The sequence below is a fragment of the Chiroxiphia lanceolata genome, chromosome 12 (assembly GCF_009829145.1).
Source record: "Chiroxiphia lanceolata isolate bChiLan1 chromosome 12, bChiLan1.pri, whole genome shotgun sequence".
NCBI classification, from domain to species: domain Eukaryota; kingdom Metazoa; phylum Chordata; class Aves; order Passeriformes; family Pipridae; genus Chiroxiphia; species Chiroxiphia lanceolata.
The window spans coordinates 12,322,655-12,394,584 of record NC_045648.1 but is presented as its reverse complement, the minus strand read 5'-3'; the positions used below and the strand labels follow the sequence as shown (position 1 = coordinate 12,394,584).

General features: G+C 41.9%; 2 protein-coding genes and 1 long non-coding RNA gene across 7 annotated transcripts; all 3 read right to left on the bottom strand.

The window, feature by feature from the left end:
* Positions 1-17,416: 17,416 nt before the first annotated feature.
* Positions 17,417-20,122, bottom strand: LOC116792987. Its single transcript, XR_004359332.1, has 3 exons — positions 19,947-20,122; positions 19,677-19,805; positions 17,417-17,493 (listed from the first exon to the last, which is right to left on the bottom strand). It is a non-coding gene; the product is annotated as an uncharacterized LOC116792987 (long non-coding RNA).
* An 8,628-nt stretch (positions 20,123-28,750) lies between these two features.
* Positions 28,751-40,721, bottom strand: LEO1 (LEO1 homolog, Paf1/RNA polymerase II complex component). The gene is made up of 12 exons (XM_032700454.1): positions 40,628-40,721; positions 39,189-39,914; positions 38,826-38,930; positions 37,998-38,092; positions 37,219-37,364; positions 35,743-35,827; positions 35,306-35,400; positions 34,886-35,020; positions 34,389-34,524; positions 33,887-34,073; positions 33,521-33,618; positions 28,751-30,134 (listed from the first exon to the last, which is right to left on the bottom strand). The coding sequence occupies exons 1-12, from the start codon at positions 40,683-40,685 to the stop codon at positions 30,030-30,032; spliced, it is 1,971 nt and encodes a 656-aa protein (XP_032556345.1). The 5' UTR covers positions 40,686-40,721; the 3' UTR covers positions 28,751-30,029.
* Positions 40,722-41,153: 432 nt separating this feature from the next.
* On the bottom strand, positions 41,154-66,291 carry LOC116792788 (tropomodulin-3-like). 5 transcript variants are annotated; one of them, XR_004359267.1, is made up of 12 exons: positions 66,220-66,291; positions 60,535-60,588; positions 59,735-59,922; positions 58,233-58,389; positions 50,780-50,902; positions 50,096-50,185; positions 49,448-49,578; positions 48,427-48,534; positions 46,828-46,971; positions 46,328-46,472; positions 45,075-45,216; positions 41,154-44,166 (listed from the first exon to the last, which is right to left on the bottom strand). XR_004359267.1 is itself a non-coding variant. In XM_032700115.1 (11 exons), the coding sequence occupies exons 3-11, from the start codon at positions 59,858-59,860 to the stop codon at positions 44,135-44,137; spliced, it is 1,056 nt and encodes a 351-aa protein (XP_032556006.1). In that variant the 5' UTR covers positions 59,861-59,922; positions 60,535-60,588; positions 66,220-66,291; the 3' UTR covers positions 41,154-44,134. The 5 variants fall into 5 exon arrangements, 4 of the variants coding, with proteins under 4 accessions (XP_032556006.1, XP_032556007.1, XP_032556008.1 ...); XM_032700115.1 differs by lacking the exon at positions 45,075-45,216; XM_032700116.1 differs by lacking the exons at positions 45,075-45,216; positions 66,220-66,291 and adding an exon at positions 62,676-64,611.
* Between the last annotated feature and the right edge of the window lie 5,639 nt (positions 66,292-71,930).

Sequence of the window (71,930 nt, the reverse complement as noted above, 5' to 3'; positions counted from 1 at the left end):
TGTTGACTGTGAAGCTTTGGGTGTCCCCTGGGTGTTTCGCCAAGTACTAACCTTTATGGTCCTTCTACTAACCAAAATGGTCCTTCTCACTTTCACAAGACTCAGCCTCTACACCTAAAGATTTCTGCTGCTTTTTTTTTTTTTCTGTTTTCTTTCACATTTGACAGTTTTCAAAAGCACCCATGTAATGAATGTTAACAGGCATTTCTGTACTGCAGTTTCCCTGAAAGCACACCTACAGCCTGATGCTGCACTTTTGCACGTGTGATCACTTGTTGTTGCCTTCCCTGGCAACTGTGCAGTACTCATGCCATGACAAAAAGTTGGCCTTAGCTCCTCATTAAACACTGTTTGGGTGCATTTTGTTTTTGCCAGATTATGATGTTTTGAAGGATGAGTATCACATTACAGAATAGATAATCTGAAGCCAAGGCAGCATTAGTCTTCCAGTGAATCCATGTCAACACGCTTACTCATGTCTCCTGGGTTAGGGAATGCAGCACTTTCCCTTCAACCTGAAATACCAAAGGGGCACTGGCAGAAACTAATTATAAATGAAGACATCACAAAACCAGCTCTGCATAAAACTGGGATCATCCTCCAGCCTTGAGCTGGCTGCTGTGCTAGAATTACTGTATAAAAGAAGTACAAAATTTATCAGTATCACTGGGAGACATTACCCCTACCACAAGCCATTATAACAAAGCTATAAAGTGTTACAGTATGTGGAGAACCGTGACACAGTAAAAAAAAAAGCCAAACCAAACCAAAACTCAACAAGTCATACACAAGCAGAATTTTTTACTGAAAGAAATTACAAACTTGGTTTTACCAATTTTCTGGAACAGGATAGGAAGTTTTTAGTCTGCATGAAAACGCACAGTTTTAATTTTAGCTATGAACTACATAATATTTAAACACTGGCATATAAAGTGAATCACCTCAGATATTTTTCTTCCTTCAGACTAAGTATATATTTTGGAGATGGGCCATTGGCTATCCAGTAAACAGTGTACTTCACCAAATGACCCATTTCCTCAACCAGACCATTTAGAGGGGATATTCATTTGCTTCCTGTAAGTAACACTTGTGGAAGAATTTTCCACTGTGAAGCAGGTCAAGAGCCAGCAAACAGCCCTGGAGCTCTGTGCAAAACCCACATGGCAGAGCAAGTCAGGAACGCTCACACTGAAGCGGCAGAGATGAGAAAGCTGGAATAGCAGTGCCTGCCCAGCACTAGCTGGATAAGTTTTGCTTGACAGGAGGCAGTAGGAAAAGTGTAACGGAAAGGTATTAAGAGAATCCTGGTTTTTTTCCTGAAGCTCAAAGGCAGTATACTACATAATTGAGAGGACCTCCTATAGCAGTAGGTTTTGAGATCCGAATCTCAAAACCAGGCAGTGTCTGCTGCCCAGTGCTGTTATACCAGGCAAACTCTCATTCCTGTTGCTCTGCCCTTCCAGCAGCCCTCATGTCTGCTTGCTCTGTGGGGCCACTCTCACCCATTACTTTCTGCAGGGTTAGGTTCACATTAGAGAAGAAAACCAACCTCAAGTCCTTCCAGCTCTCAAGTGATACAATGCTAACGAGCAAGGACTTCCAGCACAAGAGCAAAGGCTTATGGTCTTCACAGCACTCTGTAAGGAGAACCACCACAGTGGGCAGGCTGGATCAGGCCAACAGTCAGTCTGTCCTAACCCTGTTCCTGGCACTGGTCAATACAGGACATCAAAAAAAAAGAGGAGGAGAAGAGGGTGAAATCGGGAGGAATTCAGTGGCATGTTTCTTCATTCAATTGAGGATGATGGAGAAGACCAGGACTGGCCCATCGATGAAGGTACACAACAGAACACTCCTCTGTGGAGGTAGTGGAGGTAGTAAAATCCTCCATTTCCACCTTGCCTGTATCCAGTGTTCTTTTTGCCACAGACAGCAAGGCACCTGCAGCTCGCTTTCCTTGTCTCTTTGAGACACAACTGGCCTCAAAGCACCAGTGTGTTTGGGAGGGGCCCAGTGCCTGACATACCAAATGCATCAGGTTCAATAGCTATAGCCTGTCCCTCCCAATAGCTAAAGCCTGTCTCTGCAAGAGGTCCAAAGCACCCAGAAAACACTGAAACCCAGGTAAGCCCTCACATAACCAGGATTTCCAGACATCCAGGATTCCCAACAAATGTACAAGATGTCCAGCTTCCCCTTGGATAAGACCTGTAGGTGGAAGAAAGGACAGGTCTAGAGAAGGTCTCCTGCTTAGAGCAGGTTGGAATCTTGTTATTAGACCTGACTGAAAAATGCCCAGCAGACATTGAACAATATGACCTCAGAGCTCTCTGCCCATTTCTGGAAAAGTTTTGACAAAGTGATGATATGACACAAGACTTCAAGCCAGTCTGAGGTACTGGGAAGAGTGACAAGTGAGTGCTACTGTGGGAAATCTTAGGAGCACTGTGAAATCCAACAGTACTCTTAAACTGCAGATGGAATTGGGCAATTATATCTTTGTACTTTCAACCAAGGACACCACACCTTGTCATAAGACTCTTTAGAGTGCTTTCTTCTGTCCCCAGAAATGCTCTTCGTCTGCCTTGGCAGCTGGTTTTCCTCAATAAGCTGATCTCATGCAAGCTGTAGCCTCACTGGAGCTTGTGGTGTGGTCAAACATAATGAAAAACAGCCACGGCAATCTCTCACTGTCATCCTGCAGGCTTTTGGGTGAAGATCTCTGTACCAGTTCAGCTAGTGACTGATGGGGTTCCTAAAAAGTAACAGCTTCTACATCACTGGTGTGAGAAGGAGCTGGTAGGTACCTTTAAAACATTTTGAAGAGATGAATGCTGGCTATTAAAGTCAAACTTTTCTGAAGAAACATAACATAAAAAAAAGATAAGCAGTCATAAAATAGCAGCCCTCATGGCAGGGCATTAGAACTAGATGATCTTTAAGGTTCCTTCCAACCCAAAGCATTCTATGATTCTGTGAAAAGAGAAGAAAACATCAGTCTTAAAAACTACTTGTATTCAACTGTAGTTACTGTTGAACATCAGAGCTCTTTTGCAGCTTTGTTGTCTCAAACTCAGAGAGGTAAATAATATGCTGTGCTATGTTTGTTCTTTAGGACAAACAGAGGATATTATACATTCATTTAAAGATATAATCTTGAATGCTTATGAGGTGTTACTTGCTTAAAAGGAGAAAGCATGCATATTAAAGAAAGCCATATGTTAAAAATAATAAATAAAGGAAATACAACTGGACTGTCAGCAAAACTTGCATTGCTACAGGAGAAAGGGCTTAAATCTTGAAGTCATTTCTGGAAGACTCTTAGAAGTAGAATATGGACAAAAAAATTCAGGAATCCCATTCTCAGACTGTTTCATAAGATTTGGCTCCTAACCTCCTCTTCACTGCCTTTTCAAGTATAATATTTTCTATGTTAAGTGTCTTTTTGAGCAGTATTCTTCTATATTTCTTTAAAAATGATCTTCAGGTAACCATTCAAAGCGTCTTTTGGAGATAATCCAGCTTTTTTGATCATCGCAGGAGCAGTTATAGTAAAAAAAAATAAAATCAGAGCCTGTCAATGTCTGATCAAGGTAAGAATCAACCTCACATTCTCACATCACTGGACAGATGAGTTTTATCACTTTTTTATGTAGACCCTTGTTGCCTCGCTTATTCACTCATATTGCCTTCTGGAAGAAGACTAATCTGGAATATTTTTGCAAAAATGCAGTGTTTACACAGGGCTTCTTGATACAGTCTCTGAACCCACAGAATCCAGCTGGGTGTCTGCTGTCTGTGACATTTGCCATCCGTAGTTTTAGAGACTCACATCAGTAACAGGAACCTGCAGCTCTCAGCATCTCGCATGGCCCTTGCTGAGCTGAAGGACTCTGTCAGTTGGCAGAGCTTCAAAGTGCTGTTAGAACAACTTTATAGCAAAACTAGCTAATTACCACAGTCTGCAGCCAAGATGGGCTCTCATATATTATTATATTGTCAAGGAAGAAACTGTGGCGTCCCTAAAGATCTGAAGAAATTCCCAAACTAATCACTGTTGTATATACCCAGTTACATAGCAGAACATTAAAACACTATAATATTTCAAAGCTGGAAAAAAAAAAGAATTTTTAAAACAGAAAACCACTAAATATCTAACATCACAAAAATTCATTATAAGGGATCAAAAGCAGCTTTAAATTTGACACCAGTGTCCTCCTACACACCCACCAAGCAGGAGCAGCCCCTTCACCACCAGCCATTGTCCCAGATCCCATCCATCAACATCTATATATGCCCATCTTGAAATAGCTTCTTCTTGAATCAAATGCAAAAGCCACACCACCAGCCACACAGTAGTCCCAAGTCCTCTCTATTTTGGCTTACATACCTCCAGAAGGCAGCAAGAGCTGGAGAGCCTTGTCTGCCTGAACCATTTGCCATTGAATACCACATCTCTTGTCTCCCAGCCCCCTTACTCTTCACCCGGTATGGTTCACGAAGCACACTGCAAGAGACACATTTCCCCCAAACACATCAGCTTCACAGTAAAGGTACCTACAAATATATCACATGTAGCACACCTACAGATGAGGAAAGTGTTAGAAGTCTAACTAGCTAAGATTGTGAAAAATTATGAAGTTCCAGATAAAAGCTTTTTTATTTGTTCTTAAACTTCAACCCAGAACTGCCCCTCTCTCTGGAGCACATTTCTATTTGTTTTTGTTGTTGGTAACTGACACATACTTATAGGCTGATTTTAGTATTCAGTAAGAACAACACATTAATGTTTCTCAACAGAAAAAAACCAAATCCATTCACAAAGACTCAATTTAACCAATCTGATGGACAGTTGCAGAGCATTTCCATAATTTTAAGACTGCCACATAGCCCTGGCCGTATCTTGAAGCCAAAATCAACGTTGCTTCCACAGACGATGGGAGTGTAAGAGCCCTCTGTGGTCATACACCTTGATTTCTCCAGGCCACAGGACTTGCTTCACAGTTTCAGTTTGAAGGTTCAAACTTGCATGCCCATTTATCTTCAGCACTTAAATTGTAACCAGGCCTTACAGCAGATGCCCACTCTCTGAGGCTGGGTGGCATCAGAAAGGCTAGGTTGGCTGGGTAAGCTGTCCTAAAGGCTCTCCATGGAAAGCTTAACATTTAAAACTGGATCTCTTTCACTTGCTCACTGAGCAAAAAGGCTAATGTCAAATGCTTACATTTGGATATTTTTATAATGGGCAAAGAGACCTTATGGTAGAGGTTCCACCTGCATGGTCAGATATCTTACATCAAAGGGCACAACTGGGGGACAGCTAACAGGATCCCTGGCCAAGTTCATAAGGCATTTTGTATTCTTTGTATGCAGATCAAGGATCTTATGCAGTGGGATCTTATGCTGTGAAACTCCCTTTGTCCTGTGGTCAAGGCTTTCCTGAAGAAACACAATGCCAGCTATAGCTATCGAGTACGGTATTTTCCCCAAGATAACTCCTTTAGGGGAGTTATTTGCTGCAACATATGGGAACCTGCACTGGGGGAAGACAGAAGGTCTTCCATTTATTCTGACTTCAGCCCTGACCATCCACAATCAAGAATCAAAGTTGAGCTGGCAGTTTGGTTGATGACACACAGCACAGTCTTTCTGCTGCTCTGTCACGTTCAAGCACACACATTACACACATAAACAGGACCCAACAAATCCTTTCCACCAACATGCCCCAATTTTTGTGTGGTGATGTGTGTTAGGTTACTACTGCATATGGGACTTTAATGTTTCTGACAACCTTCTCACCAGGTAATGCCATCCAGCCCAGCAGGGCTTTTCTGGAGTCACAGCAATAACAGTGTCCCAGAATCAACACAGAAGGAAACGGAGATATCAGAAACTCAATTTAAATGAAGTGACACAACAAATTGACATCAAACAGGACTATACCTTTGTATCTTGGTTCCTTGGTAAATACTCCTAAATCAACATATTACTTGTCTTAATTTCCATCCCGTTGAAGATATTAATCCATTTTTGCTTTCAAATCAACTTCCATGTCAGATATTGAAGCACTTGGGAATCATTCCCAATGAAATTAATTTAATACAGTGTAAATCCTGAATAGAAGTGCATATATGTACTAGGATACAGAATGAGGACCGTAACAATAATCTCCTGGTATCTGAAAGCACCAGGAACACCAAACCCTAGCACAGCATATCTTAAAATCAGACACATCCAGCTGAGCAGACAACACACAGCTGAGCAAGAACTTCCATACAACCAGCCTCAGAAGAGTGTAGAGCTGAAGCTGTGGAGCCAGGTTGTCTTGTAGAGGCTGGAGAAGAAAATGCTGCCCAGACCTGATGACCCAGAATGGCCTGGGAGAAGGCTGGTAGTACTACAGAAACACAGGTTCCTTCTTGTTTTTTTAATGTCATTCACAAGGTTAAGGATGCTTAGTATTCATATTTACTGAAGATATTGTCCAGTCACTCCCTACCCAAGTGGTGAAACATTATTCTGTGCATCCAAATTAATCCTTACTAGAAAGAACTTTCTTATGTAAGGAACACCCATTGCTACTCTCATTCCACATAAAATGGGGCAAATTTATTTCTGCTTTTTTCTGCCCCACAACCCCAGTCTAAAAGGAAAGCAATACCGAATTGAAAAATTTGCTGTGAGTCACCTAAAGCACACCAGGGAATTCCCAGAACATCTTCAACTGGAGAGTAGAGTCGTGGATTTGCAGAAACCCAGGAAAGGCATAGAGCTAGGGAGAAACAGGAATTCCAGCTATTGTTGTATGCCATGTGAGCTGTGAGATGCAAATGGATCCTGAAGGACTGTGGGCCCATCTGCAAGTTACTTACCCTGTGGAGAGAGTGACTTGCAGCAGTGTTTGCTTTTCTGGCGAGAACAAACACGTACACAGTATAACCATGTAATAACCCTGTGAAATATTCCTTGAAAACAAAACCAAAAGCCCACCAAACCAGGACCTACAATGAAAACACTCTAATCTCACCTGTGCATGCCAGAGCAGGCTGGAACACAGACAGGACAGCACTGGCTCACAACACAGTGCCATGGTGGGGCAAGGTTTGCTGCTGGGAGGAACTCTGAACGCTCCAGCTGTTTTCACATTGCAAATACAGCACCAGAGCCCAAGGAAAGTGCTGGACAACTGGATATTCATTTACATCGTGACATGCTGCAGCCAAGCAAGGGACTAGGAGGGCAGTGAAAGCAGCCAGAGGGAAGAGTTGCTCAAGGATGACTTGGATATGTTAAGACTTGAAGGTCCAGAGAGAGCCTCACCGCTGAGTGTCCATCTCCACAGGGAACCGGAGGGGAGAGAGACAAAGCCTGGGAGTTAACAGGCTACAGAGGTGAGGCAGAGAACCAAAACAAGCTGCCTGCAACAGAAACCAGTCAGCCCAGTTAAAGCTCAGATGAAGCTAAGTCTTAGCTTTAGACTAAGATTTACACTGCTTTTTCTCATGTGTTTCTGAGCCTACAGAAAACCTACCCAATTGCACTGTATTTATAAGGTGAATAATACAGCTTAGCTTGCCTGAAAGTAGGGAGGAAGAGCAGCCTAGTTAATTCAGAGAATAGTCAAGGCTCGTGTGAGGCCACATCACATCAGCATTTCTCTATTCAGTGCTCTCACACAAAACACTGGAAATTTGTGTTGACTTTAACAGCATTTATCTTGGTCATAGCTGTATCAGGTTGCTACAGGCCACAGGAGAATGAGGCAGGAGGAAACGTGATGCCTGGTGTCACATTGTGCTGTAGTTCAAAGGAAGTCGGCTTCTGTATGGGAGAAAGCAATTAGCTGGGAGCAATGTGGATGTCCCTAATGGCAGTCTGGGGTGGGAGCCTTGGGCTGGATCCAGTTGTGGCTGGGAGGGCTGACTGAGCAGGCTAACGGTTGGCTGGCTAGGACAGGAAAAATAAACTTTCTTATTTTGTACTTTTACCTCTCACAGTGAGAGGTTTTCTGCTTAAACACAGTTAAAATAAGAAAAAAAAATTTAAAACAGCTACCAGGAAAAAAACATAGTGAATGAATTAGAGTTGCTAGAGAATATTCTTGGGCACCAGTATAACTGGATGCAAAGGCAACTAACTGCAAGAGCAGCAGTCTCAAAATACGTTTTACAGGCCATGATGCAGTAGAGCTCACTGACACTGCTGACACCTCTAAACGAAGCACAGCTGCTGGGCTTACAGCACAAATTCACCTGAAGCAACATAAGGTCTGGCCATGGACTGTGTGTGTATTCATTTGGCCAGTGCCCGTAGCCTGTGGTGTCCTGATGAACTGGGGTGCTACCTTACCTGCACTGACCAGCACAGAGCCAGCTGAGGTAAGCCTGACATACTTACCTGACAGACTTCACAGCTGCTGGCTTACCACAGTACCAGTCCTTTTATTTCTTTTGCCTGCTCAGACATGTTTTAAGTGACTTGCTGCATTTCATACCACTTCAGATGGGGCTATAACAGCAAAAGAAGAAACTTAGTAATAACTGGGACCAAAGACTACTCTGTAATCTCAGTGCAAAGCTCCTTACTTCATATATAATCTAAAAAGATTGCTCACAATGGAGAAGTCAGAGATTAAGTGATTTACCTTTTCTTTCAATTTTCCTGAAGAGCTCCATGTGACTCCATCCCACAATGACAGACTGTACTTACTGTTGCCTCAAAGCACATCATTATCTACCAGAGGGATTCAGTGTGACAGCAAGGGAGGCACCAGGAACCCTATTTGAGAGAAAGGGAAACCAGAACACGGAGTCCCAACGTCTCTTCCCCAAGGCCATCTACTGAAAACAGTGACCCTTCTCCTGGCAAGAGTGGAGCTCCCCAGCACATGCTGAGACCCAAAGACAACAAAGGAAAAGCCATGCTGACAACCCTCCTCCCAAACTGGACAACTCCCTTAAACAATGTTTTGCCAGCTGCATAGCCCTTGAAGATGCCCCCACTGCAGATGTCTGCAGCAGGCACACCCACAGCTCTCGGGTGGAGGTGGGTGCCAGAGCAGGACTCCTGAGCTGCTCTGTGGCACCAGCAGGGCTGGAGGCGCAAGGCTGGCTTTGAACTGCGGATCAAGCACAAGCTGTGATTGTTCCTGCAGGCACCGAGCAGGAAACCTCACTGCAGCGACCGGAAACGAGGCGCTAAAGCACAAATTACAAAACCTGCTGCCACAGGAGAGGCCTCCAACATATGGCCCTCCAAGCTGTGATATGATATGGGGGCTGTGAAACACTTGTCTAGGGCTGGTCTTTGTAAGAGAAGCTTGCAAGCAGCATTTACAGGAAAACGGCTGCTGTAAACTTTGCAAGTCCAGCTGTACACAGAAGTTATAGCTATAAAAATATAAACAGTAGCTCCAAAACTAATTCATTTTGGCTGAAGAAGGTTGTGCAGCTCCAGTGGCAGATCTGAGGGAACCTCTGTAAAAGCAGATGGTTCTGCTATGAAGGCAGGAGCTGGAAGAAGGCATTTGTCCAAGCCCCTCCCAGGCCAAGCCAAACAGAAGTATACCAGTTCTCCAGAGATGGAGTGACCAGAGAGGATTGGAGCTGCCTTGGTTTAAAACCACCTTTTCAGCTACACCAGTGCAAAGCTGTTTGCAGATCAAGTCTCAGAAAAAATACTCCTGAAGTGCAGTTTCAGCAGAAGGGCCAGAAACTGGCATTTATTGCACTGTGCTCCTCTCACTTGGAAGGTGGTACGTTTAATCCCTGAAGCTCTGCTGCCTTATTTCTGTTATCAAGGCTGCCAAGCAGCCCTTGGGGTACAGCCTGCAACTACTCCTCCACAACAGCTTCCCCAACAGCAACCAGGGCTTTTTGAGCTCCTTTAGACCCCCAAAACTGCCATTCCCAGCCTTGACAGGAGTACACCTCCTCACATGTCCATGAGGAGCACACTGCCTAGCTCCCTCTGGCCAGCTGTTCCTCATCTAATCTTTATGGGGTCATATTGCTTCAAAGAGGGGCTGATCTTCACCGCTGGTCTGAAGGGAGGATTGTCAGCTGACAGCCAGTTTTCCCAAGGGTGGTTCTCCCAACCCTGGCACAGAGGTCATGTTGGGAGTGGAAAGACACCTGGAACATGAAGTCTGTTCATAGCAGCTGAGGTAGGTTTGAACTGTGGAAATGTACTCAGGTGGCAAAACATACTCAGCCCCAGGTGCCTGTGTGAGGCCGTGCAGCCAGGAGCTGGCACAGCACCATCGCTCCTGCCCCGCGCTCGTCAGTTCAGGCGCACCATGGAAGGTGAAGAGGTCTCTGCAGGTGTGCTTTGCTCCCCCAGGCAGCTCCCTGGAGGGAGTGAATTCATCCAGGCTGTGTCTGCAAAGGCTCCACTGCCAGGATTTCTTCTAACCTCAAACATCTGAACAACTAACTGTGTCAAGCGCTTATGTGCAAGACAATCAGCAACACCAGCACTTGCTTCTGATGCCAAGGTCATCTGAAGCCACGCGGGTTATGTGTGCTTGCTAGAGAGCTTGCAGGTCATGTTTACGTGGGGAAAAAATAGAAGCAAGGACGAGGATGCATTTTGGGAAGGATTACTGAACTGGCAGAGAAGAAAGTGCAATTCAGCACTAAAAATAATGGTAAGGCAAGGAGATCCTTGGAAAGGTTCTCCTGTTATGCCGATGGGCACTGAAGAGGAGTCAAGAGGCAGATTCCTACAGGAGCAAAGCATGCCAACACTTTACATAAATTAATCCCATGGGCACAAACTAAATGCAAAACGTTTGCAAAAACACAAGGTAGGACCCACAGGCTGACCACAGCCTGTCCAAGACCTACTCAGCGTGTCACACAGCCACCAGCACTCTGGGTTCACAGACTGGTGGCCTCAGCAGAGAGGTGACAGCCTAAGGACACTGCCATCTATCACCAGCAGCTCTTTGCACTGTTCTATTTTCCAGGTCCCAGTTCATTAGCTGAATTCACACCCTTATTGGGTCATTTTCTGTCCTTCACACAACACAGCTCCAACTCTGGTGGCTCCTTGCGCTAAGGGAGAAGATCTTTCCTTTTGTAAGTCTCTGCACAACCCTTTCCAGGGCTTAAATAGGCCAGTGTTTTTCCTAAGCTCTAAACAGAAATGAAAACATAGACAAACTGCTATTTGACCAGCTATGCAAAAGAAAAAATACCTCCTTCAGCAGGATATGATTTGTGGATTAAAGTTTTTTCCCTTGAGCTCCCAAAAATCTCTTCCGGCAGCTTATCACAATTTAGCTAACGCCAATTCTTAAAAGACTTCTGTATCTCAGCATACCAAGGAAGGTCTTTGTCAGGGACTTTCCAAGAGCCCTTGGCAAACCTGCTGCACACATGGCCCAGAACAAGCTTCTGAGCTTCACAGAATGCCTGAGATGCCAGAGGGAGAACTGGGGGGTTTGATGTCAGGAACAGAACAAGCCTGGGCATTATTTCACTTTGAAATCTTTTGCCCATCATCTGGAACCTCAACACGTTGTCCCAGAGGCATTGAAAACAGGGGGCTTCAGTCAGAGCAAGGTGCTCCTCACATCCAGACTTTATGTGGTCCTGGAGAGGTGGCAACTCCCTTGAGTGGACTGGAACTGGTCAGTAAAACAAAAATGACAGAAAACTCATGACATCCCTCCTGCTTTCAAGCTGCTTCTTCACAGATTACACTTCCTTTACTCTCCGAGACATGCATGAACACAAGACTAAAACATGTGCACTTCAAGAGATTTATCAAAGGAAGCCATGAATTAGTTGGCAGAAAGCAAGCTACATGCCTGCAGTAATGCCTGCACACACTGTCATGGGCTTCTTTGGTAATTTTGGTCCATTCACAATAGCACTATGTCATAGCCCTCTTAAAACCCAGAAAATATTATTATGTAATCTTAGCAGTTTCACAAACAGGACCACACTTATGAAAACACCTGGAAGTCTGGATAGGCTTTTCATTAGTATTTTCATTATATTAATCTAAAGAGCAAGATAAACTCCACAACCAGCAGAAAATGCATCACATTTGCAGTGGAGCTACATATTGTTAAACTACCCAGAATTAGGTGCTGTCAGCAATTTGAGCTCCAGGAAAATATACCTAGAGCTCCTTGAAAAAGTAGAGCATCACATCCAAGGACTCACTAGCACACACAGAGTTAACCTCTGTGCGCTGCCCTCTCAAACAGAACTGGTTTTGAGATGTATTTGTTTAAACAAGTTAAGAGAAATGTCAGGGGCCATTTCACCAACAGCACATGACGACAGCCTCCTTCCTCCTCCATCAGCAGAGAACAATCACACACTGGGCACCAGGGGCTTACTGATGTTGAGTCAGAGCAGGAAAATCCATCCAGAAAATACATGCAAATGAAGGAAAGAAAAGACAGATTTTGCATTTTCTCTTCCCCCTCTTCCTCCTCTCTTCCCTCAAAAAAAGTGAGCTAATCAGAGACTGCCTCGCCTGCCCTGGCTGGAAGAGCCTCATGGAAGAATTTGGCACATCAACAACCTCATCAGTTTCCACAGCTCCCGTGTGGGTACTGCTAGTAAATCGGATATCTGGATAAATCCTAGCTAAGGTTAACAACTTCTGGTTATCTCAGGGCAGGAAACTGTTTTCCAGGAGTATCAGGAAACAGTATATTGTTCCAAGAATGGGCTTCTGCATAAAGCACAAGAGCTCTTACATCCACCCCAAGATGAGAAGCTCTGGACTTTCTCAAACCACATGGACAAAGCATGCTGGTATTTCCTTCCAGCCACAGAGGACATGGAAGGCCCTCTTACTTCACCTTGTAAAGGACCCAGGGCCATGAGGCTTGTTAAGTGTTGGGCATGATAAGGGCCTGCAGACAATTCAATTTTTTTTCCCCTGCTGAAACTTACTTGATTTCCACTTGTGAGGAAGGCACAGCACAAACCTTCAATGGCAGTGCCTCTGCTCTGCCTGCCTTTCACAGAGGGATCCACTGCCTGTTCAGAGAGGCTCCACAGCACCTCTCCAGACTGCAAATGGACAAACCATTCTGAAAACACCACCAGCCTCCTAACCCTCTTTAGTTTTTAAGAGCAACACTTACTCAAAACAAACTAAGAAAAGAAACAACACTTCTGAAATTTCCGATTACATGTTTAACTTCCTATTTTCAGGACAGGATAAATACCAGGTGAGATGCAGTGAGTTATTCTGGTACAGCACAATTTTATTTCTTTCAAAAGACTTAGCCATAAATAATTCAGTACTCCCACCTCTTCCAGGAACACCAGCCTGGCTCCAGCCTCAAGCAAAGGTGTCATACAGAGGTCACTCCTAAAGTTAGGAGAGTTCAGCTATTCTCATTAAGGAGAGTAGAAAGTTCTACTAAGTCAGTAGTGGTAATCAGGGAAGCCAATTAAAACATCTTTCTTCTCACTGCCAGTGCAAGACTGTCTCTTGTTAGTGTTTTATGTGGTCAATCCCTCTTTCCCATGTATTTCCTTTAAACTTACTCTCCTAGAATTATTACAGTTGCTATTCTTTATGTACAGCATATACTCCAGAAGGAAACCAGCTGCTGACCAAGCTAGTAAAGAGGTACATTTGTGAGCCCATGTACACCAAAATGAGCCAGGAAGCTTTTCTCAAAACGTGACCCTGCCAAGATCCCTTGAGCCTTGAGTTGCCTTTCCCCAGCATGAGCACCAGCCACCTTGCAGCTGAAGTGCACTGAATTAGTGACAGGACAAGAAAGGGGAAATTTATTAACAAATGAATTCCTGCTATTACAAACCACTTTCACTGCACTACCAGGGCTTTTAAAGGTTTGTGGCAGGATAGGCCATCTCCTTTCCCAAGAGTGCTATTGAAGGCTTGATTTTCATGATTGCTGAGCTTTTACTGCAGCTCCCATTATCTGTGGCAGGAGCTGTGAGTGTTTAGCTCTTCTGAATCAACAGTTTGATGAGAGGAGGGGGGTACACACCCTGGCTCTCACTGAAGGCTCAAGATGCAGTCAGTGAGCTTCCACTCGTGTCAGTGAGCTTCCTATGTGAGGGGCAAGTGCAGGTACGTGCTTGGGGAAGCCTGTGACAGCGTCCATGGGGCTGCCCTGAGCAGGGACGGGAACAGGCTGCACCTGCTGAGAAAGGTTTGATTCCAGGTCTTGCCCTGGTACCTGCAGTTAAAGGCAACCAGGAGTGGGGAGAGAGTGCCAGGTCTGGGGTGCTTTAGGACATGTCTGATCACAGCCTTCGCCTGCACTCATCCAGAACACAAATGGAGCAACAAGCCAATGTGCTTGTGAGGGTTGGACCTCCTGAAGCTCTACAGAAGCAGCAATTTCAGCCCTAAATTTAATTGGCAAGAGGAGGATTTGATAGACATCTGCTTTCTGTTAGAAAATGCTTCAGAGTAATTCTCCTGCATCACCTACAGATCCTTCTTCTTATCTAAATGCAATATCAGCAACTCAGCTATTGATGCTCCACAGGGGTTTAATTATTTGCAAGAAATGACTGTTGGCTGCAGACAGCAGACAGTGCTGGGTAAGGTCCTCTGGGATCAGACTCCAGGCTGCTTTATGGCTTGACATTACAAGGAAATCACCTGAAAATCAGTCTTCTTGTACATGATCAGATAAATGCAGTTGTCAAGCACAAAGCTGAAAGATCTTCAGTGGAGAAGAGGCAGAGTTACTTTTTTTTTTCAAATGCTCATATGAACTGTTAAGTCAAAACGAACTCATGAACCCTATTGAAGCTCTAGTGTCTGCCAGACTCATACAGGCTTCTGTGGGAGGTCTGTCTGAACGAGGAGGTTTTCAGCTATCCACCTGGGGGAGGGGAAAAAAAAAGAAAAGAGGATTTTGTTTCAGTATAATCTAGTTCCAGCACGTGATGCTGACTGACGTGTGATAAAATTTCCAGAGCTCAGCAGGTGTCTGGGGAGTGACTGCAGCCGCCCATTCAACACAACACTACACAACCACAAGAGAGGAGTCCGAAACAGCAGTCAAGGGAAAAAGAGAGTGGGAAGTTAGGTGTGAAGATGAATGATGACACTAGGTGAAACTTGTGCCAAACATGATTTACAGTAGAGATATTAAATTCTCTGCCTGGGTAAGAGCAAATTGATTGGTCCCTGTTACAGATTACTTCTCCATCACACTGACAGTCACAGGTCTACACACACCCAGATACATTGGGACAACTGGCTGAAGACCCCAGGAACCCCAGGCCAGAACACAGCTCACACCTCACTTTGTCCACTTCCTTCTTGCACATCATTGCTACTACATTCAGCAAAGGAAAGGGGTTTTACTCCTTCTCTTTCAGAGATCCTACTGTCACAGAATAGCTGAAAATCAGCCACAGAGTGACGACACGAATTCAAGCAAACCAATTCTTTGCTGGTTGTGTAGCCCAAACAGCGATGACACAGGAGAAAGTTCCAGCTCACTGCTGACACTCAAACACCAAGGCACCCACAACCCAGACCCTCTGGCTGTCGGATGTTTCAGAACGACGTACTAAATATAGTCCTGACCCTAAATATACCTCATGGACACTCTGCATGGAGTAAAACACTTGGCATGCACCAGCTAGACAGATTTATGGTAGCACTGGTGTCATGTGCAGGATAACCAATGCGTGCTTATCCAAAACTGCTACACTCCTAACAGGCTGCTGTGCTGCACAAACTCAGAGCCAACCACAGAGCAATAGGAATTAAAGCAGCAAGGTTCCTAAGGTCTAATGAGTACAAACACAACAGCATTAAGGAGAATAACCTGGAATCAAGTTACCAGACAGCAAAAAGGATGGATAAAGAGTTTCTGCACGTATGCTGGCTTTCCCCTCGGAAAATAAGGCACGCATTGCTTTGCACAGCTCCCTCCTGACTCTCCTGGAGCTGCTTCCCAACACGCAAGCAGAAAGGCTCGTGCAGCCGCAGGCAGGAGGCACACCCCCACATTCCCAGCCTCCCCTCCTCCGTGGGGGGATCTAGAACAAATTACAAACTAAACATTTCCCAGCAAGACTTTCATATACCAGGAACTTCATGGTTAAAGGGAGCACCACACTAACCTCAGAGTCTTTCCCACAGGAGCTGGGGATCGTGGGTTTATGAAAGCTGGGTCCTTTCACTTTCTGAGCAAGCCAGTTTTAATTCTTGCAAATTCTACCCACAGTATTACTGAAATTGGAGCAGCCTGGCCCAGGGGAAGCACATGCTCAGCAGCACCGAGTCTTGCTCCTATAAAGGGAAAGAACAAAACCAAATCGAAGAAACTCCTTTACTACAGAAAGTTGCGCTTCATCTGTGTACAAATATTAAATACTTTGGAAGATATCTCTGTAAATTGTTGTAAGAAATTTGCAGTTGAAAAATACCATAATAATTTTATTATTTTTGCCTGAATCCTCAAATCTTGTGCACTGTCCTATTTTCTAGCACAAGGCAGAAAGAAACTAGAAAAAACCCACCACAAACAACCCAAAAGATCTGATGGGTGAGGCTTCTCCAAAGAAATCTGCAACAAAATGGTCTGACCAGCCTGTACAAGGGCTGCCCCAGTTTTGCCATGACTTGCACATACAAGGACTTTAAACCTGATTGCTACTGTAATGATGAATCATTGCATAACTGAGGCCTTGCAACCAAAGTATCCTTGGCAAAGGGATCACCCTCTACTGGTTTTTCATTTCCCTGCTAATTTTTTCACTGCTGCAATTCCAATCCCCAGAGAAGGACCAGAAACACTCCATTGTAATGGCCTAGCAAAACATGACTGTATTTATAGCATTATTATTTTCCCTTTTGTACATTTCGGAGTAAAGAGAGAGCAATGAGACCCCTTGAGGATTATATCCTAACATATCTACTATAAATATTTATCTGACTGACTTAATTTTAGCTTTACCTAGGTCTTTCAGGGACACACAGTGGGCCTTAGCTTGGGAAACCAGAGAAGCAACACAACATGACCTTCTCGTGTTCAAGCCACTTTCCCTTACTATGTCTGGGTCACGTTACCTGTGTGTAACTGATCCAGTCCAGCCCCACAGCATCACTGCTTTTCTCAGAACTAATGCCAGGACTCACAGTCCCTGGAGGAAGCTGCATTTGCTGCTGAACTTGCTGATGGAGAAGGTAGCATTTTCCATTTTACTTTACTGCTACATGAGACACTTTGCCATGACAATGAAAAGCCTGGCACTGCCCAAAATAGTATCACTCCAGAGAGGTAACTCCTTTCTGCCTAGTACGGTGCGTTCTCATGAGAGAAGAATGTTCATTCAGCTACTAAAATAAAAGAGAATTTAAATCCTGGTCACAGGAACATCTTGGAAGTAAATTGCAAATCAGAATAACAGCATACCTTCTGGAGCACGACTTGGATGTCTGCAGTGGTGCCTCCCAACACAGTTAGTGCCACTGCCCTGAGGATGCTGAGGTAGTCCAGCATGGTCTCCTCTCCTATTAACAACAAATTGACCTTAACAATGAACTCCAGTGCTCACCACATGACAGCCAGGAGGAAAGATCAGGAAGGATTGTGATAAACTGAAAAACTAAGCAATATTTGAATGGCCTCGGATCTGCATCCCTGTGCAGAGCTACCACAAGGCTGAAGGGGAAACCCCTCCCAAACTAAGTGAATCACTCAGATTTGGACATTAGAGGTAACTGGTCTCAGCAGAAAATGTAAATACACAAAGTAACCTTCACTGAAAATAGAGTGCCTTCTCTCCTTCCCCTGGTTTCAGGGTGGAGACAGATTCCTCAGACACACACTTACAAGGCCAGTCACACGCTCTACTGCTTTTCAATGTTATCAGATGCTGAAAGACCAAACAGCACATAAATGAAAGAGCTTAATTCAGGAACAAATTTTCTTCTGTTTAAACGGATATTTTTTTAACTAATCTCTGATTATTTCAGTACTCCCTTACACTCTGACCCCACAGGTAGGTCAGTGGCATGAGGAAAAGCCCAGGCTGTTGAAGCAGGAATAGTTTGGTTAAGTGGATTTGGTTTGTTTTGTTGCTAAAGAAAATATGGCACTGAGCTGCACCTTGAGTCATGTTTTAGTACATGAAATACTCCCACAGGCTGCAGATCCCCCTTGCTCTCCTGCACAGGCCAATGTAGGACGAGCTGGCTGACTCCCACTCCACCAAGAGCCAGGAGGCACACGAGGGGTGGTGATTACAGGCACTGAGGTAGCTTAGGAGACATTTGGCTCCTGATTTGTGATTTTTAAATCCTTCCCTCTCCAAATAATCAGTGGAATTCTTGGTGTTCAAGGTGGTATGAGCAGCACAAATTGCCACAGAAACTCTCACTGTGAGTTCTACCTACCATGAGGCCCACATAACCTAGAGATGATCTTTCTACAAGCAGATAAAAGTCCTGCCTAGTTCTGCAGCAGAAGTGTCTGGCACCTCCTTCCCACCCCACACCTGGCTGCCCCCTGGGCTGTCAGCAACTTTTGATGGGGCTTCACTAACTGAGGAACAGATTCAGGTCTTAAAAGTAATAATATTAAAAGCAGGTAAGATAAAATCAGTTTTGTGTTTCCTTTAAATGCAGACGTGCTTGGCACAAAGTCTCACCTTGCAGTTGTGTCACCATGAGGGGAGGTTCACTCAGTTCCAGAACCCAGGACAAGAAGCCAAGGGTGGAGTGGAGAACATTGTCACCAGGGTGCCTGTGCCATGAAACTACACCCACACCAGCCCACTGCCAGAACAGCCCTGTCCTACCCCCAAAACCCCAGTGAACCACCGTGCCAGCAGCAGCAGTATTGACCAACCTGAGGAGCAGCTGAATGAGAGCCCTCCCAAGCAAGGCAGTGAAGCAGAGCCTTCAGACCTCAGTGCATCCTAGACCCCCTTCAAGGGAAGCCTCCCCTGCCCTGTTCTTCCATGTGAAATAGGTGACCATGGAAAAGAACAGTATTACAGGAGGTGATGCTGTTGATGGTGCCTCCTAAGCTCCACACACGGACAGCATCCTGGAGCACAGCCAGGATCACAGCTTCACATTCTCTGCTCACCACAACTTCCATGGATCTAAGGGGACCCACATCTCCTTATGAACTGTTTCAAGCAGGATGCAAAAGTGGGTTCATCTAAAATACCGCAGGAAACAACATTTCCACCAGACACCACGCAGGAGGCATCTCAGCACCAAGAGGAGGGTGGTGGGCTGATGGAGCAGGGGTTAACTGGCTGCTTTGGCCACTCACCATCCCAACAAGCCCCAGGTTGTTAAAATACTGCACAGGTTGCTGGAGAAGCTGTAGTGCTTGAGGGACAAGACAGTGCCCAACAGGCAAGGATGGGCATGGGGACTGTGGGATGTCTGTGGAGAACAGCCTGCCTTCCAGCCCCTGGCTTGTGAAGAAACCACATCTGCAATGCAAATTGACTGTGCACAGGCAAGTTATAGTCCCAGGCAGACTTGCAGGCCTGATCTCCTTTCACTTCTGAAAGGGAAACTGGGGTTCTCACCATCGATGTTCATATGGTAAAAGCACTGCCCAGCAAACAATTACTAGAGGAGGGATCAGACAACTATTTCAAATGCAATTCAACAAAGGCATCTCTGGGAAAAAATCCAAAGTCTTGGGGGTCCCCCTGCCACTCCCAACGTACCTGTCAAGACTCAAGCCACCATAAGAAGGTGTTTTGATATTGCATGTCCAGAATTGACTCCAGTACTGTGGATGGGAAATGGCTGCTACATGATGAGATCCAGTCAAGTCAGGCAGGTGACAGGGACAACTGCAGGTGGAAGATAACAAAGGATGTTCCTTAGGTGCAGTTTTACACAGTACCCTCAGTATTTGGTATCTAAACCACTTATGTGTATCCTAGAAGGTTTATACTCATGTGATTAACCTAAGCATTAAGCGACTAACTTACCTGCTCCAGAAAACAAAATAATAACCAAACCTTATGAGCGCTGATACAAGTATAAATGTGTCAGATCAGATGGCAGTCAAACTTTCTGTAGAGAAACATGAGACACACAAGCTCTTCAACCAAACAAAAAGAGTTTAAACTGGTTTGTTGCTGGCAGAGCCGTGTGCAGTCCTATGCTGCAACACAGCCAGACACCCACTCTCCAAACAGCTAGCAGGCCTGCTGGCTTCTGCTGGAGGTTGCCTGCCACTCCCACAGCTCCATCAGCCCCAAAGGTTGTGCTAGCTCAGCTTTGGGCGCAGACAGATGGGTTACCTGAGGTCAGCACCCAGGGACCATTCAGTTATCCCTTTTACTGGCACAACTGTGGCAGTGTTGAATGAAGGATAACATCTTTAACACACACAGTTAGTGGTTCTTTGGGGCTCTCTATGGCCTTTCTCCAACTGCGAATTTTTTTTAGAGGACTTTAAGCGTTTAACAGACCTCACGGGCTCTCACCTCCCCTCTTGTACTGCCAGCAAGGAGCAAAGGAAACCTTTGTACCTGCACCAAAGGTGAGTGAATCAGAAAAGCCCCCTCAGCAAGCTTGTGCACCGGAGCACACCAACCTCCAAGTGGTCAAACACATTATGTGATAAGAAACACCAACAGCCGCTGAATAATTTATGTGATAAACTATTTCTGGAGCATTTGATCAGCTCTACCGGCTACCATTACTTTTGCTGAATCAACAGCCCCCATCAGAGCATATGCTCCAGCAAAAACAAGCAGTGCTGTGACAGGTTAGGAGAGACATTTACTAAATTAAATGCACACCCTGCTCGCTCTGCTGAGCCATAACGCAGCACACACACAGAAATCCAGGCAGCCAAATGCACGTGCCTCCCAAAGCGGTGTCTGAGCATACACAATCTGTCCCTCCAAGGTTTTCCATTAACATACCCACATGTACAGCCATAAATCAAAATGAAGGAGAACAGAGTGGGCTGGCAGAAGAGCAACAGAAAGAAAATACATTGCAGGCCATTTTGCAAAAGGTGGTGATTAACTATTGTCAGTTAAAAGGAGCGATTCTGCACCTTGGCAGCCTGGGGAATCGGAAGGAGGCTGGAGAGAAAAAAAGGTATTTAGGTGCTCTTGAAAACAGAAACAAACATGACAGTAATTTTTAAAGAGATTAAAACCATTGCTAAATATGCACTTCATTTCAGAATTTACCACAAACAGAATGAGGACTCCAGTACTGATTTCTGTAGAGGAATCAGAGGACCCAAAGTAAAGGAGGGGACTGCAGTAAGCATAAAAAAGACCCTGGCAAGAGGTTGCTCTGCACAACTGCCCTGGTACCTTCCTAAGGCTGCTCAGAGAGCTGCAGTGGCACAGGGGCTGCCCACATGCACACAGGATGGAATTTCAGTGAGCTAACCCTTCACTTCAGAAAGTAGTGCCTGGGATTTGCTGGAGTAAAATGATCAGGTTTTTACTACAAACATTCCCCAGGGATACCCCTCACCTTCCCTGCCACCACCTTTCTCTAAATGGCAGCTGGGGACCACTCTTCTTCTCATATAGAGGTGGCAGATTTTCAGAAAAAGAAAGAAAAACCACCATGAATCGCTGCTGTGGGACAGATGACAATGCCACCAGCACTGGGATTATGAGACTCCTTTTGCTACTGGAAGAGCATGCCTAGTAGGCAAGCCCCCACACTTGCACCCAACTCTGTGGAAGCACATCTGTGGGATCACCTTGCAGATCTGGCAAAAAGAAGTCACTGCTTGTTTTCCCAAAGGTGTGTGGATTTGGACAAGAGGAATCCCAGCACACGCTGGGATCTTCAGCTCAAAACACAAATCCCACTCCTATCTGGTGTTAATAACACACAAACTCCCAACTCCCAGAAGAGAATCTCATTGTCTATCCTTGATCACGCCGAGGTGCACGAGGGTTCACAAGAAGAGCCCGGCCCAGCAGGTTATTTTGGTGTGGTGAATCAGTTCACCGGGCTGCCCGGAGCCTGCCAGCGCGCATGACGAGGCAGGAGAGCTGCCAGCTGCCCTTCAGCTGCCGGAGCAGCTCCTATCTGCACAAACACTCTGGCACAACACCCACTCTCTATCTGGCAACAGCAGATTTTACACCGCTCAACGCTGCTGTTAAATACAGGAATCATTTTAGAGCACAACAACGAAGTCACACATAACAGGTTTAACCAAAGCTGCGTATTTTCCTGCTATGGAAACCGGTCACAAGAACCAAAAAGCTGCCCAATGACAAGAATCTTGTGTGCTGCTCTCTCCTAATCTGCACTGTTCCCTTCTGAAACCCTAAAACTGATGAATGGCAACATGGACTAGTTACAGCTGGCCCAAAGCAGCACTCTCAGCTTTTCACATCAAAGCTCTGCCAGTGCATCATCAAGGTCACACCAAAGCACAAGGATATTTCACCTCCCACCTCCAAATGACCTCAAGCAATGTGCAGCCTCTTCACAAAACAGACTCCCCACATACAGACAGCCAACAAAACTTTAAGTTTAAGGCCTTAGGGCACCTTTTCTTTTTTTTTTTTTTTTCCAGAAGAGGGAATAATCCATGAGTCCAAGCAAAATGGGAGCTGACAAGACTTACTTGGTGGTCCACAACTGAATGAGAGAGACACCACCACATTTAGAAAAATGCTCAAAAAGCAGCTATGAAAATTGCAGCTTGTCCTCGTCTACAAAGAGTAGAAAATGTACTGACTGAAACTAGCAAAAGGTGAGCTGAGACTCAGAAAACCTTTGGAAAACGGGGCACAGCTAAGCAGCACAATCATCACTGTGAACTTACAGGTTAAAATCTGTCAGAAAGGCTTACACGAACTTTACCCTGTCTTTGAGCATGGAGGTCCATGTGCAAATGTATTTTCCTATGAACTTAAACCCACTGGTGTTTCATGGCAAGAACCCAAGGACTAAAGCCCTCAGTACATAATAATCTACTGCACAATTTTGGCTTTAGAGATTTGCTACTCTACATCTCAGCAAACATTTTCCTGCTCTCTAAACCTTTGTGTAAACTCTTTATAGGGTTTGTAAGCTATGCTCCCATCTAACACCAGCCCTACCATGCCACAGTCTGGGTTTCAGAGAGGCTTCACACACAGGCTAAACCCCAGCACTTTCACACGCTCACGGGACCCTTCCCATAAACCATCTTGGAGCGGAATAAAACCGCACCTTGTCTGAAAAACACTTAACAGACCATAACTTATGCAACAGCCAAGCCTTTAATACGTGGAGAAGCGCAGCCCTGCCTTGCAAGAGCAGAAACACAAGGCGAGAGCTGAGCCGTCAGATGGAGCGATAAACAAGCGGCTGACGGGGAGGACTCGCACGTGTGGGACCTGCACGGGCTGGGCTGGCAGGGCACGAGGAGCCTCCTGCCCCAGCACAGGTTATCCTGCTGTGCCTGGGGAGCTGCACAGCTTGGGCAGTGCAAAGGCACAGCAGACGTGTGTGTGTGTGTGTGGAGATACGTGAAGTATCTCCTGCTGCTGTTGTTGAATATGAATATTTTTTCAGCCTAAATTGCATTAGTGTGTATTCTAACTTTTTTTCTTTTTAATGCAAGTTTTCAGTTTATCTTACAGCCTTCTTTGTTACTGGTTTAAAAACACATATATTTACATGGTTTAGAAGGGGCCATCTGGAACCACCATTTGAAAAACACATCCTTCTGGCAGACAACTTGTGTACTTCTGAGTAATTAGTGTGTGTTTATAGAAAGCCAGGGCATGCCTGGGTTTTTTTATTTGTGAGCCCACTCTTCATTAATTGCCGTATTTCCCAAAGAGCAAGAAATAACATTCTGCCTCTCTTGAACTCAGCTGCAACAACCCCCTGAGTGTGAGGCCAAGATACAGCACACACTACAAAAGGCTGTGACTCATGTCTTCATTCCCTCCCACACCTTCTGTGCACCTCCTTTGCACGGTCCTGCTCAGCTCTGCCCCAGGGCAGGTGGCTTCCTGCAGACAGGCAGCTGCAGATTCAGACAGCCCCAGCTTCATCCAAAAAAGCCCCTCTGCTGGATTAAACACCTGCTAGGAGTTCTGCATTTCCCTGCTTCCAAAAAAAAACCCCAACATTTTTTTCCCCTCTATTTAATTTCAGACTTCCTTTAATTTTAAAGCTTTTCAGGCTTTTGAAACACCCATATGACCTGATGTAAGAAACATCTAAAAGCTGAACCCCTTCAAGATCAAAGGCCTTCAAAAAGCCAGTTTACCTAAAATCTCTAATAACCTTGGAACACTGTATACTTTTTAAATTTTACAGTCACAGTGTGCTGAAAAAAATGTGTTTGCTCAGAGTTCAGCCCCACAGCATGCAATGCATCAGTCTTCAACCACTCCCAGAGATCCCCAGCTCAAATGTGACACCTTCTTAACTGTGTCAAGAAGCTTGAGCCCTCATTTCTAGATCCCTGGCAATAGAGCTGATCTGCCAGCACACCTTGGATGATGTTGTGTAACAACAAAAACCTGTTAGGCCTAGGAAGGTCTGAAGAGATTTAATAAGATATTGTGAAAGGAAGGAAAGAAAAAAAAAAAAGAGAGGGATAAAGAGAGGCTGAAAAGGAGTTCACAAAACATGCCTCAGAATAATTTCTTTCTCTGAAAAAAGCTTCCTTCCAGCTTATGTGGGAATTGTTTTTCTACGCAGTCAACTGTATGTCAGATGCAAACAACTGTGATATCCAGTGCTACATCCAAAACTATGAACTGTCCCAAGCACCCAGGTCAGCTCTCAGCCTTTTTCAATATGCAGCATGAACTCTTCTGCACATCCAACAGAAGCCTGTTCCCAACCTTCCAGCTTTTCTTAGATGGTGTGGATCCCTTGCAAGTTAGTTCAGAGACAGAAATAATTTTAAAACACTGCTCTACACGACTGTGTGACTTATGCAGAGGTGTAAGTATTTCTAGGGAACATACTGCAATCACAATGCAGTGCACATTTATATAATTCCCATGATGTAAATCCAGAACTGCCTTTAATAAATGTCATTGCACATGTATTAAGGACATTTAAATGACATGAAAAAGCCCAGATAATCCTGCTTACTCAAAAACTTTGCTGGCTAACCAAAGGGAAAGTTGTCCTAAGAAAAACCAGGAGCAGAGGTAGTACACAGCCACAGAAAACAGCAGCCCTGAAGTTCAGTAAAGTGCCAAATTACATAGTGACTCAAGTCTTCAAACTGGCAGTGCAGCATTCATAGATTTATTTTCCCCTATATCTAGTAATGTCATGCTATGGCAGGACTAAGTCTTAAGACAGACAACCAGATACATGGAGCTGCCTGCTACATGGCAGCAGCTACTCCAGGTTTAGTGTTTGAAAAAGTCTGAGAGCCAGAATAATCCTATTTAGTTCCGAGAGATCAAACAGGATTTGTAAAAGGGTAACATATCCACAGATTAGTGAAATGTTCTCACTTTAAACATGGTCACTTTGCAATCATGTTCAGAAAGTATTTTCATCTGCAGATATAAGGAAAATTTTTGCTCATGTCCAGAGACACGAGAATTACATGGAAAATACACATTCATATGTATGGATATATATGAAAAAAACCAGGAGTGGTATCCATAAAACACCAATCCCTCCTTATCTACCCCTCATATGAATTTTGACTCACTCACTCATACAGGAAGGTTCTCCCACAGCCATATGTACTGTCCACTAAGGGAACACACCAACAGAGCTCAGCATCTCTTTCTCAGCACAGAACAGCCCATCAATATGCTCTAGTAATCAACTTTTCTAAACAAGGTTTTCTTCAGGAGAAAAAACGTAAGGATACTATCAAATTATCAGTTGTTTAGACAGACAAAGCCTGTGCTGATATTATCTACAATTAATTGATAATGAATAATGCCCTGATGCACTGCCTCCCAGCCAGCTCAGCCATAGAGGGGTGCCCTCACTGCAGCCCACAACTGCTTGGAGGAGGACAGTGGGTGAGAGGGGCTGATCCCTCTGGTGACCAGTCACAGGACACGAGGAAATGGAGCAAAGCTGCGTCAGGGGAAGCTCAGACTGGACAGCAGGAAAAGGTTCTTCACGCAGAGAGTGGCTGATCACTGGAACAGGTTCCCCAGGGAACTGGTCACTGCACCAACCCTGACAGAGTTCAAGAAGCACTTGGACAATGCTCTTAGTCCTAGGGTTTAGTTTTAAGTAGTCCTGAGAGGAGCAGCAAGTTGGACTCGACAATCCTTATGGCTCCTTTCCAGCTATGATTCCATATGCCAAACCATACCTGCAGCAATTACCTGTTTTGTAGAGCTTCCCAGAGCTCCTTGTTGACAAGGTCCTTAACAAGGTTCCTTAGCTATGAAACTTCCAAGTCTTTGCTCTTAATTCTTTGTGCTCTGCCACTACTATGAAAATACCAGCATCATTCATTCAGCTCACAACAGAAAAGCCTTCACCCAAGGCAACTGTGAACCAACTGCTTCCAAAAGAAAATGTAGCCCCCTTAGATCATGGGAAAACCCAGCTCAGTGGACTGAGCTGACTGCAGCATCAAACCACTTCTGACCTGAAGGGCACAAAGGAACCCTTCTGAAGGAGTTTTCTACCACACTCTATTCCAAAAGCAAAAATGAGCCACTTGCCAGTGGGGATCCTGGGAAAACATTACCTAACTGGTTACAGTATACACAAACCTAATTATCAACCAGACAAGTACCATAATAACCTAAATAGATGCACAGATGTTACTTCTGTGATAAGAATGGGGGCAGTTAGAGCTGCAGAAAATTCTGGAGCTCACTCAGCCACTACAGGACAGCTTCTGTTCTTTGAATATTCATTCCCCTGGCCCATAATTTTTTCATCCCACTGGCATGAAGGATATTTAAAATCAAACATGGATATTTCAATATCCACCAAATACTTTTATTTACAGGAACATCCTATCCAGCATGCCTATAGAGTAAGGGCAGCCAGATAAGTCAGCTGGCTGGCAAGGTAGAAGTCAATATATTCCTTATGTATTCCCATTATCCAAGACTAAACACAACTGCAAGAGAAAAAGGTGTCTCCATAAGAGACATTATATCTCTTATGGAGATATAATCCCATAATGGAATACTTTGAGTCAGTGGATAGCAATGCTTTAAGGGTGCCATGCTCAGCTGGGCCTCTTCCCTGACCTGAAGGTTCCAGAAGCTCGTGGAACACCCCAGTGCCAGAGCTGGCTCCCTTGGACAGGGCTGAATTCCTCACCCTGGGCTGGGAGGGCCCTATTCAAACCTGCCCATATGGCAGCTGCATTGCTGATTCCTGGCTTGTTTGGCTAATTTTTGCAATGAGTTTCAGTACAGACCTGAAGTGAACACTGACTGTGACCAGGCACAGCCTGTGAACTGGACGCTTCACTGGGTGCTGAGATGAAGACCAGTTTGTGCTGGTAACTTTAGAGAACACACAGTAATAAATTCCTGTATTTTCCACTGAAGATACTTACTTATCTTTTTCTTCCCTAGCATGCTTCATTTGCACATCCTGCTTAAAAAAGAGAGAAGTTATTTTCTCAGGGAATCTGATCCTCCTCTTACCTGAAGCAAGTGTTTTGGTTTTCTAGCAATGCCCAGTCAGACAGTGAGAGGTCAGGGCTGAGCTGGTGCTGCCACTGTACAACACACCCTTTATACACCTTCATTAAATGAACACACAGATTTTTATATACTTGGAAAAGGGATAGCAAAAACTGTCCTTGAGAGAAATAAAACTATACATTAGACCCACGACTAAAAAAATACTGTGGATAAGGCTAAGTTCATTTAAGTGACTTTAATTACAAGATGATTGTTAAACTAATTTAAGCTGAGAAAACACTTTCTAAAAGTCCACATTTAAATAAGACTTTAAAAGAGCAATTTACAAAAGACAAGAGTGTAAAAAATTACTTCTTTTCATCTTCGTAATCCACAAAAAGCCTCATTTTTGGAAGCTAAAGTGGATCACTTACTTAGTAAAGGCTTAGTCAGCATCAAACTTATGAAAGTGATTAAAACATTTTCACTCTTAGGAGTGTAGTAAAAATAAAAATAGCCAACATCTTCATTAAACTGACATAGAAGCAAACACATTACCAGTGAAATGGTGCTGTTTCCATATGCCAAATTTGTTGTTTAAGAGGTATCTGGGAAGCTTTTAAGTTAAAGTACAGCATGTTACACCCATAATGGGTCCCTTCCTAAACAGCTGGCTTCTTCCTGAGAAGGTTACAAATGGAGAGCAGGTAACCTCATGTAAGGAACCAGTCTCCCAGCAGAGGTCTAAACTAAGAGGATTACAGGGTCAAAATTCTAGCAGATGGAGAAAGGTTTTATCTGCACATTAAAGAGGCACAGAAACTCTTAGATAACAATTTAATTATAGAAAAAAAGAATAGTTTCTCAGGCACTCAGACTTGCAAGTTGAAATTTTTCACTTTGTTTTCTTACTTGCAAATGTCTCAACTGCAGTCAGCTGCTCAGAACACATTAACACACGCAGAGCTCTGTCCTACTGCAGCCAGAACGCTTCCCACACCTTCCAGGCAGGAGAAGTGGAGGTAGAGTATTGGGACAAAGAACTGTCCTAATTAAAGAGAACACAAGCAAGATGTCCAGGTTGAAAGCTCTAACTCAAAGAACCAGGGAATATCATGAGCAAAGCACTTACTATGAGACTTTCACCCTTCTACTGTTTTATAAAAAAGCAGAATTTGGCTGGGCAGGAGAGAGATGGGGAACAGTCCTTCAATAACTACCAGCTACTTTATTTCAGCTTACATAACACAAATCCACATAATCAACTTTGCACAGCATCAGTCAATGATTTTGTTTTAAAGAGGTGTTCAGCCACTTCCATTTTCTCAACTTCTTCAAGTCATATCCAGGCTCTGCAGGACTGTGTGAAAAGTCAGTCAAAAAGGCAACACAGAGAATGTACGAATGCTCCTTCACCAACCACAGAAAACACATATGGGATATGTCATCCTGGAAAGAAAGTGTGGAAAATTCAGGTATTTCTTCCAGCGTTTCCCCACTTCACAACTGGTATTTGATCATCAAATAAGGAGTTTAGAAACAGCGTAAAAGCAGCAATGGACATTCTCCTCCTGTGACTTCCCAGCTTAAAAAATCCGTTTATAAAACCAACCAGCAACAATAGGAAATAGCACCATAAGAATTATATGAGATTCTGAGACACTATTATTAGGTTGTATCTTTGCATTGTGGTTCATCTCCCCTTTTAAAGGATACTTTCATCTCTGCTGGCAGAAATTACTAAAGTCTTGATGAAAGGAGTGCTTTTACTCTGACATTTACATCACTAGCATGTGCCAATTATTATTATTTTTGTTGTTTATTATTATTAATGCTCAGGCAAGATGCAGATTTTCATTCTGGGCTTCAATGCATGAAAAATAAACGTCTTCTGTGATCAGCTGACTATTCTAACTGCATGGACTTCACAGTTTACTCCAACATGGCAAGAAATATTTTTAGTTAGCAAAATATACCAGCATAGTAATGTGCTGTCCACTGTAAACAGGAAGTAAGGAATATCTAGGGAAAAAACAGACTTGTACTGTACCACTGTATGTTCTTCCAACCCTTCCACACAGACAGCAAGCTAAATCACCATACCCTTGTCAGACAAATTTATCATTTAAGCATTTTACAGAGATTAGCATGGCTTCTCCCAATGAACTCAGTAAAGTTACTGACCCATTCACTTGAATAACCAGTTACTACAATTTTCAAAACTTAAATGTGCTGTGCAAGATAAAAACCAGCACTGTGATGATCCCTGGTGCAACATGTGCTGCAATAAGAGAAAAATCTTATAAAGTAAAAGGAAATCAAAAAACTTCATTTACATCAAAAACGCAGACTTTGGAATTTTCCTTTATCAAAATAACCCCATTATGGTTACTTACAACTTTGCCCTAAGAGAACTGTACAATATATATATAAATATATGTATAAAAAACAACAACAAAAAAAATCAACTGCTGTTCTTCCTTAATATTAATCGTCATCTTCTTCCTCTTCATCGCTGATCACGTATTTCTTATGCTTCTTACTTGCTTTGTCATCATCATCTGCTTTTCTCTTTCCAGAAGGTTCACCCTCCTAAAGGCAAAAAAGGACAAAAATAAACCACCATACTTGAAGCTAAAATAAAAAAGCAAACTCAGAAGAACAACAAAAAGACCTCAAAGCCATTCTTGTAAGAAAAGCAAAATTACTAGTTCTAGGTTTTCCATTTTGGTAACTGAAATACTCAAGTTCAGCCACCACTGTACCAGTGTCAAAGCCCCCACCCCTGCAGCTCCGCTCACCTCAATGGACCTGCAACCACATCTGCCTCAGTCTGAGCTATGGCATGGGCAGTCTCTGTCATAATCTGGATTTATAATGTGCAATATCATTCTCAGCCACTCTTACAAGCATGGGTAACTTGGGTAACTCCTCAAATTTGCAGTGAATTTTCCAAGAAACACACACACATTCCCCTTAGGCAGCCGTTGTAGCTTTGCTAAGTTCTGAGACTATTTATACTTACATGCCCTAAATCAGAACTACTGAAGCAAAGAAGAAATCCTGTAAGTGGGTAGGCATTTTGTTCATTACAAAACCAAAACCACTCTCTGGCATAAAGAAAAAAAATTATGAGAAACCACTTGTACTCAGAATCAACACTAGTTTACAGTCCAAGAAATGTAACAGTTTATGAGGTGTCAAAGGGCTGGTCAAAGGAACTCAAATCACTGAGTTAATTACCTGTTTGCAAGTAATAACATAATGACTTTTATAGACTGGATGTTCCATTTTCCGTCCCTGAATATAAAGTTAACAGGTTGATTTTTTACTCCACGTACATTTACACCAGTTCAGTTTGAATCATCCTTCCAAACAATGTTTTAAATCACTAGTTATTCATGAAATGAACACCTGAAGAAAAGTACAAAGATCAGTGTTTACAGAGCCATTGTGCTGTGGGCTCTCTTATATGGGTCTGAATCATGGGTCATCTACCGCCACCACCTGTGACTCCTAGAACACTTCCATCAACGCTGCCTCTGCACAATCCTGAACATCCACTGCTCAGATCATGTAACTAACAAGTCTGTTCTAGAACAAGCAGCAGTCACAAGTATTGAGGCCATGTTGCTGAGAACACAGCTGTGTTGGGCAGGGCACATCTCAAGGATGAAGGACCACCGCCTCCCTAAGATCCTGCTTTATGATGAACTGGCCACTGGTTGCCACAAGAGAGTAGCCCCAAAGAGGAGATACAAGGACTCCCTGAAACAACATCTCAGCCTTGGCCATATTGATCTTCATCGCTGGTCTACCCTGGGCTCCAATGGGGAGGTCTGGAGACACACAATCCATAACACTCCTGTTTCCTTTGAGAACGCCCGCAGGATCACCATTGAAGAGAAAAGACAACACAGAAAGAATCATATCCTGCCAGTACCATCCAAGGAGTCTTTCTGCTGTGCCTTTTGCAACCAATCTTGTCTATCTCACACTGGCCTCTTTAGCCACCAGCACCCCTGTAGCAAATGTGGGTAGAGCCCTTCCCAAATCTTTGTTCGCCAAGCCCAGCCATGATATTCATGAAAAACTCATCAATTGTGACGTGAAGAACAAGTGGTAACTCAATTATTGCTTAAAAAGATGAGTATCTTTAAAAATACTCTCATGTCTAAGTAATCTCATCCCTTTTTCCATTTGTCGGTTTTGGAAGTGGAGGGATTTTTTTGGTTTGGTTTGTTTTTTTAAAGCAACTTGCTTGGATTTTAAGAAAGGATCAAAGACTGAGTTTCAGAACATTAATTAAAGCTTCAGAACTCTAATGAGTAATTATTTATCCAAAAGCATTTTGTTTTGTATTAATGCATGAAGTTAGTACCATGAGAATGTCAGTTAGGAAGGAATTTTAAGCATGGAAACCAGAAATTAGAAGGGGTGGGAATCTCAGTGATAGCCTCTTCCTCAAAACAAGCATTCTCTTGTAATCTAGCTGGGCTATTGTTCAATGAGTCATCTTCCTGTTCAGCAGAATACCCCCATTAACAGTGAAACTACTTGCTGTGTGGTGATAAAGTGCATTAATCACAGATTGACATTTACAGTAATAGCAACAAATTGTTATCAGGACAAAGATTTGTGCTGTGTTGTTGACTGACAGCACATAAAAGCATGTGTGTGTACAAGGAACTCAGTCATTCACATATGTGGATATGTATTACAAATATCACAGTTCCTCTGTGGCCCTGAAATAAGTACTTACACATGGCTGGGTTTTCTGTAACACTGTAGCACCCCTCCATGGCCTGACAGGAACATTACCTTCAAGTCATGGCATTTTAAAATGGAGGCTATTGTTCCTCGAGCAGCAGAGAAATGCTGTTGACTAGACTTTTTCTTCTGAGAGAAGGGAATTGCAAAGTCCTGACATCGCTGTATCATGAACTAACACCTGGTAGTGTCTTACAAATAAACAATTCAATTTCTACAAACACTCACAGAGCTCACAAAATTACAGTTTTGTCTACACGACTCACTACTGTGGTCTCCAGGACTGTGGTCATATTTTCTGAAACATTAAAATTTCCTAATGTATAATAAAAAGCCAGAATCTATGTCTTTCAAAGAAAAATCTAATTTTTACTCCTGCTTCACATTACAACGCCTATTAGTGCAAATACTCAGGTGACAGTGTAAGAGGAGTGTCCCAGCAGCAAGAACATTCATTCAGAATGCAGCAAACACCCAGAGGCTGGGAAGTGAGGGATTCCTCCTGGGGAGTTTATAGGAAGCACAGTATGGAAGTGAAAATGAGAGCAAGCTTCCTCCTTGTGTAACACTGCAGCGCTGCACCAGCAGTGACACTACCTGAACTAAAAAAGACTCATCTGATAATACCCAGTAGTGATAAATTACAAACTAATAAAACACAAATTTAGATGAGGAAATAGCACTGCTGCTGTAGCTGCAGTTACCTTGATCATGATCTAGTGTTTTGGATGATACTCGGGTGATGGATAATGTCTTTTTAGCAAGAGACATTAAGTCTTTTTAACTCAGCTTTTTAACTCCTCTATTTAAAAAGAGTAGAAATACTATGTAAAATGCTTCCACTACTTCCATAATAAACAGGAGAGGACCATGTAGCTTGGACAACACTGCACTAGGATACTAATATTAAATCCTCTTACTCGTTGCATAATTTTGGTAAAGTCATTTTACATAACTCTGCATAAATTTCTCCATCTTGAAATCAGCAATAACAATAGGGACCTCCTTTGGGAACCACTCATGTCTATGAAACAATGCAGTGTATAAGAAACTGGTGATTAATTACCATGGAAAGTATGCCAAGTCAAATAATACATTTATCATGGCATTAATGAAAACTACCAAAGTCTCAGCTTTAAAAATCAGATTTAGCACTGAAATTTTCCTCATTGAGAATGAGCAGCTTAAGAACAAAGTCCCTTTCTTACCTCATCACTATTAAGTTTCTTTGCCTTGAGTAGTCTTTGGGTTTTATCTTCATCTGAGCCCTCATCACTGTCTGAAGAGTAGATTCTAGCACGTTCCTCTGCAGAGAAAAATAAAAAGACAAATATTTATCTGAAAATGGTGAAGAAGAGAGAATATTAAAAATAATTGTCTTACATTTAGTCCTACAAAATGCTGAAGTCCCACAGAATCTAAGTCCAGAGTAAACAAAATAAACTTACACAAACTGAATTAATGTCTCCTCATGTATCAACTGGCAAAATACTGTCTTATCAGGACTGTCCTGTGAAATTAATCTATCTGAACCACCCAGGCCCTAATAACGTGCTGTTAAGGTTTATGATTACCTCTGATGCCACCTTTGTATCTGTTTTTGATAGCTGCCAGACTGATTGCATCATCTCCCTCATCCTCCTCGTCGTAGCGATCGGGTTCCAGGTAACTCGCGCTCAGACCACGCTGGTGCTGCTTCTCCCGCATCCGGCGCTGCTGGGATTCCCTGCGAATGGAAGCTCTTAATCTCTCCTCTTCTTTCTGTCCAAAGAAAGAAGCAATATGTTAAGATTGATGGATAAAAAAAACCCAAACAAACCGTCTCGAGTGCCCTTTGTATTCTACTGCAGCTTTTGTAATAATTTCACAGCAGTGTAAAGACTGTAAATATTGCCAGTTTTGTCACCTGTAAGGTTAAGCAAATCACACCCGTGGCTTACATCTCTTGCCTAAAACTCCAAAACATACTGTTTTTCATAAATCATAGAATGTTTAAAAATGTTCAGCTATATTACAGTTGTGATTTTTTAGATTAAATCAGAAGATTTTATGTGTGTGAGTTCCATGCCACAATACCTTAATCATTTCTGTGCGCTGAGACTCTGGATCACGACCTGCCATAGGCAAAATACGGATTTTCTGGGTCTTTGAACATCTATCTGCCAGAGACAGAGTCATCTTCCTGTGAGTGGCACTGTCTGTAGAGTGTGGCCTGGAAAAAGATTGCTATGGGTTAAATACCTCTTAAGAAATGTATCCATTTTCAAAGGACAACAGTAGGACCAGCACAGTTAAGATTTCAGAGATTCATCTGCACAAAAGTAAAAGCATCATCCATTTTTAAAACACATGTATAAAAAAATTACATGTAGCATACATATTACAGTTGAATGGCACATTAACCTTTCCAGCTTGGACACCTAATTTAGGACAAACCTTCGGAAAACAGCACATTCTTATTAAACAGTTAAGGTCTGAAGCTTTACAAACTGGTATCTCTAATCTTTATATACTAGTTACAACACTTAATTGCAAAAATAGTATCAACATTTGATATAGAATAGCATGTTTACCTGAAGGTTAACTTTGTCTTGAAAACAGCCTGTCCTTGTAGACCTGTCCCTTGTCTGATGAACAAATGGTTGTGATCTCCCTGCAGCGGTGCCTTGTACACGTCAAAGACCTCATTGCCCAAGTGGAGAGACATGCTTAAAGGAGATTCACAGATGAATTATTTGATAAAGCCACTGCAGTCTATTTTTTTGTCTAATTTCTAAATGAAGAAAGCCTTCATGTTTCCTTTTTATATATGGCCAATAATTATATTTCAATCCAAACTAAGCAGAGTATAAACTTTTCAAAGCACCGAGACTAAAATAATTTGTGCTGCGCAGAACTGACGTCAAAGTTTGTTGACCTTCCAATTTTGCATGTCATGGCACGTCACTGTAAGAACACCTGCATTCCTTCAATGGCAAAAAGTCCAAACTAACCTTCCATCTGACCATTTGACTATCCGTGCATTACTTTCTCTGATCTCATTCCCTTCCTCATCTCGTCGCATCCGCCATCGTATTGTGTTTTCTACCTGTGGGGAAAAAACCCAAAACATGTTTTCTAACTCATAGTAAGGAATACTGTGGTAAAATATACTCTATATAGGTCAAGAATTGCAGTTAGAAAGGCTTGATAATTTGCTGGATGATGCAAAAAAACAAAGGTGGAAAGGATTGCTTTTATATCTGGAAGGCAGATGTTGAGCTTTTTAAAAATTTATTACTAAAATTAATCAACTGTCCTCAGTGCTGAACTGGCCCACACTTTCTTAATCTGAATCACAAATTCAAAACCATTCCAAGATATCTGAAATAGACTTTGAAGAAATGTGGCTAGATAAGTGTAAAAGAGAAAAAGAAACTTAAAATCATACCTTGAGTTTTAACCTAGTTCTACCCTCTTCATCAAGCATCTCCTCATCTTCAAATTCATCTTCGTAATACTGGGGATCAAAGGGTCTGCGATAAATTTTAAAATACATTCTTTATTCTTCTAAAAGATTAATCCAGATTATTGTAGAGTTGTGCAAAATAACAGGTTCTTGAAAATTTAAATTTTAAATGATAACCTGTCCACAACAGCAGGCACTGCAGTGAGACAGCCATTCCTGCAGCAAGGAATCACTGCATTGATTCCCCACCACAGGGGCCCAACCCAAGTGTCCTCACTACCAATGATTACAGCCACGGTAACATTCACACCCTCCAAATGGTTCTAGCTGAAAAAAGCAAGTCTGCCTCAGAAAATACTGTTTCTTTAGTATCAGGATGATGGGGTGAGGGTTAAGTCTGGAACAAAATACATACAACATTGTACAGATAGCGTAAAATGAAAAAAAAAACACCATCTTATAAATGAGGTGAATTGGAAATTTTCTAAGAGCACAATCTTCGTATTTTTTTTAATTTCAACCTCAAAACCAGCCAAAGAGAAAGGAAGATGAGATTGTTTTTCCTCTCTGATGACTGGGATGGGAGTGGGTGGGGGAACACTTTCCCTAACCTCCTTCCTAATAATTTCCAGGCTGCTGCAAGGGAAAAAAGTGATAAACAGACTCTGCTATAGTGCAATTCTATTTTCAGTCCTGTCTGACCCCCAGTGACCACCAGGACTTATCTCAGTGATTACAGCCACTAACGGGATTCTTACCATTTCTCTCTGGAAGCAGCCTAGAGCCAGAGGCCAGAAAGGATGGTTTCACTGAGCTATGACAGAAACAAGGCTGTGCTGCCACCTAACAGAGCACCTACTGAACTTCCAGTAAAGTTGCTTAACAAAACACTCAAAGAGACAGATTTAACAGCAATTTGCTACAAGTGCTGAACCAGGCCTGTAGGGTCTAACATCACAAACTCCAATTATTTTGTTTCACATATGAATTCCAGCAATGTCTTCAGTTTGGGTTAGGTAAACATGAAAAGGAGTAACCAGCCTTTTCACAGTAAAGCAGTACATTCAGCATATACAGATAAAAAAGGCTGCCTTCTAAAATTCAAAATATTGTTTTTAATCATTCAAAAGTGCATAAAGATCCTGTGCATTTGCCTTTCTCATCCCTGAGAGCCTGAACCTCGGTTTAAAATTGAACCGATAGCATGGGATTTCAATTAAATCACATTTTTGCTTTTTACAGACAAGTTATTCAATCAAGCTGAAACACAAGCTCAAAATTACTCAGCACCTGATTACATAACAATAGATATTACAGTTGATTAATCACAGCCACAAGTTTTCATCTTAATGTCAACCACTTTAAACAGGGCAAATGTATTTAGTTGTATTACTAAATAAGAGCAATACAGGGAAACGCCAAAAAACCTTATCAGTCATGTATTTAATGTGCAATTACCTGGGCTCCACACTGAGGAAGTTGGGGAGCTTCACAAAATATAAATCATTACCCAAGTCTGTGTTCACTTTTGGTATTTCTACCTCTATTCTGGTCTCTGGAATAGGCTCTTCTTCCTGCTGTTCTTGACTCAGTCCATTTTCATCCTAATGAAAAAATGGAGGATAGGAGCATAAATGAAAAGAAGTCTATCTGGCTACTGCTGCTCTAATAAGTACATTTTCCTTAAAGAAATGTCATCCATATGCACAGAGAGAGATGGGGTAAAAAAAAAGAACTCACACATTTTCACTGAAAGCAATTCAATTCAGCATTTTCATGTGCCACTTAAAGTGACTTCAAATAACAGTGCAAACTCCAGAGACAGACAGTAAAGAACAGCACAGAAGCTGATCTACAGTTTTCAGTTAAGCACTGGAGACTAAATGGGCAACAACTCCCAGATTAAAAAGGATATTTTTCTGTATTATCAACAAGAGATGAAAATTTATCATAAAAATAAAAATATTTTTCAAATAGCTGTAATAAGGTACCAAAGACAGCAACGGCTTTGTATGTTATGTCAATCAAACTATTCAAAAAGCAGAGCAGGGATGGGGGAAGGCAGACAAATGAATCCATATGATAGTTATGTATAAAACTTTAATAATTCTTTCAGCTGGGACAAAATTATCTGTTATGCTTACTTAATGTCATTACTCTTTTTCACTCAAATATTATCAAACTCTATTTCAGAGTGGAATGGTGTGTCCATTATCTCAAAAGTCAAGTCTACTCACAATGGGCTGTCCTGGGGTCGGTGGTTTGTCTTCTCCATCACTCCCTGAGGAAATGTCATCTGCACCTCCAAACAGATCCATGACATCTGCATGCTCTTGAGCAGAAAAATTGCTATTTTAAAACACACATATATGTGCACACACAGCCCTAATGCAAGAACACTCACAGAAAAAAAAAAAAAAGATTAACAAATCCCTCACTCTTATTAACACTTAAAATCACCTACAGAGGTTAAAAATTTCAAATGTTTATGAAGCCCACATTATTCCCTTATCCTGAAAAACAGTTTTTCCATGTATTCTTAAGCTAAGGATTCAAGGTATGTTTTCCTGGGAAGGTTCTATCACATAAGGGAATCTAGTTGAAAAATGGCAACGGAAGAATGTAAAATAATCCTTATTCAAGTAACTTGAATATAAGTAACAGCATTTGTAACAGCATAAGTAACATATTTTGGAAGTTTTACTTCTGAGAAAATCACCACTTCTTTCTCAGCCAGCTAACCCATCACAAAAAACAGTACACGTTCCCTGGGCTGCTCTGATTAAAGGAACCATTTCCTAACATCTTTCAATAAAAACATATGAAAGAACATTCACAGAAGAAAAGTTCATGGAAGAAACTGAAAAGCTGACAGAACTAACCAGAGAGAATCAGAAGCACAGCATGTATTCCCCCCCCACAGAATTCCCACTGTTTCATTATTTCCATGGCACTACAGTCACATGTACAGCAAGTGCTACCAATTCTATCCTGGAGCAGATGAATGGCATCTCAAGATGATGATTAAAGGAATCAAACCCCCACAGAACAACAACACAATTTACCTTTCTGCCCTTCTGTATCACTCTCCACTTCTGAATCTGATGCAATTGGTTTCTTTCGCTTCATTCGCAGAACTTCATCTTCGCTGTCGCTGCCCCTTGCAGACTCTACCAAGGAGCATAATTATTCTCAGCAAATTAAAAACTTTGCTCCACAAATTTTAAAATGCCTTTGTATTAATAAGCTGATTCAGATTAAAAGGAATTTTAAAAGTGCTGCATAAGAAAAGCATTACAAAGATGGCTACAGTCGAAAGCTACACAATTAATGCCTTTACACAGAAGTTTGAATCTTTTCAGGGCAACATAAACAAAACAATAGAGACCAAACCAGCAGTAAATCATTACTTCTGTACTCAGTCCTACCGGATTTGTGCTCTTGCTCCTCCTCATCAGAGTGCTGGGCCCTTTCCTCATCATCAGAGTTCTGCATCTTCTCCTCATCAGAACGCTGGGCCCTTTCATCATCATCTGAGTTCTGCATCTTCTCCTCATCCGAGGCCTGTGGCCTCTCCTCATCATCCGAGTTCTGCATTTTCTCCTCATCCGAGTTCTGGAGTCTTTCCTCGTCATCAGACACCTGTGGCCTTTCATCCTCATCCGAGTTCTGCGCTTTCTCCTCATCGTCGGAGTTCTGCTGTCTCTCCTCATCGTCGGAATTCTGCTGCCTCTCCTCATCATCCGACTGATCACTTTTGTCCTCCTTGCCCCACTTCTCATCCTCTGAATGTGCTTTTTCAGAACCATCTCCCTCTGAGTGGTGACTGCCTTCATCTGAGCCGTGATCACGATCGTCCTCGTCGTCATCATGAGCAGCTTCTGAGGCGCTGTGCTGGTCCCCGTCCGACTGCTCGTTGTCCTCGTGCTCAGAGTGCCCCGAGGCCTCAGAGCGATTGTAGGACCTTTCAGAGTGGTTGTCGCTCCCTGAGTGATGGGATGCTCCTTCATCCTCACTGTCATCTCCAAAAAGCTCCTTATTACTGGGTTTTACTGCCTCCCTGTCATCGTCCTGGTCACTGTCGCTTCCAGAGGCGTTGCTACCAGAACCAGCGTTTTCCTGGTCGGAATCTGAATCAGATCCAGAATCAGAATCTGCAAAACAAACATCACCCTTTCAAAAGTCAAGATGTCCCTACAAGGATGCACATAAGATGATGGGCATTGCTTAACACTAAACCCCCCCTCAAAACCAACCCAAACCCCAGAGAAAAAACCTGCAGAGAACTGTAAGAAGGACTGACAAAAGTTACCGAGTACAGTAAAATAGAATGTCTGCTAATAAAGGCACAGCCGAAGAAAGACACAATAAAAAATTATGCCACATGAAGTTTCACGCCACAAGATCTAAGATTCTAAAATTGTAGAAGGAATAAGTAAAGTAAAACAAGTAAAACAAGTAAGTACATGTACGCGGCTTACAATATCCCACAAATTCAAAAGTCACCATGTGTTTAACCTAAATCACGTAGCCGGGCACGTTTGTGCCATTGGAGCTACTCGTCAGTGCTGAGGCTGGTGAACGCCGTTTCGAGCAGGAAAATAAAAGAACATCTGCCTCGAAAAGCGATTTATAAGAATGGAGACAAGTTCTTTGAAAACACGATAAGGACTGAAGCCGGGAGGTGCTCCCTCATTCCCTCCCCTGCAGGCACCGACCCCTCGGCCCGCGGCTCCGCTCCTCCCGCGGGCCGCTCCCTCCCTCCCGCCCGAGCCCAGGTGATGCGAAAGGGGCGATACGGGGCGGGCGGGCGGCGGTGCCCACCCGTGCGGGATGGAGGGATGACAGGGAGGCGACAAACCCGCACCTTTGTGCTCGGGCTCCGAGTCCGCGTCGCTGCCGAACAGATCCGCCATGTCGGCCATGGCGGCAGCGCGGCCCCGCCGGCGCGCGCGGGCACGTCACGGCGAGCGCCGCGAGTGCGGCCCCGCCCCAGGGCTGAGGCGCCGCCTCTTAAAGGGGCCGTGTCCGCGTGGGCTCCGGTGCCTGAGGGAGGCGAGAACTCCCCCGGCGTCAAAGAAAGGGATCGTGTTTGCCCGTCCCCACCTCCGCTCTGCACCGCCCGGTGCGGCTGAAACACAGCTGCACAAAGCAGCCTCACGCCCCGCCGAAACAAAGCTGCACAAAGCAGCCTCACGCCCCGCCGCACCCCTCAGGGCCCGCCTGTGCAGAGTGAAATCCCGCTCCACAGCACCAGCCCTTCATTCCACCACCGTCACTCCACTCACTTTCCTTCTGGAGAAAGAAAGGTGTTGCTTTGACACAACATAAACACGTGGGTCAGTTTTACGCAAGTCAGTGTACTATTTAAATAGGCAAACAAACAAACCTCCAAAACCACAACAAGAATACAGTACTTTAATCATCCACAGCGTTTACTGGTTTACAATCTGACAGCATACAGTGCTGATAGGCTAAAAAACTCAATGCATGTTTCCTCAATGGAAATTTAAATTGACCACTTGCTTGTTTGTAGCTTACAAACACAAGATTACTCAAGCTGTAGAGAGAATGAGGCTATTTCTTTAAAATACAACAGTAATAGATAATTGCTTTGAATTATAGGCTATGTTTCCATGCTTAGCTGGGAACCAACAGAATCAATATATGCAGTCATTTGACTTCTTCATTAAGGCTGAAAAACAATCCATATGAAAAAATATCATCTCTTAGAAAAAAGACCTTGTGTCTCTGGTAAGTGGTTATCAAAGCAATACCACTCTTTCACTCAGAATCAATGAAGTCATACGCAGGATCTCACCACACCCGACAGCACGACATCAGAGCGTCCACTTGGTTTGTTGAGACCGTGTATGATTCCTGGCTACAGACTCAATTCCCTCATTTATTCCAAACAGGATACACATTGCAGGCACAAAAGTGGTTGTTGTTAATTGTTCCACACACCATGCCAAAACAACAAAGTTTTCTATGCCCAGTCTGTCAGATACCTGTCCTCAAAGTGCTGACAAAGTCAAATTCTTACCTGCTGTCTACAGAGCTAAACCAATTATTAAGGTCCACTACTATCACCAGTGACAGGACACCTGAGAGCTGCAGCTTAAAAGCCCCTGCCTTTGATTAGGATGTAAATAATTAAACAGTTAAACTTCATTTAACAAAAGTAAGGAGGAGATTTGGGCTATCATTTCCATAATCCAGCCTTTCAATTTTGTCCTTAATTTTCAAGTAGGAGATAACTGTCTAATCTTGTTAGATAATGATAAAATAAGTCATCATAGAATCACAATACGTGAACAGATTCTCTGAATATGGCAGCCCTTCAACAAATGAAGGAAGACATCACAGCCTGTTTTTTGACACAAAATGATTATGGTGCCTAGCAAATAAAAAAAGAAGTACAGCTTTAGGCAACTCAGCACATGACATGCTTTGGCCATCTTTATACAGCACTATCTGTAAAAAAAGACACTTAAATGTGACTTTATGCACACTGTATAGGAACTTAAATTTCAAAATCTATAAAGTTCTCGGAAATTTACGAAAGCTAAAACCAAAAGAAGCCCTTTTTGTTACTCATCAGATCACTCCTAGTTTTTTCAAGGTTATAGTAAGTATAGTCTTTGGTTTTAACAGAATTAATTCCAAGTTGTTTTGAAGAGCACATATTTATTTGTAATTCTAATAAAAGGCTGATTTTCAAATAGGAAAAAAAAAAGTTCTTCCACACATATAAACCAGTTATATACATCCTCATTGAAGGCACTGTAGTTTAATATTCACTGTTGCAGTAAAATTCGAAGGAATGAAGTCTGCCTTTAAAGATCCAAAACAAGATTTGCAGCAAATTACAATGTGGGCACAATGTCAGAGACTTGCTCTGTTTGGTTATTATAGTATATACAAACTGATGCAAACATCTCAGTCCCCTCCACGTAAATATGTTTTCTATACATAAAAGCTCACCACATTAAGATCTCTGAATGAAAAGAGTTGTCAGTTGAATTCTCTGTTGCTACAAATATAGCCAAGCAGTCCTTTAGAACATTTTTGTGACCTCAAAGCAAACTAGTACAGGATAGTCCAAGCAGACCTAACCAAAAAGCCTCTAGGTTTTTATATTATTTCAAAGAAGTGTATTGTGGTTATGTGCAGAAGTTGAAGTGATTCTTGTTGCCTTATTAGTTTGCTTAAACAACTTTAAATACTTTAATAATTACTACATCATACAGATCTGACACTACAGATTGATTAATTTTTGCATGTCTTAGGTAGTGTTCCAACATTGAGACATAAGTAAAATAGAAAAATCCTTTCTCAAAAGTGTTACTTCAGTATCAAAAAATGATAGATTTATATGAACTACAAATAGCTTAATACAACAGCTTCAAATAAAGGATTTTTCATTTGCCAGCAATTTAGGTCAGTGGTTTTACACTTAAGGTTGCTCTTCCTGTACAGTTATGCAGAATTTAAAATATGCATGTCCACTACTTCTAGAGAAATTGATACTTGTGAATGTAGATAAAGATTTTTAAACAAAGAATATAAACTAAATAATGTTGATGAACACATGAAATCAGCCTAAAAATATATCCAGTTTAGATACAGAGCAAGACACACTTTTGAAAAAGACTTAAAGGATTTAGATGTAATAAAAAAACCTGTCATCTTGCAAGGCTCCTAATTTTTTGTTTTGCAAGTCTTTTGTATAAGTCCCTCTAATCTCTTGGGAGAAGTCCTTAGCCCATTTATTTTTGTTTGCCTTAAAGGGATGTCGTTAAACTTACTCACAGTATCAAGAACTAATAAAAAATAAAACAGTAGAATTACAAATAACATTGCTGTGAAAGATTTCTCTTCAGTGCATATGAATAAAGCTGAACAGCTCTACACAATGAGTCCAGCTGTTGGGTGAAGAATCCCTTATCACTAACCCATTGTTTTCAGGAACAGACACACCCCTCCACGTAAATAAGCACCCCGGATTTTCTAACAAACATTTTAATTGGGTCATTATCTTCTTAATGACCTTAAATGTCCCATTCTTTGAGTACAGACAATTATACCACTGATTTGCAATTATATTTTAAGTAGAAAGCTCAGCCGAAGTCTTGAAATACAAAAAAAGTTCTTAAAAAAAAAACCCAGTCAAAAACCATGGCACAGAGACTGGTGCAGTTACTGTGTCTCCATGAAAAACGTGATGCATACCAGCAGATTATATAGCTTTGCTTTAAAAGGAATGGGGTTTCCAGTCTTTTCCCTTCTAAGCCAGGTCAGTGTAGTCCAAGGTTGCCAAAGCCCACGGTGCTGACCGTGATGACTCCACCGAGTTTTGACAGCAGGAGTGCTAATTGTCTCCTTCAACCCTTCTCTTGCGAACTGCAACAAGAGAGACAAAAAAAAAAAAAAGCGTTGCTATTTTATCATGGTAACTGTTTTTTGTATTTCTACAATGTGAACATATATTTGCCACCTGAGGTTTCACACAGTACAACTTAAGGTAATGAACACTTAGAGTAATCCATCATTTTAAGCTTATGCTTCAGCAACGTTTTTTGCCTTACTCACAAACAGTTGCAAACACTTGCAAGGAAAGACTTGTGGGAAACATTAATCATCTTACGTCTGGTAAGCAGATTTAGCCAGTACTCTTTTTTTTCATTGCAGTTTTCTAGTGCTAAATTAAGTTTATATGGCTTCAAAGGAAACAATGCAAGAGTTTCACAGTTTTTCTAACACAATTTATACACACACAGAAGATATTACATTCAATAGCCTAAAACATTCCATTTATTAATAAAACATTTAATTGTTAGAAAATGCAAGAGCAATAAAAATTTATGAATAAAATCACTTAAAGCTCACATGCCATTTAGACTTGAGAATATGCAAGACTGACTGAATGACTGGAGTTTTCCTCAATATTTGTATTATTTTTGCTATTTTTTTTCACCCTATCAAATTATGTTTTCCTTTTCTGTGCAGACATAAACAAGGCTACGGGGCTTACATTATTTTAAAAAGTCTAGCAAGCACATCTATATACAAAGAAAGTGATTCTGTTCTCAAAGCCACTCATTGGAAAGTAGGTGACAGAAGTTATTCACACCTGCTTTCATCAAATTGCAAGGACAGAGGAAAGAATTTCGAACCTTAGACTTCTCCAATCATGCAGTTAAAAGCAACAGGTGCAGTTTCAGACAAAGAACAGGGAAGTGGTACAACACAGTGTAAGCAAGAGAGAAAGAAGATGTAGACGCAGACTATTTTTTTTGGAAGAAACGTACAAGGACAGAGATGAGAGACTTGGAACATCTGAGTTTCAGTGCTGAATACCCTGTGAGTGCATTCAGAGTGACCTGTCTCTGTAGCTTCACGGCTGGAGAGATGAAAAGGTATTTGCAGAAACTTTTACTCACATACTCCAGACTAAGAAAGCAAAGAAAAAAAGGCAAGATATCAATAGAAAAATAGATTTACAACAGTCAGGCACTAACAAGAGAACTAGTGAGAAGAGAAACCTTAGAAAGTAAAAAGACACCTGAAGCATTATGACAAATAACTGGTTTAGAACCTATTTTGAGAAACAGTTATAGAGTGTCTGAGTGCCTTTCTTCTCTCTCTGTGCTCTTTTCTAGTTACTCCTCCTCCATATCTTTCAGAGCTGTTCTCCTCAACTTTAACCTTTACTCAGAGGGGAAGCAGATCTTTAAACCAAATTCCAATTTCCTATGTCATTCCCTCTAATATATTCCTGAACTACTGCTACTGCTACTAAACTGCCTGGCCCATTTTCATGCTGATGAGGCGTTTAATCTTTACCACAAAGCATCTAAAACCAGAAGATTTAATTAAATAGAGTTTTAAAATGCAATTCTATTTAAACAGATGGACCACATTATCTTGTAGTTGAGTGCTACAAGTATTTGACATTATACAAACGATTTCCATTCATGTGCTACATTATTAACCGATTTTCTGCTGATCCATTTAGTTAGGATTCTAACTGATGAGCTCCAACAAAACTGACTGCAGCAAATAAAGATGCCACTGCTACCAGCTAGAAAGGCAGGGATGGTACTTGTGCATGACCCAGTCCCAGCCTCTGCATGTGAGAGGATGTTTGGTTTCCTTGCTTAAGCACTCGAGATGAGACTGGGTGAACTGTCATTCAACAGGGCATCCTGCACTGCTCATTTCCAGTACTGCTTTTAAAGAAGCAGTGAATCTCATCTGAATAAAACTGAACAATCAAAACTATTATTTTCACTCCTTTTGCCACAACTCACGTGGAATTTGAATGTTCTTGTTCTAGACTATGTCAAAAACCCTCAACTCATACACCTGAACACCCTGCAACAAAACAGAGAACATCAAGCAGCAACAAAAGAGTAGGAATACAGCACAGGAGAAACCTGAAACAGATCTAGCATTGTGCTATCCTGGTTTTGTCAAGGGAAAAGCAGAATAACCAGACACCTTTAAAGCCTGTGCCACACACACATTCAGTTAATAGTCAGTCTCTACTGACAGGTCTTACCCAAATCATTATTTTTTGTGATAGCTGCAGCTGCCCTGGCTCGAGGTCCCTGTTGTGTGAAATGGTATCCGAATTTGAGGATCTTGGTGTTTTCTTCAAGCATTTTGGCAATTTCTACTTCTGCAAGTGTGCCCAGCTGCTGCCTCTGTTAAAATAAAAGGTACACAAAGACAACAGAGCTTATGTGTGTTCATCCTAAAAGAGATCAGAATACTTTAACCAAATCAGTCAATAAACACTCAGCTTCATTATGATTAATTGAATAGGCAGAAGGTCACAAAATATGTTTGTGCACTTCAAAGCACCAGGAAGCCCAGAAGTGACCAGGAATCAACTTCAGCTGTGTGCTTCCGAGAATCTTAAGGGTAATTATGGAGGGTGTTCAGATAATTAAACATAAAATATTTTGAAAAGTTTATCACAAGCAGTCTTCCAAAAATATTCAGTCAACTAGGACTGGCTGGTTTTAGCTTTGATATCACCACCACCACCTCACTTACCTGATTATCAATTTTGATCTCTGTCAACGTTTCATTGTCTTTCAGTGCATCAACTAGTGCCAGAATTCCAACTCCAGTGATGAAGTTTGATTCTATGTTTAAACTTTTCAATTTTGTGTTTACTCTCAACATATCTGCAAGAGCCTTTGAATGTAAGAAAGTATCATTAAACTTTTGGAATGTGCTACAGTAGGACACAGAAATAATCATTTCCATAGGAACTAGTTGCATAGGAGCAACAAGTTCACCAATATATGGTGTAACTTCACAAGCTTTCACTTGAGACTGAACTGAATCTTCAACCATCTAATCTTCAACCATTCAATTATCTACATTTCCTTTTTAAATAGTATTGAGTCAAGAAAAGGCCTGTCTTTCTCTTGTTACAAACTAAAAAGCTACACAGAATATAAATTGTCTGAAATTAGCATATTGGACCAATTCCATTTTGTAAGCCTTCACAGCCTACAATGAGTAATGCAAGCTGCTAAGTGGAGGCCAAAGAAAGGGCGTTAGTTAGCTGAAAGAACTGGATATGGTTAATTTGTAAACAGGAGATCTGACTTTCAGAATGCTTGTGCCTACAGATTTGGTAGGAAGAGGTAAAAATTCAAAGCTCTAAGCACAGTACCAGCATGTAGCTAAAAGCACTTCTATGGAAATATACCTGATCCTACTCCTGAGAAAGGAAGAAAACAAGAATAGCTGTCTGCTGAGGTTTACTGTCATAAAAATCATACCCTGTACATTTTTTTCTATCCAGTCACAATGCAAAGAAACCTGACAAAAACCACAACCGAGAAAAGAAGCCTTTATAGATTTTTATTACATTCTATTTCACTCCTGCTGAAAAGAACTTTTTAACTGACCCAAAACCAAAGTTTTCAAATGTTCATTTGCTTATTTAACGCTGTCTTTCAAACTAGATTCCTTTTTAATTTGAAATTAAAACAAATGCAAAGGATTGTTCTGTCAAAACAATTAGTTTTGTTTTCTTACCTCTTTCTTTGCAAATAAATAAGGCACTGCTTTTGATTCAACATAGAAAAAACCAAGACCTGATGATAAGTTAGTTTAAACTGTATCAAACTAGATACCTTGACTAATATTATGCTGTATATACCAATGCTTTAAGCAAATCTTTGGTAGCAGGGAAATCACAGAACCAGGTATTTTACAATTTTCTTCAACTAAAACTCTAGTTAGCTAAAAAATATTATGAGCTTTTTCAGTTCTCTAATGTGCTTCTTGCAAATTAATTTTGAATACACTAATGGCTACTGGAATGAACTAAACAATTAGGAAAGAAAGAAAAACAAGAAAGAGATTAGCAAAATGAAAAATCAGGGGGAAGGGACTGGAAAAAAGAGTTCTCACTCATCTCATATGAGATGCATTGCTGCATATTAGTCTGCTTGTAATCATTTACCAACTTTGATACAACAAAGGTTTGTTAAAGAAAACACACTTTACAGTGTAACAGAATGTAATCATTTTCATCCCTAATCATTTAAACTGGATTAAATTCAATCCCTTACCACTGCCTTTCCATCCTAACTTCCCTTGCACCCCACTTCAGCACATTATCAAGATACTTACAACAGCAACAGGATCATTGCTTCGGGTGGCTGCCAGGCTAAAATTCTTCACATGTGTGTTGGTTTCTAAGGCTTTTGCAAATTCTTTCAGCGTTGGAATTGGTATGTTCTTGAATTAAAAATAGCATTTTACTCTCTTGAGATATGTAAGTTTTCCCCCCCACCCCAGCTTCTTTCATTAGCTTATTCTTTTTACAGCAAAATGTCCTATAATATTAACTATCACTGGTCTTGAGCAGTCTCACAGTAAAGATGTAATGGCTACAAGGGTCACCAATTCTATAAAGCAATAATTTTTACAGGGTAGTATCAACCAAGCTTAAAAGGAATAATTTTAGAAAATTAATTAGGGTAGCAAATTTCTCAGTTTATTATATCAGGAATTTTGATCTGTTGCCTTTTTAGGCAGCTATTTTGGCTAGCATTTATCTATAATACAGTATTCTTAAACCAAGTATTTTATTTTCTTCCTTTACTAAGTGAAACAAGTAGCCTTGGCTGCTGACAAGGCTGTCACTGCTGTCTGCACTGTAAGTCAGCAGTGCTATAGTTCTGTTTTCTTTCAAGCAAATATACAAAAGTTTGTCACATTTAAAAACACAACTGTTACACTCAGAAGCTGCCCTAACGGCCAACAGCTCTTTTGTACAAGAATCAGAAGCAGGTCAGGTACAAATATAACTTTGTTTGCAACTGCAATAACTGAGAGCACATTGCTCCATCAAGGACAAAGGATTTAGAAAAGTAGTTCACAACACTGAACTGCTGCCAACTTGGCAGCAACAGAAATCTGGGCTGGCAGTAAGAAAGTCTAAGACTTTTTAAATACACATTTGGCAAAAGCAGCCAAGATGGCTTATCGGTTTAGCTCCAGGTTTCTGAGCTTATACACACTGCAACGTTTAGCAAAAAGGCTGCTGTACTTAAAATAAGCCTCTCATGCTCTCTTAGAGAGTTTTGCAGCTTAAAGTGTCTTCTACTGAGAAAAAGTAGCATATTTACTGCAGGCTTCAGGTAATTACCGTAATGTTATTTAGATTAACTTCAACAAGACGAGAATCATTATCTTTAATCCTTTGCAGCGTCTCCTCCACATTCGTGGGATTTGGTGGTTCATCAAAAACAGGCAACATTTTTTCACCTTTTACTATATCTGAAAAGTAAGGCATTTAAGTGTAATCAAACAAGTTGCATACATTCACTGTGAATAAATGATACATATACTAAATATTTACTGTATTTAAAGATCATTTCATCAGTCTTTACATCTCTCCCCCACACAAAAAGCACACCATCCTCTCCTGAAATACTTTCATAAAGTTCAATCCTCTCCCAAAGGTCTTTACAGCCTTTCTGCTTTTATTGCACACCAGCTTTTTTCAGAAAGCACACAGAAGTTGAACTGCAAACACAAATATAAAACCTAAAAAGCAACACACACAATGCATGTTTATGCCTACTTCTGTCACCAAAAAGTGACTTAACTGCAGTTTAGTGCACATATATTGTAATTCCAGAACTCAATTAGCAAATGTTATAGACATACACATTTCCAGACTAAGACTAAAGAGTCTAAAAGAATGTTGGTGCAACAGAAAATAGTTAATGCAATAGTAACTGCGTGCAGCACAAAGAATTAATTTTTCCAGCACCTGCATACAAACACTTACTTGAGAAGCTGTCTTTGTCAATCCCATTACTGCTTCCTACTACATCACAGAACTGATTGTTTGTTATCAAGTTGGACATTCCCAGTATAGCTGTAAAAGGAAAAAGAGAAACAGCAAAAAATCATTTTTATTGTTCCTGACTAATTCAGCTCAGATGAAGGTTCCTTTAAATAACAAAAACTGATGTCCGTACAACATCCAGTTAACAGTACAAGAAGCCATTCAATACCTTAATTTAAAAAAGTAGAAAAAAAATTAATTACAGACTTTTTAGTTGGCTTTCATATCTTAGAAAAATTTGACCTCACCAGGTTCCAGCTTCAAAGTTAAAAGTGCTATTCAGTCACAAAATGAAGCTTTAGGAACACAGGTACATAACAACACATTCTTATACACAAGAGAAAGCAGCCACCTACACAACAAAAACCAGGAAGTCTCAGGAATGGATTTAAAGGTTTTGAGTTTGAAAATCAGGTATCTTTTGCAGGCCAAAATAATTTACCTTCCTATAAATTATCACAAATCAACAAAGTTGAAACATTACAAGGAAGCTGGCATATAACATGATATAGTTTCTATCACAACTACAACTTCCTGAGGTCAGATAAATACACTACCACATTGATTATAGATCTTTCTTGTTTAAAGATGCACCAGCCCATTCATACTTCAAAAAAAACTAACCTGCAAGATCACCTAATTCTGTATCTGTGGCACTGGTCAAGGCTTCCTCCAGTTCTGGATCAAGAGAGAATTTTTCTTCTGCAAAAGACTGTACAGGCTTTTGCTTGGGGATAAATATTTTCCCTGGAGTAAACAAAATGAAAAGTCTGATGTTACTTTGTGTTACGTAGTTACTTATCTTTAAATTGTTCTGTATCTAAAGAATACATATTATATTTAGTAAATCCTGAGAAGAGCACCACAGACAGCAAAAAGGAATGAGGTTTCTTCTGTTTTTGCAAGTCAGAGATGAGGACAGAGCACAAAGAGAATAAATTTTCAGGAGTCTGTATCACGACTCCAATCTTATTTAATTCTCCTAAGGATTCAAAAGTAACATATAAGCCTCTATTATACCTTTTAAACAGTCTAAAGAAAGTGTCTAAAAAGATTTAATATCACTAGAGAACAATGACCAGTATCCACTTAAAGGTGGAAGGGACCCAGGCAGAACTTTAATCTGAATGAGAGAGTATATCAAAGAATTACCTGAAATCACAGACCTGCGTACTCAGTGCAGTTTTTACAGCATACATGATAATTTCTAATTTCAGATGTGAACTCAGTTCTGAAGTAAAAAAAGAGATGCCCAAGATGCTTGAGAAAACCATGGCTTGTGAACAGCACAAAACAATATAACAGATTTCTCTGGCAATGACATTGTTTCCTGAAATGATACTTAGAAAGGCCATGGAAGATTCCATGGTAAAAGAAACAATAGTACTACCAACTTTTTAGTTATTACAGGAAGTAATAAGAAAAGTTATTTTAGAAGACATGCATTTTAAGTAGAGGTCTGTGTAGTTACCATAATTCCTGCATATATCTTCAGCTGAAAAGTTAGGGTAGGAAATCAGAATACAAGCAAGATATTCTAACATTTCAGCTGTGAATGGTTTAGAATTGGCCTCTCAGAACACAGAAATCTACCACTGGGTAAGAGCCCAGGAGAGGTAAGGGGTGCTTAGGCTCTGGGCAAATCAACATGGTAAGTAAAAGCTCTGGTACTGATACATTTGATAGAAGTAATTCACAACTAGACAACCATGAATCAAATCTTAACAATTATTAAAGTTTTTCAGACTTTCCAAGTTGCCTGAGCTATCAGCAGAAAGAGCTATGGGAAAGGGGTTCCAACTTCCTTTTGTTATTTCCTGGGGTAGGAAGTGGTGTTGATAGTCTTCCTATGAAGTCTCAGTTCTAATTCAGGAACCCACTCTCTTCCATATCCATAGTTATACAATATTTCCACACAGGAATCACCCTAGCTCATCCCATGATTACAGACCTCCTGGGCAGAAGCCAGAGACTAAGATTTTTTTCCCCTTGTACTGCTCACAAGTTTGTCTTGTTACATGCTTGGGCTAAGACTAAGTTTAGCATTTTTGAATCCCTCCCAGTGACACAAAGCTTTATAGGGATGTTTCAGTTTTATTTAGGGGAAGTGAAGTGGGATTTTGATTTCACCACTGGTGGGAAGCAATGCTGAAGCCAGGTCCTGTGTCCCACAGTAGACACAGGCATCACAAAACCCATCCATCTCCTCTCTTTCTCTTCAAGTTCCCATCCTAGAGTAAAGTAGTTGTAGTTCATTTTCTTTTTAAAGGAAGTTAATGCATTACCTCTAGCACAGATTACAGAGAAGTACATCAGGTTTTTCTCTGACAACACAGTCTGATGATCAAGATCTGTTGCTAGCAACACAGTATTTTTGTTCCTGGGTTGCTATCTCTTTGGAAGCTTGTATAAATGGTCATTATCCATATTTAGAAGCAGAAAATAAAACTCCTTACATAACTGTAATGACTCCAAACAGTAGCTGAATGCAGCTGACATGTATTACCACCCATATCTCAGCTTTGATGGACAGTGCAAAAGAAACTGTTTGTGGTGATTCAGGATTAAAAGAAAACTTTCATAAAGTAAAGGCTTAGGTAGTAGATGTTGCAGGTTATTTTAATATAATTGATACAGCATGTTTCTAGCATTTTATTTTACCAGCATCACCTACTGAGGAGAAAATAACTTTCAACTTAAATTGTAATTTTCAGAAGAGATACAAGAATGTTTGACAAGGTTTTCATTTACCCATGAAACAGCCATCCTCTCTGCAGCATCAGTGGAGCAGGCAGAGAGCAGAAGAAGGAAATCAGTCTCAATTAAAAGCAACTTTGCAAAAATGTATTTCAACCTAGATCAGCTTTCTGTCTGCTTCATCACACAGTACTCACAAAAAAAGAGCTACTTTTCCTGGTGTGGCTTTTAAGTAATTCTTAAATTCATAGGTTAGGAACATCTGGTTCTAAACATTTGCTTTCTAAGAGTAAGACTAAATTTATACATATGTGCCTGACTCTTAAGAAAACCTAAAGAGAGTGAGAAGTATATTCAGTTTTTAATAAAGCAAAAATGTTAAAAGCCACTGCCCTCCAGAAATGTTCACTGCAGCCAACTCCAGTCATATGAACTGAGTCAGGAGCAGTTTTTGTTATAAAACAGGTCACACCCTTGTGTACATAATCTCTCATTCATTGGCTTCATGTCATCCTAGCCCAGAATTCAGAGGTTTACAATGCACACACAAAAGCAGGTCCTTCCCCACTCCCCACTTCTAGTAACAACTTACTTCAAAAGGGATAAAGACCCCTGTGTCTCTGGGGACAATGATCTAACTCAAGGCCTGCTGCCAAGATAGTTTGGCAATTCCCTTCCTCCCTCAGTAATGCAAGTTTTAAATAAAAAAAAAACCAACAGAAACCACTACACATCTGTGCAGCCCATGAGATGTACAGCTTTCCTGGCCCTCAAGTGGAACATTTCCAAATAGCAGGGATTTGATTACATGAAGGAACATGACATCCTCCTTCTCGGCCGACAAGGATATTGCAAAGATTAAGCAATGCAACACAAAGAGGCAAATTTCAGGGATGTTCTCATCATTTTTGTAATAATTATATATTCAGGTCTTCTATGCCTTTAAGCTAAAATGTTAGATGATGCACATCCCAGGATTAAGTCACAGGCTTTATCTGCTACAGAATGAATTTGCAGCCCCAAGTCCAACACAACTGTATTGCTCAAAAGGCAGGAACACTGGATGCTGTTTGTTGAAGTGCCCTGGACATTTCATACACAGACTCACAGTGTCCAAGGTGGGGCTCAACATGTTGCAGAAATCAGGACTGTTCAGTACTGCATATTGCTGGTACTATTCTCACACATCCCACAGTCCTACCCCCATTCCAGCAGGCAGCCACACTTTACACAGCAGAAGAAAGTCTAAAATCCTCTTTTACAGCACTCCACTTGTGGAAATGAATCAAGTGTTACTTCAGGACAACTGAATACAAGTTTTTCTCATCAGTGGCTTCACAAAGAAAAGTGAGTAACATTTGATATATTCCTTACATCTTATGTTCCTTAAAGTCTCCTCAGTTCAGAAATCTGTATAATCCACACTTCATCCATCTCCAGTTGTTACTATGTGAGAGACTAAAGTTCATCAATTCACTTGTAAGCACAATTTAATACTAATTTTTTTAAATTCAACATACAAGTGACTTCCTCAGTGCCTTACTGCAGAAACAGAACTGTTATTTGTTATCTGATTACAGACCACAGAGCAGTGAGTTAGAAAACTGGTTTACATTAAGGCTGGAGTATCATATGTTACTTTGTTCTAGTGCTCTTGTATGGACAATGTCAATCCCACAAGCTCTTTCTGCAAAGCTCCTACAGGATATTAGCTTCACTTCACAACATGTAACACACTTCTTTAAAGAGCAGGGATTCAATGGCAAACAGAGAACACAGAATCCCAAATCCTGCTGCAGCAGAAGGCAGTGGTGATCCTGAGCAACAAACTGAGCAGGGTGGCAACAAAAGAGCCCCAGTCAGCTCCAGTTTGAGCCTAACAACACTTTCTGGGTGATACAGACAAATCAAAACAAAACAAAAAACAAACAAACAAAACCCTCAAACTTCAACAAGCCCCAAGCATTAAAGCAGAATCAGAGAATCACAGAATCAGCTAGGTTGGAAAAAACCTCTGAGATCATTGAATCCTGCAAATTTACCCAGAACAAACATACCCGGCAGTAATGAAATGGGAAAGCTGGAAGAATAGGCTACAACTAGTAAAGTGCAAAGGCTAGAAATGCAAAGTTTAGTTTACATAATACTTTGCTAATGCCTTCTGTTATACAGCACAAAGTACATTACTGATCTTAGATATGTTTTTATCTCAGGTGCAATAATTCAGTTCTTTTGCTGTTCCCAGAGAAGTGGGGAGCATTGGTCAGACGAGTGGCAAGCACTAAAGCCTTTACTGTTTGCATGAGAGATCCTTCTGCTTGCAGTATGCCTTGTAAAATCTTTATGACATACTTCCATGCACAGATTAAGACAAAGCTAGTTTTGTTGCAATTATTACCACATTGCCCTCATGAATCTGTTGAACAATGCTTTACTGTATGGTTCAACACTTAATTGGAACAGAATGTGGCTTAAATCGTTAAATCATGTTTAAAAACAAAGTAAGTCTTTACTGATGCTTTTAGAAACAAAATCAGGCACTGGAAAAATGGAATAGGATATAATTTAGGGATTGTTAAACTTCACATTACTTTAGCACTGTTCATCTCACTACAGGAGGACACTTTACATTATTTCAGATCTTCTGCGTTTCATAGCACAAAATAAAAGAGAGGTTCCAAAGACTTGGGAGAAATCACATCCTCTATCACTGAAAGAGATGCAACAGTGTTTTAATAACATGCTTACCCCAAAATGAGGTACTTGGGACACCTGGAAGAGAGGATTTTCCTTTACACTGTAGTAGGAAAACAAGGTTACCAGGATCGGCAGCAAGCCAGGATGGCTAAAATTAACCCAGGATAAGCTTCTTGGATAAATCTGCTGGTCAAATCACCATGCAGGACATCAGTTCTACTAAAATAGAATAGGGAGAGAGAAGGATAGATTTGCCCCTTCTTACTCCATGAAATGAATAATTAGGCCAAGTTAGAGCAACAAAACCAGCCAGGCACACAGAAATGTTTTAGCAAATCCTGACCCTAAAAATGGCACCAAGAAAATAGCTGCAGTTCAAATCCATCTCTCTCCTCCCAAAACCTCTGGAACTGAAGATTGCATTTGTCAGTTTTATTCTCAACTGACAGGAGAATCAGGCAAGATTTTCACCTACCCCTATTCTACAATGTTTTTAGCATTTCTCCATAATACATTGTTCTAGACAAAGAGAAAAATTATTATCCAGCCTAGTTGGTTGTTGTTTTTTTCTTTTAGTATTAAAGAAAAGCACATTAGGATACAAGCTCCCTCTAGATAAAAAAAAACCTACACATGTAGTAAGTTTTACTTCATACCCTTTCCAAGTTCTAAATCTAGATAAATATAATGATTTCTTGATTTAAAAGATTAAGTTACATAGATTTGCCATTTTTGTGCAAAATGATACAAACATGGCCGCAAGTCACAGCTGAACCATAATATTTCCATGAGGGGAAAAGAAAAGATTATCCCTCACCTACTGCAAAATGAGCTTGGCCTTCTTGCCTCCTGCCCATTTACCAGAGCATGAATTTCCACACAAAACATTTGTTTCCACATTTTTAGTTTTAATGAAAGTAAGCTCCATTCCATGTTTCGTATTATTTTCTCTTCTTCTATGGCATTAAAATAAATGGTGGAAAAAGTTGTTAAACAGCAACTTTTTTTTTTTTTTCCACGAGATACAGGAAATTTTACTAACTAAACTGGTATGACTCATTGCAACATGCAGACACACTGCTGTTTAGTAATACTTTATTACATAGAGGAAATGACATTTGATCTTTCTTAACCAAGATCTACGTTACAGCTGGTCCCTTCTGTTTTTCTACACGATTCTCACAGATTTTACCTACCCAAACAAATACTTGTGCTATGTATATGTAAGCTGACTGTAGAGAACCACATATCTGAACCATAAGGCACCATACCTGCTGCTATGGGTACCTTCTGCATTCAATACATTGCAATATCCTTATCTCAGTTACTCTTACAGATCCTGTCAGCAAAGAAGTGTCACAGTTATCTCAACGTTAAGTGGTGTTAAACTTCAAACTAAGGTAAAACACAGTGTATGAAACACAGTACATCATACACAGAGTGCAGCACATTGTAAAGTCATAATCCCTCTATTACTTCAAGGAAAAAGTAGAAAGACACCAGCATTGTCATGTACCTGGCACAGGTAGAGAAAATGCAAATATGCCCAAGAAAATTTTCACCAAATATACACAGCTATCTATAGACAAACTCAGCAGATGAATGAAGACTCAAATCTGAAATAATCTATGATTCACGCCAGAGAATTAAGTAGAATTAAAGGGTTTCAAACCCTTAAGAAAAGAGGAGCCTGTTCATCTTGGGCAGTTGGAATACAGCTTAGCAACAATTTGCTGAAGTCTTAGTGCAGCAGATCTGCCCCTGCTGCTAGGGAAGGTTCAGACAAGCCTGGATTCATAAGCACTCAAACACTTGTGGTGACAGCTAAAGGCCTCCTCCCATGCACATGTACCCAGCACAGCTCTGGGAGTTTCTGTCCTTACCAATACTGCTTTGTAAGGCACAGCGGATTTGGGAACTCTTGTTTTCTGGGAAAAATATGATGTTATTCTTACAATATTTAAGAAGCACAATATTATTTAATTTTCTCTTGAAAAGGCAAATGCTCCCATCAAGTCAATGAGAATACCAGATCCAAAGTAAAAATTTCTAATCCCTGGCTTTAATAACATGTCCATGGTTTTTAGACCACAAACCACTGTCAGATTTCAAAACTTGTTGTGATGTTAACTGTGTAATTAGTTAGTACTAACTATGCAATCTTATTAAACCTTTCAGTAAGGACACTAGAAAAACAACATGACTGCATACACCACTTGTCTGGCCTTGTCAGCCTACAGCATCTTTGAACATTACTGAGTGTCTCCCACAACACCTCTCAACTGCTATTTTTCTAATTCAACACAGTATTACAAAGGTTGCTGTCTGTGTTTAGCACAAGGCACAAGCCACAGGCACAGTGACAGCATTTGTTATTATTGAAGCAAATCAGGGTTAGCTCTTACTTTGAGGATCCCATCCCCATCAGAACTTGGCAATTCACGATAAAATCTTTGAGACTTATTTCCTTCCTGTGCTACGTACAAACAGCACACCAGCTCCAGAGGCACAAAATGCCTGAACAGGAAGCCTCCAGCCTCTGCACAGCAGCACCCACTTGGGAACGCCGCGAGTTAAAAAGCATTAGAGCTGCCAGTGCTCCAAGAAAATTTGGTTCACAGCAGTTCTGGCTGGTCCACTTCAGGGATTTCATAACCACTTGCACCGGAAAGGGTGGTGTTACCTTTCTTTTCTCTTGTAAAAGGCACATAGTCCTCCCTGTCTTTGTGCTCCAGCGCCTGCTTCTCCAAGTACGCCAGGAGCCGCTCACGGTCGAAGGGGCCTGAGGCCTTCTTTGCAGTCTGGTCCTTCTGCCGGAAGCCTGCGGGCAGGAGAGCGTTCTGCAAAACAAATGGGGCAAACAAGAACAGCTTAGAAAGTCTGGGGGAACACCTGCTTAGTTTCATTTCCCTCTTCCTTCTCCCTCTCCGCAAGGTTCAAACCTGAGACATCATCCTTTTCAGGCAAACTCTGATCCCCTGCCAACTTCCTTTTTTCGGGGCACGGGAGGACACAAAGTAACCTGTTCTTTAGACACGGAGAATGCAATGTAAAATACAGCACACTGCCCTCTGAATAGCACTGAAGCAATTCTTTAAGTACAATAGCTCCCAGCACTCGATTTGCTAGTTAATTTGAACTTCGTTTCTAGAATGAGCACTGTTTAAATGAGTAGTAAGAAATAAAACTCAGCTATTTCCAGTTTAGACATTCAGTAAAAGCCTAATTCCTCTATCATTTATTTATATGTTTCTAAGTCTTTAGGACAACTGACTCTGCTATTGTTTGGCATTTAACACAGAGTGGGGTGTTTCTTTGATATGATCAACGTATTTTAACTAAAGAGAAAAAAAAGAGGATATCAGTAAGGAAAGAACAGAATGTATAGGAATTCACACTCTTTTAAAAGACAACCAATCTCTTTTGCCAGTTCTCCCCTGTTAAAATGCTCATAAAGCCAAAGGCAATTAAAATATCAATAATATCCTGCAGTGCAACAAAATAGGTGATGATCATAATATTCTTAACTGATCCCTAAACATCAAGATTGAATTTAACCTTAAAGGAAAAACAGAGAACCACTAGGTGAAAACACAAGTCTTGGAGTCTGACATTAGCTGCAGTATCAGCAGAGGACAACTCAGCTCTTTATAGCAGAAAGCTCTAATATCCCAATATTCCAATACCCCATGCTGACATAATCATTCAGGAGCTCAGTAATTATTTGCCTTCTCTTTACAAAGTCAGCATGAGGACAGTGACAAATACAGACTACCAGATACAGGACCAGGAATCCTCAGAAGAGGTTAGCACCCTGCCTCTCCCATCAAACTCTAACGGCAGAAGCAGTAAAATAAAAATGGATGCAAAAGGGCTGTTTATTGGAAACAGGAAAGTTAAACAAACCTTTCTAAATAAACTTTCTTTTCAAGAACATGACAAAGAGCAATTTTTATTTATAAATAAATCCCAGAAAGCTCCTCCTGACTATCCTTTCTTACATTCTCCTCTATTGCAGTTCCTTGCAAACAGGAAATAAACATTATACACATGTATATATATGTAAGATCACCAGCAGACTAGCTAAAAGCTCTGTCCAAAAGTATATCATACCAAGTCTCAACTCATTTTACCCAAGTTATGGAACAAATGAAAAAAATAAAACTTCTTTTGGCTAATGCCTACCTCAGGGTCAAGATCATCCAAAACATTTTCCAGTTGTTTCAGTTCTTCTTCTGAAAGTTTGCCAAGAATTTCATCCTCATCGAGATCTTTGTACTTGTCCAAGTCCTTTCGAAATGGGAGCGTCATGACTTGGGCAGTAGCAAGTTGCTCAAATACTTCAAAGTCCAACTCTTAATTCTTAACCAGATCTATGAAAAAATTTTTTTAAAAACAAATAACCATAGTTAAGGTAAATATCCCAGCATCTTCAACCTCCAAATACACCTCTGAAAGGAAAGCTTTTCATCCAGCAGTCATATCTGTTACCCTAGAGCAGCCAAGGAGCACATGGAAGCTGTGTACACCTTCCTTCTCCACTGACGAGAATCCTGTCCTGCCATGCCCTTTTCCATCAGTAACTAAGCCACATCTATTGCCAGATGAAAGTCAGTTCCCAGTCTTCTCAACGAGAACTCCAAGGCCATAATTCCCACAGAGCAGGGCAGGTTGTAGGATAGGAGGGAGGAGATACCAACTATACCTAGTATTTATGAGTCCAGTTAACACCAGTGGCTTTTATGCAGATGTTATTTTGACTGCAGATAATGCAGCCAAAAGAAGAGTTAAGATGCTCCTCATTTATTGTTGCTGCTGCAGTTCGAGGGCAGTTAAGGAGAACTCTATAAACAAGCTAATTGGTTTTTACTGACTCATATCCCTGCATATTACCTACAGAAGAAAGAGAGGAAGTTTGCCTCCGAGTTAATTATAGAACTACCATTGAAGCAACATTCTGTTCTGTACAAGGAAAATCAAAATACCTTGATGAAAAGAGTAGGAAATACAGCTCCTAAGCAGCAGCACTCCAGTCAATCCTACGAAAAAAAATTTTAAAATTTTTTAAAAAAATTAAAAGTAAAGAACGGACTGTGTAACTGCTCTCGAAATATTATACTTGGACGAAATCAGGGTCCTTCAAAAGATGTACAGTCTATATAGCACTTCTCATGGACAAGCAGAGTGCAGGGAACCTTTTTTCTAATGCTCAGAATTTTTTAGCATTTGTCTTGGAAAAAACCAGTTAATCACAGCAGTGCTGAAGCAGACAAGTTGTTTCCTCTCGTTTTCCTGAAAGAAGTTACAGGATTCTCATTTTGTTCAGCCAAATACCTGCTTCAAGTTGATTGAGCACACAGACAAAAAAAGGTAACTTGAATGACTCTCTGTAGGTAAGCAAGAGAGTCCATAAGGTACTTGGGGAGCAAAAGCTAAATCCATACATTCAGGCTCATTAGTCTCCTTAAATCCTTTCTTGGCTCTACAGAAATACTCAACACAGACCAGACGCACAGCAAATGTTATTTCTTCTCCAGCAGGCCCATTCCAGGTCAGATGCTCACACCACATACACAACTGCATTACTTCAAACCTGCACTTACAATGTCCTTCAAAAACAGATCAATGTAGCTTTTGTCTCTTAAGTAAAATGAAAAGAAGGACTGTATATACATACACACTGTACCATGGAATCCTGCTTAGAGGATTCCTTCACCTCAGCTGTTTACACCAAGGAAGGTCTCTCTGGCTGCCACAGTTACATATAGTGACATTTTAATTCAGAGACACTAAACAGACATGAGCACATAAAGCTTCATCCACACCATTCAGTCAAGCGTACCTGTAAAGTAAATCTAGTTTTAACAATTGCCATTGCCAGAACGGTAAATTTTCAGTCCCTACCAACACCTAGAGCTGAATGAGGAATATATTTACAGCTATTTTCAGCATGTCTTCTTTTTAAAAAATATTGCTGATATAAATACTAGAGCTTACTTGTAAACTACAGCTGACATCGATGGAACACAATTCCAAAGCTGAACTACCAGCTTAGACAGAGTTCTCTTGAACATAACAAAAACCAGGAGGAATTCCCAATTTCACGGTAAATTCCATCAAAAAGAACACCGTCTGGCTTCCTCCAAACTAAACCCAATCATGTTGGAAGAGCCTGGACCTTTTGCAAGAGGCTACAGAGGCAGGAGCATCCGAGTTTGGTGGCTGCAGAAAATGCAGAGAGCAGCACACCTATGTTTTCCTAAGTTCCAAAAGTAACTCAGGAGTGTCTCTGTGGCCGAGAGCCACCTCCCACAATTCTCCATAGTCTAGTGGTAATAGTCTAAGGCCTTTGTTTCTCCAGGTGCACAGCAGCTGATGGACAATTAGCTGATGACAGCAGATGCCACACAATCTGCATGAGAACTTCTCATTCCTAGAGCCTTAATGTTTTGCCCTTCCTGACAGTTCAAGCCATTACACACTATCATAAGAGAAAACATTTCCTGCAGCTGATTACACAGCATTGTTTGTGACCAGGCTGCACTGTCTGAGCCCTACATCAAGACTCTGCTATTTACCACATTTCTGCATGTCCATTTGCATTCAAATATTAAAAGGTATAGTTTTAGCAGGTAATTACAAGGAGTAGAATGGTTAGCAGGCTGCAGAATAATGCTGCCCTTACTCTGACAGAGAGCAGCACTGCATAACCATACATTACTTCACGTAGGCTGTATTTCCTCTCCATTAATTGTTGTAAAATGCTGCCATCCAGAATTAATTACCTTTTATTTATTGCACTGGTATGTTTCATATGGGAAAACTACTCACCTTTTGTAATACATTAATTAATGTTCAGGTCACAGCCCTTGGTCTCACTCGTTTCTACAATAAGACCAAAGTAGCCATTTCAAATCCTTAGTTACAGTGTTCAGACACACACACACACAAAATGAAAAGAAGCAGAACAAAAAGCCCTATCTCTCTGTAGCTGAGTCTTCACTTCATCAAGAGGAAGAGAACCACATGTGGCCTGCCAAATATAAATTTATGTTTTGAACATATTTTTTAATACCTATCAAAGGGAATTTTTTTTTTAAATATGAAAGCACACAATGTGACAAACCTTTAAAACTTTATGATGGCAGCACTGACTAGCACATCTGTACTACACAGAGGTTGCCTGGTAATGACTTTCAGAAACATTCCCTACAAAAGAAATCACAGTATATAAAACACTAGCATATAACATACTAAAAATCAGGTTTTAAAACATGGTGTTAGGAATTCTCATTGCATAAAAGGGCATAAAGGCCAGCTGAAGCCTTAATCTAATCAAACAAGCCCTTCACCTCCCATTAAACACACTTGGTACTCTATTTGTTTTTCACCACTCACTGCAGCAGTTCTGCATAGAGACATGAGGAACAAACTACAAGTTTTTAGAAAGAGCAGTTACTTGGCCTGTGAATATTTGTGGCACATTATATATATGTGTGTGATCTTACTGCAGAGTCACAGGCAAAACTGTAACCCTCAATTTTGGCTTTGCAAATACTTTACCCTTTTTTGATGAGCCAAGCTAGTTTTCTTCTAAGTATCCTTCTTAGCTTTACCATGAAAACATTACACATACTAAAAGTCCAAAGGGCTTTTTCAGATATATAAGGGGAAGTTCTTCAGCAACTTCATAGTCACATAAGAAACATTTAGGGAAATGGAAACAAAGCCATCACTTCCAGTCCATCAAATTTCAATTCTCTGTTTGTTATGCAGAAGACAACTTGAAAAACCAAAAATGAAGAAATTCTGCTGGACATCACAGAGACAAAAATCTTGTCATTATTCCTTCACCTGAGAAATCAATGAAGAACTAAGGAAATGAGAAAACAGCAGTAACTTTAATTTAGGCCATTTTATAATTACCTGAATCATCCCCTGAAAGACTGTCAAGCAACTTCCATACACCTCTTAAATTAAAATATTTTTGTTTTCTCCTCTCCTCTCTGAAAGTGTATTTTTAAAAACCAAAAGATTCTAAAAATAGCAAGCTTCCAATTATCTTTTAAAAACTCCCATTCCCCCCAATTTCTACTATATTTAAGAACACAATTTCTTTGGACCCTAACAGGAGAAACTCTTTAGAAACAAACTGCCCACAGGAAACTCCAGGGTTGTTAAAGTCCACTGCAAATGGTTTCCGTGACTTGGATTTTAAAATAGAAGCGACATCACGAAAAACAAACCGAGCTGGTTTTGGCCAGCACATTCACAGAGTTCACTTTAATCTCATTTGTTCCTCCCGAGCCTCCTTCCCCCCAGCCTCTGCGTGAACCCTGCCCAGAGCAGGGGGGTCCACAGGGCTGTCAGCATTCCTGCACCACTCAGGGCCCCAGACCATCCCAGCTCCTTGGAGGAGCCTAATCTGAGCATTTCCCCAGGGAACCCCGACGATGGCAACAATTTTATTTTCCAGTGTGCGAGATCATACAGAACTGTTCATGAAGAATGTGCTGCACTTGAAAGAGCTATCTTTACTTACCAGAGCTAGGAGAACAATTAGTAAATATAGATATTACCGTAATCCCAGAAAGTTCCTTAGGATGTTTTTCTAATGCCCTTATGATAACACTGCTGAACAGTCCAGTGCTGCTTTTCTTAGCAGAAAGCTCTCAAAAACCCACCTGACCCTCCCAAAACTCCAGCCTGGGGTAGGGCACAGGATCCAGGTTTTCCTGCCCAGGGAACCAGCAAACAACCCCCAGCCCAAAGCCTTATGGAGCCAGCAGGTGGCAGCTCATCTTTGCCTAAGCTTTTCGTCAGGGTAAATTGTATTTTCCAGGCAGAAAGGAATAGCTATTCTGGGCTATTTTCCTAGAAAAGCAAGCCCGAGGCTTCATTCTGTTCACAGAGACAATTCACTAAGTTTTACACACGGCAAACTGGGCTTCTCCAACTTCCCATTTGTCCTCGAGGTGACCTGAGGAGCGGATGGGGACAGACAGCTACAGCAGAGGAGCTACATGGACCACAAAGATGCTTTCATGACGAAGGAAATCTGAACACATCTGTGTTGACACTTCCTGCCAGCTCCTCCTCTGTATCAGAGGGCACCTGGAACCAGACAAGGCCCACTTTGCTCCTGTATACAACAACACTGAACTAAGGCACCGCTATCTTGCAGACAGGGTACTCTGAGTCATGGCTAAGCTGTCAAGCTGGTGTTGTCCCATAAAAACTTAGTCCTGGGTGCCTGTTTTTGAACAGCAGTCACCCACACTGCAGGGCTAAATGAACATGCCCACCCAGCCCAGGCAGTGGTGAGGGTGACAGGGCCAGGAGCCCTGAAGCCTGTACTTGGCAAGCTGCACAGGGCACGGAAGTGGCAGCAGTTCAGCACACCCATCTCCATGACACTTCCAGGCACGCTCATCAAACTTGCTGCAGGGCAGCTGTTATGATCCCAAATAAACACAAGGCCAGGATAAGGTAAAAACCCCAGGTACCACAGATACTGCCTGGCCTGAGAAGTTCCTCTGGCAGAAATCGCCACTCCAGCTGTCCATTCCCTCTCCCAACATGCAGGGCAGCACCACTGAGTCAGGAGTTATTGACCAACCAGGATGACGGACGTTTTGGCATCATTTTTTTTCAGACAATACCTGGATGTTCATTAGAGTTCTACTGCCCATGGACATTAATACACAGTATCTCCTGGAGAAACTGCCTGCAGGTGTTTTAGTCAAAAAGAAACATCAGGTGCAAGCTATCTGAAAGTTTATAGAAACATTCAGATATTCCTATCTATTGCAGAAAAGTGGAGAAACTTGCAAGCCTGGAACAGGACAGCAGAAGAAATTAATTTCATTCCCATTATGTTACTTCAGGAAAACTTCTGAGTACGAGCCAGTTTCAGGTTTTCCCTTACATCATGGTCTGTACACCTGACACAGTCCCCAAACTTTAACTGATTCAGTACATTACAGCAAACTCAAAGTACACAGCAACCTCTCTAGAACATCGATTACTTTCAACACGACCTGCGCCTACCCACAAGGAGACGGGCTGACAGGCGCTGGGAACAGCCCTCCGAGAGCTCCGTGCCCGCTGCCGGGACGGGCCGAGCGCCGCCGGGAGCGGCACCCCCCGCCCGGGGCCCGCTGCCGGTGCAGGGAGCGCACCCCGCCCCGGAAAGGCATCCCTCCGTCACCGAGCGCCGGGCAACCGGGGCAAAACACATGGAGCGAACTGCAAGGGTTATGCTGACCAGACCCACGGGCGAAGCTCTCAAAGCCACATTTTCGGGTTCCGCGGCAAAGTCGGGAGCCGGCTAAACAACCACTCACCCCCTCCCCGGCACGCCCCCCGCCCGGCCCCTCTCAGCCCCGAGCCCACCGACCGTGCAGCTGCCAAGCCCTGCCCCAGCCCGGACCTCCGAGACACCAGCGGGGGGCCGGGGCCGCCGGGGGCCGCCGGGGTCCGGCCGGCCGGGTGCCCACAAAGCCCCGTCTTTCCGCCTCCCGCCGCGGGCGCGGCCCCTCCCGCCGGGTTCCCACCGCGCCGCGGCAGCGGGCGGAGGGCAGCGCTCACCCGGGCCCTCCCCAGCACCCTGCGGCCGCCAGCACCCACCGCCCCGTCCTGTCCCGTCCCCGCGGCCGCTCCCCGCTCACCCGGGCGGCGGCCGGACCAGCTCCCTCAGCCCGACCCGCGCCTGCGCCGCGCGCACGCCGGGAGCCGCAGTCCGGGCGCAGGCGCGGGTTCGGGGCGGTGCCTCACGGAGCGGGGGCGGCCCCCGAGCTCCGGGAATGGTGGGGAGCGGGTGAGGCTGAGCTGGGGAAGGTGTCCCTGCCCGTGGCAGGGAGGTTGGATCGAGATGGTCTGTAGGATGCCTTCCAACCCAAAACACCCCGTGCTCGTAGGTGTTTGTGGCAGCACCTCCCAGCCGGGCACAGCGTGTGTGCTGTCAGCGGGGGCAAACTCCTGTGTGCCTTCACGCATCCTTGCAGATCTCTCTTGTTGCTTCTTCTTCCTTCCTTTGGCCCCTTCAGGTCTTCACCTCTGCCCACATTTTGCTTTTTCTGTGTTCGAAACATGCAGCTTTTTTCCTCCAGGCGAATGCGTTCAATGTCCTGTCTCTCCCTGACCGACAAAAAGAGCATTTACACGGTGGCTTCTCCTGCTCCTGTTGGCACGAAGCAGGTGGAGTCCAAGCCCTCTCAGGCTCTGCTGTGTGCTCAGTGAATTTTTGGACGTTTCGGTTATCAAAAACCATGCACTAGTAAACACCGCGTGCTAGTAAACACTATCCGTGTACAGCTGTTCAAGGTTTATAACGTGAAAGAAGTCTGGACAGGTTGTCTTGAGAAAATGGAAAGATTTAACTTGATTTAGTCTGTTCTCTGCCAAATTTCAGTCTACATGAAAGCTGGAGCTGCTCACAGGCACCAGTCTTCAGAGGTCTGGTTATTTTACTATGAGTTCTTATCTCAGTGTTGGAAACTTCAAAATAAATAAAAACCCACAACAGTTAAAATTAAGGCAGTTGTCTGGTATGTGCTACTTGAATGGCTAAGTTCTGGCAACACAACGGAAAACAGGATTTTACAGCAGAAACTACTGAGTAACTATCCTTGTAGGCATTGCCATTCCTGCCTTCAGAATAAGGCATTTGTAGCATGAAAATGATAAGCAATAGTCATTAATTAGTTCAGATATAGCAGTTTGAACCTGCATTTTCCAGATATCAAGTGTGCTACAATACTGCTGTAACCTAGAGAAAAATGATTCCCAGGCTTACACAGTAGGTAATGCTGAGATTCTGATTTTTTCAGAGTCACTGAAAACTCTTGGCAGATTTGGGAAAAGAAATTGGTGGTGAAATGTTGGCCCCACGGGCATCAATGTGAGTTCTGCTGTCTGCTTCAGTAGTGCCAAGATTTCCATAAGATATATAGAGTGTAAGGTATCATACATCAACGATCTTATTTAATACAGAGTTTATTTAAAATATTTTTAATTCTAATAACTTATGGCTAATACATTACTTAAAGATAGTTTGCAAAGTCCTGACTGTGCTGAAGTCATTGGTGAGGCTCTTACTAACTTTAATAGAGACAGATAAATTATATTAAAATCAAGTTTGTGCAAACTTAAAATGGAACAGTCCTTATTTGTTGGGCTGAACCACCTGAGGGTGCTTCTCTTCAAAGGAAGAAACTCCCAGTGCACGCAAAGGAGGAGGCTGGGGGTGGTCAGCAGGTTTTTGACTACTGTGAGATTCTCCCTTGTGAGGCAAGAGACTCACAAAGCCATGCTGAGCCCTTCTGGCACCATGGGTGAATGAAGAGGCACTTTTATAACCACAAGAGCACTTTGCAAATGCTCAGCAGTAGATTCATAACCCTCCAGTCATTAGAAGGCTGGTGGTTTCCAGGCTGACAGACCAACGCCTGCATCAGAGGGCAAACATAATGTTCTCAACAGGATTAGTAGAGGGCTTTCTTTTTCAAAGGCTAGAATACAATTTAAAACAATCTTACGTCGCTGAAGAAAGTGTTGCAAATATGAAAACTGAAAAGACATAGAAGACCTGGACAGCAGTGGAACTTCCACTGGTGCTGAAACAATGCGCATGCAACAGCAAGAGCGGATGCAGCATGGAGCTCCCTCACTGCTGTTCACTGAGCTGAGCTGTGCACAGCAAGAAAGGAGCATCCAGAGCCTCAGACATAATCCTAAACTGATTAAATCATAATATATTTACTATCTACAATGATGATGTGGTACAAATGAAGCACATTGGTTCAAAGTATACGTCTCGAGAGAGAAATATCTTCCTGTCTGGGGAATTCACACAGGATATAGACAGGAAGGATATTGTCAGTAAAGTAGATGATAATAAAAAGCGATGCCTGACCCTCTATCCTATATATCTTTTTTTTTGTGAGAGTGGCCAAACTCAGATTGAAACAAATTATGACTGAGGAAATCATACTTCTTCCAGTGGCAGCAAAGAAGGACACGGTTCAGTCCTGGTTCTCTTGAGACACAACCCTAACACTTGAAGAACTTTATGTTCTGACATGAAGGGTTAAGATGAGCACATTCCCATGAGCAGACTGGCTTGTACAGCCTTTGGTGGGAGGCCACAGGGGTAGCTACCTACCTGTGTTTGGGAATTTTTCCCTCTTCTTGCAGATGGCTGCCTTGTGGCCAGCCCCAGACCAGCCTAGCTGAGGCGTGTCTGGAGACAAGCTCAAGCACTGACCATAAGACTCACAGCATTCTAAGCCCTGTCAAATGTGCTCTGCCCAGCATGTGGGAACACACCTCACAGGGTTTTGTTTCTCAAGTGCACTGCTAAGACCATTGACACATACCAAAATGACCCAATTCTCTGTGAACTGGCTGTATAAAAGAAACATGTGGTATGAGAAACTTCCCCAGTGCATACTGATCAGCTGCAGTTGGCCTTTGTCAGACCCCAGGCTCTTTAGATAAAGAAGGAAATCCAATGCTGAACAAGTTGTCCTGCAGATCCGTTCACGGAGAAGGAGGTGGAGCAGAAAGGTCTTCAACATTCACAGACTCTGTAAAGAGAGGACTACAATATCTGTTGGCTCCTGCTCCCTTCTGAGGAGCAAACCACTTTAAATGGGACACTGTAAAGGAGGTGGAGAGAGCTGACCTGTGCCTCCAAAGTCTCCTTCTCACACCAGGACAGACAGCAGAACTGGGGTGGGTGGAGAAGCCACTGTATCTCAGCAGATGGAGTAGAAGTCATGTTACCTTTACTCCAGGGAAGTGTGAGCCAACCCAAAGCACACTTTTGAGCATGCTACCTGGAGCAGAGCAGGGGTGCATAGTTCTGTAAGGTGGGTACAGAGGGTGGTGAGGTGCTGAGGTCTGGGCCCAGGGTCAGCAGTGGTTTTCTTATGTCCTTGGGCAATTCCTTCCACCTTTCAGCCAATGGCATGAGCACCAAGTGGGCCCCAGGCTTAAAATAGCCATCTGTTCTGTGTCTCACTTTCCACATCTGCAAAATGGAAATTGTGGTTCAATTTGACATCTACTGCTGCAAATTAATTGGTACAGATGAAGTATTTATTATTACCATTACTGCCATGGCAAATGCAGTGTACAAATCCAAATGCAATTCTTCAGGATTTATAGTACTAAGGTTATAGAACATTTTGCAGAAATCAAGTTTGGGTGAAATAATAGATGACTTGTGGTTAGTGTTATTTATTGTATTACTGTGCTTTGCCTTATAAAAGAGTCCAAGAAAATCCTATTAACTGTCAAAGCAATGCAATTAAAAAAATTCCAGCCTAAATATAGGTGGGGGCTGACCAGTTGAAATGCTGCTGGCCGACATTTTAAGGCCTGATCCATGAAGCTGTTATGAACTGGGGCTGACTACTTACACTGGTTCTTTTTCACAGCCATTTCAGAAGTGTCACCTCAACTCAGTAATTTTACATGTGAGTAAGAGTCAAATTTGATCTCCACCCTGGGTCTGAATTTGCTGATCAGGCATTGAACCAAGAGGTTTTATATACAGGTTGCTGAATTTGATCAACAGCTGGTCTTTAAGGGAAGAGATCAAAACATGCACAACACAGTAATCAGGTCCAGATGTTTGTCTAAAACACAAGCCCCAGCTCTAGCAGGAATTAATTAAGCAAAGTCTTACAAGCTGTGTTATAAGGAAACCAGATGAAAAAATCACAACAGCCCCTCTGGGTTTTTTTAATAAAAAAAATTACAACAAACAATTTAAAAGAACTGACCACGTTTTGGCTACAAACAGTCCAGTGAGCTAAAACTTGCTTTTGGGTGCCCCAGTTAATGATTTACTGTTGTAACCTGCCAGCAGTAAGCTCAGTGTTTAGGCACTGTTTGGAAAAAAAATGCCAAACCTCTACACTGCATTCACCATACAGCGGCTCTGAACCAAATTGTCACTGGTTAAAGGGAAGGCTAAGCCAGGAAATACATTGTTTTGGGATCCACAGGACCCTGGTTCTTGAAGGCATCCCCCAGAGTGGAGCCAATGTTTTTCTAGAATAGTTGTCCTCATGTATATTGTATCCTTAGAGTGTTCACTCTGACACTGTGCTTCTTTCAACAAGTCAAGTACGTAAACTTGATAATACATAAAAGCCTAGATGGGCAAAATGTTGTGCAGAAGTTCCTGCCAGGGAAAAAGAACTGGCTGGGAGCCTTATCCTGCCCTCTCAGATGTCCTTTCAGGCTGATAGCCTGGCAAGTCCCACACATGGGAAATATGGTCAGTGAAGGTGGCCACAGTCATCCGATGTAAATGTATCACAGCAGGCATAGCCCATAAATGGGACCTTGTGTAGTCCAGACATGGGATATAACTCAGATCCATGAATTGTATTGAATACATTTGTCTTTTAGTTTTGCAGTTTGGGAAGAATGAAAGATTACTTAGAGCACACACACTGAACACAAGACTGAAGTGTGATATGGTTTTACTTTATATGCTGTGATTTTAAGGAGAGTGTTATTCCTATACATGTGAGTAAACACGTATATTGTGTTCACCTACATTTAAGCTATTTACTGTGTATATTTTTGCCTATATGTCTCATGAATATGTCTCATGAAGGCAACCTGTGCCTTCTCTTAGACAAAGACTGATCATGTTTCTAATTTTTTGATTGCAAGTTTGATTGCATGAGGTATAAGGAAGGAGGAAACATGAAACCACAGCCAAAGAAGAGCAGAACCTAGTGACTTCAGCCTAACTCTCCACTTCTTGCAGAGGTCTTACATTGTTACATTTCTGACAGAAAGTAATATGAAGTGAATTTGTCAGCAGATACAAGGTAACTGCAAACAGAAAAGTCAGTATGGGAGGGGTTCTTCCCATTCACATCAACTGAGAAAGAGTTTCAACTTAATAAATACATTTTAAGGCGTGACAGGAAAATCTGAGCAAAAAAACTTGCAGAAGTTTATCAAAATACAAACACTCCAAGTTAACTTTCGCTCTTTGTTGATAGTATACATTTCCCTTTCCCAGTATTTATATAATTATGACTCATTCAAGCCCTGATCCTACAGACCTAGATAATATCCCAAAAGATTTGGTTTTAATCCATGCCAATAATTAAATCCACATTTCTCTGTCACATGTCTGAATGAGCCCTGTTTGCAATGAAGCTTCAACCTCAACACCAAACCAAGAAATTCCTCTTCAGCCTGAGCCACCAGGTTACAGAGCAGCAGATTTCAAAGCAATTTGGTTCAGCTTCCCTGATGCTTCTGGTACTGAACAAGCAAAAGCACTGATGCAAACCCTGTTGTCTTTGAATGCTTTAAGGCAGAGAAAGAAAGGGGAAGACCATGG

Bases quoted from the DNA above. Each gene is read 5' to 3' on its own strand.
- LEO1 (XM_032700454.1), bottom strand. From the start codon at position 40,685: ATGGCCGACATGGCGGATCTGTTCGGCAGCGACGCGGACTCGGAGCCC. The intron at 38,931-39,188 runs GTAGGACTGAGT...GCTCCTTGGTAG, and splicing joins GGAGCAAGAGCACAAATCCG to AGTCTGCAAGGGGCAGCGAC. The intron at 34,525-34,885 runs GTAAACATGCTA...ATCTTTTTCCAG, and splicing joins AAGACAAAGTTAACCTTCAG to GCCACACTCTACAGACAGTG.
- LOC116792788 (XM_032700115.1), bottom strand. From the start codon at position 59,860: ATGACGCTCCCATTTCGAAAGGACTTGGACAAGTACAAAGATCTCGAT. The intron at 58,390-59,734 runs GTAGGCATTAGC...TTTGTTTTGCAG, and splicing joins TGGATGATCTTGACCCTGAG to AACGCTCTCCTGCCCGCAGG. The intron at 50,903-58,232 runs GTAACACCACCC...TGTTTACTCCAG, and splicing joins TTTTACAAGAGAAAAGAAAG to GGAAAATATTTATCCCCAAG.